This window comes from Copadichromis virginalis, linkage group LG23, assembly GCF_057382275.1.
Source record: "Copadichromis virginalis isolate Kocher_CV1m ecotype Utaka linkage group LG23, C_Virginalis_male_GT1.1, whole genome shotgun sequence".
Taxonomy (NCBI): Eukaryota; Metazoa; Chordata; class Actinopteri; order Cichliformes; family Cichlidae; genus Copadichromis; species Copadichromis virginalis.
In genome coordinates, this window is record NC_140639.1 from 47,222,776 (window position 1) to 47,286,043 (window position 63,268).

Sequence of the window (63,268 nt, forward strand, 5' to 3'; positions counted from 1 at the left end):
ATCTTCTCTATGGCAGAAACCCCCGCCTACCAGTGGACATCATGTTTGGCCTGGTTCCAGGTGACCAGAGTACTTCTCACGGTGATTATGTCCGTAAGTGGAGAAGTAGGATGCAAGAGGCATACAGATTGGCATCAGAAACAGCTCAGAAAGAGAGGAACAGAGCGAAAAGGCAGTACGATTGAAAGGCTCATGGAGTGGAACTGCAACCGGGATGTCGAGTGCTAGTACAGAACTTCAGAGACCGGGGTGGGCCCGGAAAGCTACGGTCTTACTGGGAGGAGCGAGTACATGTTGTGTTAGAAAGAAAGCACAAAGATAGCCCTGTCTATGCCGTACAGCCAGAGAGAGGACCAGGGAAAGTGAGAGTTCTGTACAGGAACCTCCTACTGCCCTGTGACTTTCTCCCCGTTCAGGAGGAGAAGCTGGAGAAAAACAAGAATGGGAAGGAGGATGCCAAACAACAAAGAAAAGGAAAGACCCAAGAAAAGCAGCAGGAGAGTGACCACGACAGCGGTTCAGAGGATGAGGGTGACTGGGGAATTATCACCACACAAGCTGCGGAATCACCCACCCAGATCAGGAGTCAGCTGCGGGCAGAGGCAGAGGAGTTCCAGCCAGAAGAAGCTAACGGAGAACTGTCAAGTGGTGGTGTCAGCAGCGAGTGCCTAGACGAGGGTGGAAAAGGTGGACTGGAGTCAAGTGCAGAGGAGGAGGCAGGGCGAAGTGAGCTGTCTGGGGAGGAGAACAGAAGAAATCAAGAACAGGTGTCGTCATCTGATGAGGAAGACAAGGGAGAGGCCAACTCACAGCCAGTTCCCATAAGAAAGTATCCTTTTCGATGCAGAAATCCACCCAAGACACTCACATATGACACCTTAGGTCAGCCATCAGTCATAAACAGACACAAATGATGTCCACAGCTAAGAAAAAAAAAAAACTAAGTTCATTGTCACATGTTGAGTTTACTGTGGTGACAGTTTAAACAGAAAGGGAAGTGTTCACAGTAGCAAATGTTAAAAAGAGCAAATTTGACAGAGCAACAACTGCATGTATTAGTTTAATAGTACACATGAGTTAAACAGGGAGTACCAGAACCAGACTAGCTACACAAAGAGAGATACTGGCTTGTATGTGAGATATACAGCAGTAAATGTGTGTCTGTGTAAAAGGTTACATGGTAGAGTGATAGGTCTACACCTTCAGTCTGATACAGAGCACGGCTGAGAGGCGGAGAGACTTTACACATTGCCTGGCCAGTAGTGTCTGTTGCTGGTACATGACATGAAGGGGGAGATGTATGTCATGCCAAAGACTGTTACCGGACAGAAAGTATCTTTAGAGGCTGACTCCCAGTGAAGCTACTGCTGTAACCTTCTGTTGAAGACGTGTATTCTGGGAAATCTCTAATGTCAGGATGACATTCATTTTTGGAGGGGAGAGTGTGGGACTCATGTAATGGAAGTATTGTAATAGATATTGCCCCTCCCCCCCCCACCCCCCCTCTCCATAATTTCATGCATTCTTATCATTGTTATGTTATGCGTTCAGTTCTTTATTACTATTTCTGACACATACTGTGATAACTGGCAATCCAGCTAGGATATTCTGATCAATGATGATTCCCACGGGTGGCGCTCACGCAGGCACTGAATCGGGCAGCTTTGGGGTCCTGTGTGTTCTACTGCACAGATAGCCTGCAGAGTGCAGCTACGCTGAACTGAAGTGCTTGTGTTTTGTATTTGCAGTTGCAAATGAGCAAGTAAAGAGAACGATTCTGAACTCATGCATGCCTGGAAGTGTCATTTGTCCAAGTGTGCAACATATATATCACAGTTTACTTTCAGATATGAGCATTGTGATACCCGTAAATGAATCTATCATCATGACACATACAAAACAATAACTTACTGTGTTTCAATTGTTTGAAATCTGATGGTAAGACGAACTTAGTGTGTGAGGTTGCACTGACCATCAGAAATCTTGAGCCTTCAGGGGTGTTTTTTGTTCTTCTGTGAAAGACCTGGGCCCTGTTTCAGGAAGCCGGTTTAGTGGAAAAACTGAGTAAGTATACCCTGAGTTAACGAAAACTCTGGGTTTTCGGTTTCACAAAGCGAGTTCAGCTGAAGCCTGAGTGAGTCACTATGACGACACACGCCGTGAAGCTAACCTGCCCCCTAGCAGGTTTACTACAACTAACCCTGACTGTCTCCGCCCCTTTGTCGGAAACCTGACAGTAGGAAGTGTCGGACATGGCGTGTCCCTTCCTTGAAGAGCCAGTAGATCGTGAAGCCCAAATTCTCCGCAGAGCTCTCCGCCGGGAGAGAGTGATCAGAGCGCGTTCGGACATTTTATCATTTCCTGATGATTTTCTGTGTGAACGTTACCGTTTTTCAGCACAATCTACAATTTATTTGAATAACATCCTCAGGCCTAATATTGCTCATGTGACACATCGCGGACATTCTCTCAGTTCATTACATATTATTTGTATTGCACTTCGGTTTTTTGCAAACGGGAGCTTTCTGTATAATATTGGTGACGCTGAGCACGTTTCCAAGGCTACCGTCTGTCGGGCAGTCAGGAATGTTACAGTTGCACTGAAACGTCTCCTGTACTCGTCTGTGGTGTTCCCCGGTCATAGACCCACAAGATTTATCAAAGAGGGATTCCACAAAATTGCAGGTATCAGGATGACCAAAACGTAATGTATGATGTGGTGATACCTGGACTACTACTTAAATTCTACATTTATTTTCAGGGTTCCCAGGCGTGATTGGCTGTATAGATGGCACTCACATTCCAATCATTGCTCCTTCAGTAAATGAAGGAGACTACGTGAACAGGAAATCCTTCCACAGCATTAATGTGCAGGTACATAGTTCCCTGTAGCATTTCAAACTAACAAATTATTTCATTATAGTAATGGATGCTAATTTGTGTTCTCTGCACTGTGAAGATCATATGTGATGCTGCCAACATTATCACAAATGTGGAAGCCAAGCGGCCAGGCTCTGTCCATGACTCACAAATATTCCGTGAATGTACACTGAGCACAAAATTTGGACATGGTGAGTTGAGAATACTGTAAAATATATAAAGACCAATTGCTTCAGGGACATTTGAACTGAAGTGTATCCTTCTGTCTTAGGAGAGTTCACTGGCTACTTGCTTGGTGATAGGGGGTATCCATGTTTACCCTATTTGCTTACCCCTTACCCTGACCCTGAACCGGGCCCACAGCAGCGATATAATCTGGCTAATTGCAGGACAAGAGCCAGAATTGAAATGACTATCGGAATGCTTAAGGCCCGGTTCCAGTGCCTGCAAAGACTCAGGGTCACCCCAGAAAGGGCATGTGACATTATTGTGGCATGTGTGATTCTTCACAACATTGCCACAATTAGAGGAGAACACTGTCCTTCTGAACCAAACATCAGCAGTGATCCAAACCATGAACATCCTGACCCTCCCACGGACATACAAGATGGAAGAGCAGTCAGAGACACCATATGTCACAATCATTTCTTTTGACCCATCACCTCAACATGTTGAAAGAAGAATAAACAGATTTTTTGTTCAACTGGCTTTATTGGTCGCCTGTATTTCCTGTACACAAAGTATTAAAAGATGTAAACCTCATAAAGTGTCTCTGTTGCTTCCTCCTCTGTAACAGCTGTCAATGTTTCTTCATTATTTTCCTGCAGTAAAGAAATAAACAACATTGCTGTTCTACTGTAAACTCATATAATCTGTGGAGTATTACTCACAACTGCATGTTGGTCTGGCTCAACAGGAGGCTGCACCAGATGCAGTACACCACCACCATCAACTGATAGAATATGAGGTTTATACAGGTCACTTATAACTTACAAGGGACCAAATGGCAATTAACAAACATACCAATCACCTTACACTTCATTGTCATTATGCTCTCAAAGACAACCAAGACTGAGGCAAGGCAAAATCAGTAGGAAAATAACTTCACTACAAAATAATCCATTATGGTAAAGAGTTTATCAAATGAATGAGTAGCACTGCAAAGGTGACTGGGAAGAAAGGATGTATGCACATCATGTATTATTTTGAATTTACCCCTTATGTAGGCACTTGTGTCTTGCGGGGTTATTGACTCAGAGGATGTCCCCGCAGAGATGCCTTCGGCCACAGGGCGCCCACTGTTTTGGCTGAGGGCCAACTGCTCAGCCTCTGTGAGTGGTGGTGGTGGAGGACCCCCACCTGTTTTTCGGGCCTCCGCTTTTTTTCTGTTGGCTATAACGGGGTCACATTTGAGCATACAGAGTAAGCAAATATGTACTTGTAATGTGCTCAGATAATTTCAATAAGTGCTTACAGAAAGAAAATTAATGTAGCCTCTAACTGCAATTGATTTACATGGGACAAACAGACCAAGCACTATGGCTCATAATACAATTACACCTTACCTGTTTGGACTATATTTTTATATTTCATTTTTACTTGCTGCCAGGCACGTTTGGGGCCTGTTGGGTTGCACCTGCGCTCACATCACATCACAAAATAAAATGTATATAATAACAAATAAAATAACATATGATAAAATAACGTGTTAAATGGGTGGAAATCCCTCGATCAATGTTTACATTAACACTCACGCATTGACTCTGTCGGCTTTGTTTTGCCATGCATGCTCCCTTCCTTTGGCACCTGAGGATGTGTTACTTTTTTTCCGCAACATTTGCATGTTATCGGCATATGCTGCCATCAGAATTTCGGCCTCAAGCGCTGTAAAATACATTGACCGCGCCTTCTTTCCCTCCGTCTCCATGGTGACTCGCTTACTCTGTGCTCCGCTTATCAGGGCTTTATGTATCCTCGTGCGCGCGCTTTACTTGGGGTTAAAGCAACTCCGCGTTGATTGAACTAATTGTTATCAGCCTTTCTGAAACCGAATATTCCGAGTTGGACAGTTCGGGGTTACTCAACCCTGAGTATCGTTTTTCACTCTGAGTTTTCTAAACCGGCTTCCTGAAACAGGGCCCTGCAAGCTAAAAGAAACCCATGTAGCTATAACCAGACAGTCAAACCCCTAGGTCACATTTGTATTGACATGCACAATTAAATCTTTTCAATGATTTAACAGTGTTGCTTTTCAAAGATTAGGATTTCAGAATTAAATTGTTGATCTAACTGTTCCACTGTTTTCTGACAGAATTAGTGTCACAAAAGGTAAAGAAGTTCATAATTTCATATAACTTTAATAATATGTGTATTGCTCACTGAGTAGAAGTGAATGCAGATGTTAGTGTTGCTCTGCATCTGTAAAAAACAGACCTGACTATTTGTGTGTCATATGTTTGTTTTGTTTGTGTCTTTGTCCCCTGAAAACTCATGTTAAAGATGTTCTGAGCACAAGGAATGTGTTACAAACTGTTACTGTAATCTCATTACATTTTTTAATAATGCAGTAATCTAACTCAATCCTGTATTAAATTTGCTAATTACGTTACTGTTACAATGATGTTGTTAATTGTTGCTTAAGAAATGATCTTCGGTAATCTGCATGTCAGGCAGACAGACAAAACAAAATCAAACCAACAGCACAGACAACATGCTAACGTAAAGAGCTAACAAAGAAGAGTGATGATACAGCTGAGTGCATGCTGACTCCGACCAACCAGCCAGACCCTGACCCTCAACAGGTAACAATCAGTCAGAATCAGAATAGTTGAATAATCCCTAAGGAAAGACAGTTATGGGCAGTCAGACTGCAGCTTCTGTTTCTACCTGTACAGGTTTCTATGGTAGAATCACTGTGGCAATCGCTTTAAAGTCACTTTGGGCTGGTTTTCATCTTTGCTTTGTTTCGTCAGGTTTGTGTTCATGTGTAAAAAGTAAAAGAAAGATCATTGTGTTTGCTTATTAGTACACAGATATTATGTTTGGTTATTATCAAAGGTTTCTTTTGTGTCCAACTATCACTTACAAAGTGTAAGAGATGGCACCTGTGCTCCTCTGACAGACAACTGGCTGGGAGTAAAGAGAGATAATGGATTCTTACAGGGAAAGTGGCCTGGTAATGCTATGAAATACAGAACTGGATAATACAGGATTTCCTGAACTGAACAAAAAGGGTGGACTGTAACAGTAAGAGCCCCTGGGGGTCTGGTGTGTTCATCTTCAGTTGTGTTTGAGACTTAACCTGCTGGAGGTTCTTATTTGATGATTTTAGTGTCTTTATTTTACATTTTAGGAGTCTTTTAAAATTAGTTTTCAATAAGAAATTTATGCCATATGAAGTTGTATCTCCAGTCCATTGTGTGTTTTCCATGTCCTTATTTAATTTTGGAATATTTAGTTTTTCTCGTGCCTGTGTTGAGCCTTGACTTTTGTTTTAATTAAATACCTTTTTCTTCCCTTTTCTCTGTTGTGTCTGCATTTGGATCCTTATTTGAAATGTAAATCTGAAAAGCAATTGTCTGCAATTCTTAGGTGCACTCAGTTTATTTATGTAAAGAAAAATAATTTAAAGACATTGTCAATAGTTTGGCCACAGGAACTGCTTGCAGGACTCAGCTGTGAATAACAAAGCACATCTGCATGCTATTGTGGTCATTTCTCCTCACATTTGCAATGTTTTTCTGAACCACAAAAAGAGAAGTGTGTTACAATTGGTGCACTAGTGACGTAGGTCTTGATTATTTTTGGAGCTACTTAAAATGTATAAAAACTGAAGCCTCCAGAGCCAAGTGTCAGTTCTTCTGCTTGTGTGACAGAACTGCGTGTCTGAGCTGCACCAGACGTGATCTCTGCTCATCAAGTCTTCACTCCTCAATTGGTAAGAATGTTTTATTTATATTATGTATATTTATACACACCAAATTTATGGATTTATGCTCAAATTTAAATAAACTTTTCATTGAAATCCAGTTTTACTATGAATTCACAGTAATCACTGACACCTTCAGAGCATTACATTCATTAAAGACGTCTTCTCACCTTCTCTTCCAGACGACCGACACATACCTCAACCACTGCAGATTAACCAACCACTCATCAGTAAAGCACAAAATAAGGTAAGTGTCCTCATGTGGAAAGGACTTAAATACAACTCCCATATATTACTAATGTAACAGATCCATTTAGGTAGAGTAAGAACACTACGCTGGATGTCTTTTAATGCAGGAAAGTCCTGTTTTATGCTGCACCTCTCTGAGGAGAATATCATTGTTCCTACAGACCATCAGCTCCATCAAAACCAAAGCAGGAAAGACTAATCCTGTGGCAGCAACAAATCATTTACATTTAATATCTGAGGACAGTTTCATGATCCAATATCATAAAATTTTAGGCCTGCTGTCAACAATAACCGCAATGTTGATTCACATGCATATATGCCAACCCTCCCGATTTTTCCGGGAGAATTCCGAATTTCAGTGCCGCTACCAAAAGTCTCCCGGAGCCACCATTCTCCCCAATTTCTCCCGATTTTCCACCCGGACAACAAAATTGAAAAACCATATCCCAGATTGGCCCAGCCAATTCCAGTTTCCAACAATGGATACTACTACTGCAGCTACTTAGTTTTAATTTTACTCTTATTACTCTTTCTGGGTCACAAAATAAACTTTTAACATATTTTCAGGCGACAATATAGCTGTGTAAACTTCAAATATCTGAGCCGGGGAGAACAGCAAACTCCTGGAACATCGTTTTCAAACCCCCGCGGTCTTTCGCTACTCAGGTTAAACATGATATATAAGTCACTTAAATAACTGAAACATGTTTTTGTTATTGGGTTTTATTTGTTCGTGAGTAAATCGGTTTGGCTGAGATTAAAGTTATTAGATTAGACTAGATTAAATAAAACTTTATTAATCCCTCGGGAGGATTCCTCCGGGGTTTTCACACAGCTGAATAAACGTCAAACAGAAAACTGATTAAACAGAAGTGTGAGATGGTCAAAAATTTACGCCAGCGTCCGGTTATATTTTAGATAGCAAGGAGCAGACACCTGAGTTTCACTCCACCGAGAGACCTCGTGACATAATTCTGAAGGCTAGACCGTCCAATTTCACAGTTGCTCATTTCCGGTCTGCCCGGCTTTTGGAGGACCCAGCCCACTTAGACCACGAAGGCCGGGTCCTCAGGTGGACGCAGACTCTGAATTTGGACACCCCTGGCCTGTTTCCGGCTGGACAATAATAACGGTGACATTTAACTTATTTTATCCGATAAATAAACACTGTAAGATTCAAGTTTTTTGTATATATATATATCTCTATATCTATCTCTATATATATATCTATATATATATATCTATATATCTATATATCTATATATATATATATATATCTATATATATATATCTATATATCTATATATCTATATATATATATATATATATATATATATATATATATATATATATATCACGGTGGTGAAGGGGTGATGATTTGAGCTTGTCTTGCAGCTACAGAACCTGGGCCCTTGCAGTCATTGAGTTTTCCATGAATTCCCTTGTATACCAAGTAGTCTACAGTCAAAACTGAGTTTTGGTAATGCAGCAGGACAAAGATCCCAAGCACATCAGCAGAGCTACAACAGAATCAAGGTGTTGCAATGACCAGGTCACAGTCCACACCTCAACCTGAAAAACAGTGCTGGGAAATTAAGAGGGCTTTACATAAACAATACCACAAACCTCAATGAACTGACAAAACGATGTAAAGAAACGTCAGGCGAATGGAGACTAAGAGTCATATAGAAACAATTTGGTGACGCTACTGCTGCTAAAAGGTGGCTCTGCAAGCTACTCACTCATGTACAGTGCTTAGTTTTTCAGAGTACTCTATAGATTCCCATGAAAACACTCTTTTCCACATGACTGTATGTCAGATAAAAGAGATACGATCTGTGAAGAGGATTCTGAGAAGAGAAAACATCTGGGGACCTGCCCCGAAAAGTTCATTTTGTTCATCTGGACGTAGAGTTTTCAGTAGCAGGAACGCTCTGTCACTCATCCGAGTTCGACTTCAGACTTCTTCTGTCTCGGCTCAGTGCAGGTTTCCCCAACCTTTGTTTGAATTTAGACTTTACATGTTATCCAGTTTCAGGCAAGGGAACTGAAAATTGTGCTGAGGATAAATGATAAATTAGGCAGATGTAAATGAACAACAGCTGCAGGCTGGTGGCTCTGACATCACACCTGATGGACACCTAGAAGGCTAGATTCAATTGTTTTGGAGTTTCTGAAGACCGTCTATGACTCTGGGGTGACATCAATCATCTTTTATGGTGTGTTCTGCTGGGACAGCTGGGGCTTCCCTCTTTCCCCTGCTGGGATGGGCACGCACACGTCGCTGAGATGTGTGGTCTCAGGTAACTGGTACTGCTGGAGGCTGCAGGTGACATAGTCATACTATACCAGTGTAATAACTGAAATAACACAAATAGAAATGAATAAATAAACAGATAACATAGTCACATGAACAAGAGGAGCCTATAGAGATTCTAAGTAGCTGATCTTGCAAAAGCAAAATGTGTTCTGCACCACAATGCATTCAGGTCACAATTCTGATTGCAAAAGCTGGCAGATAGGACAGGATATTAAAAATAAAACAAAAACCCACCTCCCACCACATGCAGGTCATCCTAGCAGCACTGAGCAGCTCCTACAGTGACACGCTGCTGCAACAACAGTGTGCGAGGAGAAATTTCAGATGATATCTTTCCAGCTGCTGTCAGACTCTACAATAGAGTCTTAGTGCCCACTTTAAAATTAGGTGTATACAACATCAGGGGAATAACAACACGTGATATATTACACCGTGCCATTATTTACTTAAGGCCTGAGCATTTCAAAGGTTACTGTGTCTGATGTGGGCCTGTCTGATCATTACTGTGTTTTCTTTGAAAGTAAAATCTCAGCCCACACAAATATATCAACAACAGTGATCACAAAACGGTGTATAACTGAACACAGTAGTGCAATTTTTAACCAGGTCTTCCCATTAACACCTGACCTGTCCAAAGGTTCAGTCAATGAGCGCGTCAATAGCTTCAATGCTAACATGTTAAATGTAATGGACACTATTGCTCCCATTAAGGTGAAGGTTATCTCTGGAAGGAAAAAGTCTCCATGGAGAAACTCCACACTGGTGAAAAAAGAAAAAAGAGAGTGTAGGAAAGCTGAGCGCAGATGGAGAAAAACAAACCTCCAGGTTCATTATGACATTTATAAAGAGAAACTTCACAATTATAATTTACAACTGAGGAATGCAAGGAGGTCCTACTTCTCTGACATCATCACTAAAAACAGCCATAATGCTCGGGTCTTATTTTCTACAGTTGACAGGCTAACAAACCCTCCTGTGTCAGTGGCAGCTGAACTTCATTCGACCATGGCCTGCAATGACTTTGCCAAATTCTTCACTGAAAAAATCCAAAAAATTAGACAAGCAATTGGTACATCAACAGCAGATCCAGGATATGTACTGTGTCCACCAAAAAACTGTTTAAACACCATGAAACAGTTTCAACCTATTAACAGCAAAGACCTGGAGGACATCTTAGGTAAACTGAACTCCTCCTCCTGCTGTTTAGATGTCCTGCCAACAAGTTTTTTCAAAAAGGTCTCAAAGACTTTAGAGTCAGACCTGTTACAGATCGTCAACTTTTCTTTATTATCAGGTGTGTTTCCAGAATCACTAAAAACTGCTGTAATCAAACCTATACTGAAAAAGGACAATCTTGACAAGACACAAATGAACAACTACAGGCCGATCTCAAATCTCCCGTTTTTAAGTAAGATCATTGAAAAAGCAGTTTCTCAACAGCTCAGTTACTTCTTAAAACAGAATAATTTCTACGATGCCTTCCAGTCAGGTTTTAGACAGAACCACAGCACTGAAACCGCTCTGACCAAAGTGTTTAATGACATATGTCTGAATACAGACAGTGGAAAAATGTCAGTCCTAGTTTTACTGGATCTCAGTGCAGCATTTGATACAGTTGACCACAACATATTACTCAAACGACTGGAGAACTGGGCAGGTCTTTCAGGAACTGTACTAAACTGGTTCAAAACATACGTAGAAAACAGGAAATACTTTGTATCAATAGGTAACTTCACATCTGAGCAGACAAGTATCACATGTGGAGTTCCCCAAGGTTCCATCTTGGGACCCCTTCTGTTTAACATCTACATGCTCCCACTGGCACAGATTATAAACAACAACAAAATAAACTATCCCAGCTATGCAGATGACACACAAATATATATCACAATGTCACCAGGAGACCGAGGCCCTGTACAGGCTCTTGGTAAATGCATTGAGGAAATCAATGACTGGTTGTGCCACAATTTTCTCCAGCTAAACAAAACTGAGGTAATAGTCTTTGGCGCCAAAGAAAAACGATTACAGGTCACCAGAGAACTTCAATCTATACATCTAAAAACCACAAACCAGGCGAGAAATCTGGGTGTAGTGATGGATGCAGACCTAAACTTAGAAAAACACATTAAGACAATAACAAAGTCAGCTTACTATCACCTCAAGAATATATCAAGGATAAAAGATCTGATGTCTCAACAGGACCTGGAAAAACTAGTCCATGCATTCATCTTTAGTAGGCTTGATTACTGTAACAGCATCTTTACAGGTCTACCTAAAAAAATCAGTCAGACAACTACAGCTCATTCAGAACTCTGCTGCTCGAGTCCTCACTAAGACCAAAAAAGTGGACCACATCAGTCCAGCTCTGAGGTCCTTACACTGGCTGCCTGTCCGTCAGAGGATAGACTTTAAAGTTCTGATGCTGGCCTATAAAGCTCTGAATGGTTTAGGACCAAAATACATCAATGACCTCCTGACCCAGTATGAACCTTCCAGATCCCTCAGGTCATCTGGATCCGGTCTTTTATCAGTTCCCAGAGTCAGAACCAGACACGGAGAAGCTGCATTCAGCTTTTATGCTCCTTATATCTGGAACAAACTCCCAGAAAGCCTCAGATCAGCTGAAACACTCAGTTTATTTAAATCCAGGTTGAAGACTCACCTGTTCTCAGCTGCATTTGAATAAAGCACCAAATCCACACTTTAAGCTTAAATTTCAAAACTTACATTTAACTACTGATTTTATCTACTGTTCTGATTTTATATACTGTTTTGATTTTATATACTGTTTTGTTTGTTTGTTAATTAGTTAGTTAGTTTATTTGCTTGTTTTAATCAATTTTAAATCATGCTTTTTATTTGTTCTTGTTTCTAATGTCTCTGTAAAGCACTTTGAATCACCTTGTTGTTGAATTGTGCTATACAAATAAACTTGCCTTGCCTTGCATTGCCTTGCCTTAACAAAAACTAAGCCAAAAGGCAGTTTCTGCACTTTTTTCACAAATGTCAATATTTTTTTATTTACTTATTTTTAAAACATGTGGTTTATTGAATTGAAAAAAAAAAATAGCTGCAATTGTTGTAACGCGAGCTATGAGAGACTACCTGCATCTGCAGCTGTGGTCACTGGTCCTCACATCATGTTTGCAGCATGTTCTGAACCACAAACAGAGCAGTGCTAACTGGTGGGCTGGTGATGTAGACACTGATGCTAGTTAATTTAAGGTGGGGCTGCTGAAATGTTTAAAAGCTGAAGCCCCCAAAGTTTTACTTGTCTGTGACACAAATGAGCTCCAACCTGCTCAGGTAGAATTTAACAACAGCTGAGCTGCACTAGACCTGGTCTCTGCTCATCTTGACTCCTCGTTTGGTAAGAACTTTTTATTTGTATATTTAAAATCTTTTATAGACAACAGGCTTATTTTGAATAACTCGATCTCCTGCCACACTTATACTCACATTCACTAACCAGATATGGGCTTTAAAACATGCATCATCTGGGTTCTGTGACCATGAATATCGTGAATAAGAAATGTGCATGCACAGGCAGAGGCCTATCTTTTTTTATTTATGTTCAAATAATGTTCAATTTTAATTCCCCTTTAGAGCATTTCATTTACTGAAGACATCTTCACCACCTGCTGTTCCAGACGACTGACTCGTGCCTGAACTCCTGCAGGTTAATCAACCAACCACTGATCAGTAAAGCAAAAAATACGGTAAGTGTCCTCATTTGGAAAAGTTTGCTTAAAAGTTTCATAACTTTCTAATATAATAATTACATTTAACAAGAATGTTGTCATGACTGAGTGCAATGACCGTTTCCCTCTGTAAGGTTCAATGTGTGGATGCAAGTAGAGAAGTTGCCTTTAGATACACCTCATGAACTCATCAACTGAGACTCAAAAATCATCAAATTTATTTAAATTACTTAATTTGTTGTTCATTTTCACTTGTTTACCATATCTACCATATGTAAGTAAATGATTAAAATTGCCTGTTTTAAAAATATCCAGTAATACTCTAAAAAACGTACACAATATTATTGTTCAACATGTCCTCCAGTGCCTCTGATAAGTTTCAAAATATTTACTGAAGAAAAAAATGACTGGTTTAGATGTTGAATTTTTTGAAGCTGTTATATTGATTTTGATTTTCTTTATTTTATCATTTAATGATTTAAAAGACTACATTAAAGTAACGACAGCTGTTTTTGGTTATTTTTAAATGATGGTTGGCGTTTACTAGATGACCCTCAAGCACCAGGAATTCCTTGCTTACGGCCACACATTGAACCGTAAATGGCGACGTAGACGCGCCAAAATTAATATTTCAACTGAGGGGTGCTTTGCAGACATATTTTCAGGCACTTTCCAATAACCTGCAGTCTTTACGGTGAGGACACACAAACATTAACCCGACTGGAACATAACTGTATGAAAATATATCACCTGTATTTATGTTCGCTTCGTAGTTACACTGTTTAAAACAAAATATTAAACCAAACTGCGGTAATTACCTGTCCAGCAGAGAGCTCAGGTAAATTCTTTCTGTCTGCTTTGCTTTATCAGAGATCGTCTGTCTTTTCCTTTCGACTTGTCTCTCCGCGCTTTCTGCTCAAGTCAGCCCCCTCCTCTGCCGCGCATGCCCGACGGGGTCTGCGCAGCGCGTGCACCACAGGTGTGGAGAAGTACTGCTTAGTGTTGCAGTTTCAAAATAAAAGCTGCCAAAAAGCGAAACATGCTGCCTTCAATGTTTCAAACCATGTTCCAGGGTTTTTAGTTCACCATGTATAATGTTAAAACAAGAAAATAAAAGACAGATCTGAACGTTTGAAAATGTTTTGGAAAAACTCCATAAAGAATAGATGAAAAACACTGAAATTATCCTTTTATTTATGTTGATCCATTAAGTTGGTTCATTTTTTTGTTACATAAGTTGTTTTTAAAGTTAAACTTGTGTGGGTTTCTATATAAGTCAATAAAAAAAACAACAAGCCATTAAAAATGAAAAGTAAACTCTGCCAAAGAAACTGAGAGGTTCTGGAAGCGTGGAGTTCAGTTTGCAAATTTATCTAATGCAAAAAACATCTATGAATAAAACTTTGTTGGCCAGCAGCTTTTCAAAAAGACAAAAAAGAAAAAAGCTGGTCATAAAAAGAAGCTATTATCTGGGGGGAAATAATCATTTGATCCCCTGCTGAGTTTGTAAGTTTGTTCACTTATATTAAATAATCAGTCTCTAATTTTTTTAAGTATTTTCATTTTGATGTAATGAGACAGAATATCAACCAAAATTGAATAAAAAATGTATTTGCTAAAATAAATGAATTGATTTATATGTCACTGAGTGAAGTAAGTATTTGATCTCAAACACAACTTAGTACTTGGTGGAGAAACCTTTATTGCCTAGCACTGCGGTAATATGTTTCTTGTAGTTGGTCACTGGGTTTGCTCACATCTCAGGAGGGATTTTTTTCCACTCCTCCTTCCACAAACTCTCTAAATTCTTTAGATTTCTTTGCTGCTGTTTGGTAACTTTAAGCTTCAGCTCCCTCCACAGATTTTCTTCAGGACTGAGGTTTGGAGACTGCCTTAGCTCCACTCCATGTCCTTGTGCTTCTTCTTTAGCCACACCTAAAGTATGCATCAGTGGTATGTTTTAGGCCATTGTCATGCTGGAAGACCCATCGATGACACATCTTCAGTCTTCTGCCTGAGAGAAAGTGGTTCTTGTCCAAGATTTTGCAGTACATGGCTCCATCTACTGGCCGCCTCAATGTGGCGAGGCGCCCCACAGTATAATGTTTCCACTTCTGTGCTTGACAGTGGGGATGGTGTTCTGTGGGTTACACTCAGCATTTCTCTTCCTCCAAACACAGTGGGCTCAGTTCATGCCACAGAGTTTTTGATTTCAAATGACCACAGCATTTCCCCCCAAACCTTCTCTCAATCATTTAGATGTTTACTGGCAAACTTAAGACTGGCCTGTAGTTTTGGGCTGATCCAACACCTTTCTCATGATTATCCTCACCCCATGAGCCAAGATATTACATGGAGCAAGATAAGAGGTCTTTGGTCTTGACCATGACTTTTCTTGTCCCTGAGGTCCCTTGCCCGAGTAGACCTCAGTAACTAATCCTTTTACACTTCTTCAATCTTTCCCATGGTGGTGGAGATGGAGTTGGAATGGAAGAATTTGGTACTGTGGACAGGTGTGCTTTATACACATAATAAACTGAGATTGGGAGTATCTGTAATGGACTGATTGATTGACTGTAATCCAGTCTGTGGGAACCAGAACTCTTGTTGGGTTGTCGAGGATCAAAAACTTACTTCACTCAATTATATGCAAATCAGTGAAAAGAAATCATGTATTGTGTTTTTTTTTCTGTTGGTGTTCTTGTCTCTCTCCAGTAAAATAAAACATCCACAAAAAATAGAGACTGTTTATTTCTTTATAAGGGAACAAATTTACAAATTCAGCAGGGGATCAAATACTTACTTCTGCCACTACAGTGATGACGCTTTTGTTGCATTAAATTCTTGATCTGGAAAATGTTCCTGTTTTTCTCTCTCCAGGAAACAATGAGGATCATGTTTACCTGTTTGCTGCTTGTGCTGCCCTTTGTTACTGGACTCTCAAAACCAGCCAATCTTCAACCCAACCGAATTGAGAAGCGACTGAATGAAACAAATTATGAAAAGTTTAGACGACAGCATGTAGATGCCAAGATGAGCGTGAAAAAATGTGATACAGAAATGAAAAAAAAGAAAATATATGCTGATCGAAACAAATGTAAGGATGTTAACACATTCATCCTCTGTGATTACAAACAGGTCAAAGCCATTTGTAACGGTCAAGGAAGATATGATCAGACGAATGGCACGACAAAGAGTGTAGCAAAGTTTCGCATTGTTAGATGTGACCTAAAGAACAATGGAGCCAGGAAACCCAAGTGTCAGTATAAAGGCACACTTCTCACTAACAGAATAGTTGTGGTCAAATGTGAAGGAAAGTTACCTGTGCACTATTATGGTGATGAAATGACCTTTGAATCCAATAATGCAACTATAGGAAAAATCCCCATGCGCTCTACTTCTGTACCCACAAATTTACATTTCTGAGATAACAAAAGAGCAACATTTATCATCAGCTCTAACTAAACGTCGCTGGAAACGTCTTCTTCATTATAAGTTTTTATTTGAGTCTGTCTTAGCGATAAGTATATACATTTTTTAACATGTGATCAACCTCTATTTCTTCACACGTTACATGAAATAACACAAAACTATTATTTCCTTCTGATGAGGGAATTTTATATTCATCCCACCAATACCGACATATTAATTGTACTGACTGTAGGATGCTGTGTAGAAATAATCTCTTAGATCCAGCTTGCTTCTAATAAAATATTTTTTATCTGATCACAGAATAAGCATATAATAAAAGTCACTTTTTGGTGTTTGTTGGTTTTTATATATTTATTTTTTAACATTTGTAGCATCACCAGTTACAAGACTCACAAGCTGACAAGTTCTTATTCAGCGCCCTGTCTCTTGTTTCTTTTGTTTTTAATGTCATCCAATTTTTTTGTTTTCATTTTGGCATGCGATTCATTTCTAAGACTTTTCTAAACGTCTAAACGTTTTTGCCATAACGGAGGGGGCTTGAGCATTTGCCCCTTTCCTCTTGGACGTCCCAAGAGCCCTGTTCTTGAGGCATTACTATTTTTTAATCTGTGTACATGTGCTGTCTGTGCCCCTCAACAATAACATTTAACTAATAACCCCAATTTTGCTAAATAAAAGGATCTGGCTTCCACTAGTCACATGATGCCCATTAACTAATTCTCGACTTTGACGGCAGAGGGCATTGGTTACGAGATCACAAAGAACATGCACATTTTTTGCCGCCTGGGTGGTGCGGAGCTGTAAGCGAAACACACAAAGTAATTGGGAGATGCAGACTGGTGCAACAAAAACCAGTAAGTAGGTGTAGAGCGTACACTGTAGTCTATAGCAGCGGTCCCCAACCCCCGGGCCACGGACCGGTACCAGGCCTTGAGTCGTTTGGTACCGGGTCAAGAGAGTTGAAGCTCGTACCGCACAGAAAAAATAAATAACTTACATTATTTCCGTTTTATTTATTATCCGACTCTGAACAGTGTTTTATTTGGAAAAAGACTGAATTCTCTCAGTTACTTCAGTCTATGACTGACTCTTGACGCATGTCAAGATACATTAGTTAATATTAAACCCACAAACTAGCAAAATTAGTAAAAAACAGATGTCTTTGGAGGGTTTCTTTGCAAAGGAAAAAAGGCCCAGTGAGGAGACAGAAGAAGAGTCTATGACAACTAAGAAAAAGAAAGCTGCATTTAACAGACAACAAGTGGATATATTGCAACAAGTGATTCCCATGCACCAAGCCCGCTCTGCATAATATATGTGGAGACCAGCTCTCCAATGAGGCAATGAAGCCTTCAAAACTGCTTCGTCACTTGGAGACATTAAAAAACAAGCCTTTGGACTAGTTTAAAAGAAAAAAGCAGGAACAACAGGGACAGAAGCCATTACTGAGGGCCTCCACAACAACAAATACAAGTGCACTGAGAGCATCATACTTGGTGGCTAACCGTATTGCTAAGGCTAAAAAGTCATTCACTATTGGTGAAGAATCGATCCTTCCTGCCACTAAAGACATTTGCTGTGAACTTTTCCCCTTAATATTGGTATGATCCCAGCTCAGGCACTGAGCGAGGGGGCGGGGCAGCTGCTGCCTGCGAGTGCGCTGTTGGAGAAGCGCAGCGAGGCAGACAGAGAACTGAAGTTTGACCAGGTTCCAAAGGAAATCATTCGTACTGTACAAATAATGTAAATATGACGGTGTATCACAAAAGATTGATATCAAACTGATCACTTGACCCATATTACGTTACTTGCTCTTCAAGTGAATCAACAAAAGGTGAAATGAAAAGCCGAACAACAACAATGCTGTTTCTTTAGAGAGTCTCAGCTTACATGTGTGTTTATTTCATATTTTCAGTTGTTTCCCTCCACGGCTAAATAAATCGGTTTCAGTTATGCACTGATATACAAGACTGGACATAAGGAGCTTCTTTCAAAGAAAAACTCTGGTAGATGTTATTTTATATATTATGCTTTGGATGTTGTTCAGTATATTTCTATGCAAAACAAAAGGAATTTCAATACACAGCAGTATATTCACAGTTGAAACCAGATATTTACATACACTTTATGGAAAACACAAGAACATTTTTTTACTGTACAACATCAATTTAGAGTAAACTTGTTTTGTTTTGCATAAATAAATATTGAAATATATTTTGAATTAGTTAAAGAGAGAGAGCTGTCTCTTTTTTATCACTTTCACCAAATTTAGGAGCACATATACACTAAGTTTATTGTTAATTAATAAGAAAACTCCAGACGATTCCATTCTGAGCTGAAGAAGCTTCTGATAGGTTGGTGGCACACCTGTGGATGCATATAAGGCAAAACACAGAGCCTGTTTCTGTGACATGGGAACATCAAGAGATATCAACCAAAACACCTGGAAAAGAATTGTGGAGCTCCATAAGTGTGGCTCAATTTGAATACAATTTGGTGCCATTTACAATTAAGAAATACAGACAGTTTCTCTCTTTACTCTTAAAGTTAACAAATATGTTTTTTATATTTATCAACATAAAAAATAAACATTTAGTCTGATTTGATGTTACAATTAAAAAAGTGTTTTTGTTTTTATCTGAAGAGTTTGTAAATATCTGGTTTCAACTGTATATTTGATGATGTTGGTGTTTGGTTTGATTGTCAGCACAAAGAGGGAGAGAGAGAGGACAGAACAGATGAACAAGAGCAGGTGAGACACACATGTTAGTCAAATGGTTGTTTACCAAAAGTATCAGCGTATCATAGGTCCTCATGTATCTCGTACCTAGTGTTTCTTTTTAGGTTTGTTATTTTTCAAATTCTATATTTATTAAGTTTTGCAGGCTTGTTTGCACAACAAGGTTAAATAATTATCTAAACTTTTCTCAATCTAAATAGTGGACTTTGGTAGAATTAAAAAATAAGTGTAGTGCAGGTCTATGATGATTTTTAGTGCTACTATCATCTAGCTCTGATTCTGGTTCTGTCTTGGTTAAATCCTAAGTAGTCCTGCTTCTGAACTGTTGTAGTCCTGTTTTAATTCCGGATCAGTTCTGGGTCTGGTTGAATTGGGGTTTAGTCCTCGTGTCTTGATACAGCCCCGACTTTGTTCTGCCTTGCTGCTTAATTAAAAAACTACTTTAAGGTGTCCTGCACATGTGATATATTTTTCCCTATATGAATATGAACTCAAAACAGAGCCAATTAATCTTTCAGTCATTTCTTCCCCCCCACCCCCCAAGTCCCAGATGCATACTACCCTTTAGGGCTAAGCCCCGGGTGTATCAAATGTCTGCCTCTGCTCTGCTCTACAACAGAATCACAAAGGTGTCTCCAATAAGCTGCAGAGATGATTGTTGTTTTAATTTTTTAACGGTACACAAGCAAAAAATTAGAAGAGAGGTCATGAAGTTTCTTACTAAACAGTAGCGCCCTCTGCAGTTTGTGTGTGGAAGTGCAAAAACTTACAGCACCTGGTATTCCCAGGCGGTCTCCCATCCAAGTACTGACCAGGCCCGACCCTGCTTAGCTTCCGAGATCAGACGAGATCGGGCGCGTTCAGGGTGGTATGGCCGCAAGCGAAAGGCCAGCTCAGAAACGGCGTTTTTATACATGCTGTAATGACACATACACGCTTACGTTTTTGTTTTCTATATTTAAGTTAAAATGTCCAAACGACAAAAATGTTGGACTTCCAAATCGACCCAACACACCGTGTGCTCTCTGTCACTTTAACACTGTGCTGTAATCAACGAACATGTCTTCTTATCGTGATGTTACTGCGGGAAAAGCATTTTTGCAGCTCAATTTGAAGCTGCAGTTACAGTTTTTTCTGAATGCTTAAACCCTAACTGTGATTCCTGTAGCACAATCTCTAAAACTATTCAGACTTATAGCAAAACCACTCACTGAGTTTGCAAAACTAAAAGCACAAAAACTGCTTTGCACTCAGTTTGCAATGTTGTAACACACACTGCAAAACTGTAGGCACAATTCACTGCACAACACTCAATTACCAAATTTCCAACACACTCCTAGCAAAAGTATACACATGTATGGCTATCATTAACACTAACTTGCCAACTGTCTGGCACACTTTCACATGTGAAAACTTTTTTAGATAATTCGTTCACTTTGCAATCAGCCTAAGCACTATAATACAGGTAAGCTGTGTGTGCGGAGTACAATGGAGGGAGCAGAAAGAGTGAGAAGTAGAGGAGGCCGAGGAAGAGGACGTGGAGGTGAAGAAGTAGGATGAAGAGGACGACAAGGACAAGGAGGAGCAAGAGGAAGATGAGGAGGGGGGAGAGGAAGGGTAGGAAGAGTAAGAAACAGAATTACTGATGACATCAGAGCTACAATAGTGGACCATGTAATCAACCGTGGAATGACCCTGAGGGTAGCTGGCCAACGGGTCCAGCCTAACTCGAGCCGCTACACTGTAGCAAGCACCATAAGGACATCTTGAAATGAGAATCGGTTAGTTGTGTGCTTAGTAGATGATGGCTTGTGTGTACTGTTTGATACGGAAACACCACTTTTACGAAGGTGTGAAGAGTTAGTCTAGCTGTGTTTGCTTTTGCAAGAGAACTACAATGTTTTGATGATTGGGTGACAGGTTTTCTTATTTGTGTGAAGAGTTTTGCAAAATTAGCCAATAGTTACAAAAAATGTGCTTAAGCAATCAGAAAAAACTGTAATAACGAAGGTTTGCATGTTGTCGCTGTAACATATGAAGTTTAGCACAATAATATAGATCAAACTGTGAGACATTTGCCACCAATAAAAGGTCTTTTTCACAGCTTTGCTTTCGCTTACGGCCATACCACCCTGAACACGCCCGATCTCGTCTGATCTCGGAAGCTAAGCAGGGTCGGGCCTGGTCAGTACTTGGATGGGAGACCGCCTGGGAATACCAGGTGCTGTAAGCTTTTGCACTTCCACACACAAACTGCAGAGGGCGCTTCTGCTCCTGCTTGTGCTAAGAGGCATGAGAAGTTAACATTTATGGGTGATAAAATCCTTTTTCTATATTTTTAACATGAGAATATCAGTTTTCCATCTTGTGTTCCAGAGTAATCGGACAAAAGACAAACGTAGAACAAGGAAAAAAGAGGCCAAGTGTCTCACCTATAAAACAAAATAGAATAGAATAGAATAGAATTCAACTTTATTGTCATTGCACATGCACAGGTACAGGGCAACGAAATGCAGTTTGCATCCATCCAGAAGTTCTTTAGTGATATAGATATATTACAATATATATTAGCAATAATATAGATATGTGAGTATATTACAGAAATGGGTCTATTATGGTATGTTATAATGTACACGGTATGTTGTGAATATTCTATAACTATAAGTATGTACAGGCTGTAGTGAGTACAAGCTATGTACAGGATATGAACAGGATATAAATATGAAAAAGTATACAGAATATGAAATAAATAACTTTACAGAATCTGGGATATACAGCTATACAGAAATGGGAACTATGCAAGTTGTAAACAGTTGTAGGATTAAAGATTATCGAATGTACAGAATGATTATTTACACAGAGCTATACAGTAGCTGAAAATTACTGTTTTCTGAATAGTCTCACACAGATAAACATTTGCAGGGAATACCTTTTCCTTCAAAACAAACGTCACAGACTGTGTTTTTCTTTACTGATTGTATTTGAGTAGAAACTCAGATTAAAATGGCATGAGTGCTCATAAAAGGATTTAACTGTAAAAGTAGGTGTAGTGGATCACTTTGCATAGATGTAGATAAAAGTGCAGTAAGCAAAGACTACAGTGGTCATTGAGCAGCTGTTCCTATAATGTGAATCTGGGATAAAGGCAGAGATTATTTGTTTGCCTTTGTTTCCTGGTTCTTTCTTTCTTATCCAAATGGAAAAAGAGAGCATAAAAGTACTGTTTACAAGCAGCTTATCTATCTCATTGTGCCCACTATCATAAAATCTTGGTTGACTGAGCACTGAGCCATCTACCACTCGAAATTGAACCTGTGTGGGACAACAACAAAGTCCAGTATACTAAGTTTCAGTAATGTGGAGTTTTTTCTGTGGAAGATGTAAATCTAAATAGATGTCCTATTGTATGCATAATATACCACTGAAATTTATAAAACAACTTCTAAAAAAAAATTTCAATTTATTTTAGATTTTCTCAAATCCAAACAGCGCTAAAAGCATACACACAGTCAAATATTTTTCATACGAGGTGCTGAAGGTTCTGCAATGTTCTGTCAGTGCGCCCCAGGGCAGCTGTGGCTACAATGTAGCTGCCATTACCAGTGTGTGAATGTGTGTGTGAATGTGTGAATGACTGAATGTAGTGTAAAGCTCTTTGGGGTCCTTGGGCACTAAGTAAAGCGCTGTACAAATACAGGCCATTTACTGTGCGTGTGTTTATGCTCAAGTGTATGAATAAATTAGTCAGTTTTAAACAGTTGCAATTTAAACAGTAGAAGAGTGGCACTATATTTATATATTTATAAAGAATTTCAAACAACAATTAATTGATGCTCAAAGCAGGTTTATTTAATTAATATCCAGATTTCCAATTAGCTCCCAATTGATTCAGCAGCAAATCACATCACCAGTCACTTCAAGGCTGTATGTATTATTGTAAGGTAGACCCTACAATAATACATACAGAGAACCCAACAATCATATGACCCCCTATGAGCAAGCACTTTGGCGACAGTGGGAAGGAAAAACTCCCTTTTTACAGGAAGAAACCTCCGGCAGAACCAGGCTCAGGTCGGGGCGGCCATCTGCTGCGACCGGTTGGGGTGAGAGACTGAAGACGTTTGTTGTAGGTCTGATTGAAGGACTGATGTGATGGTAAGTTGTCTGCTGCTCCGCTTTGAATATTGAGAGATTAGTTGATGGATTTCAAGCCAAATTGTGCCCAAGTTTAAGACCACATTCATTGGTTGTTTTTGTTGATGTTATTGTTTTGGGCTTTTTTTCCACAAGAATTTCTAGCTCCCCTAGAATTCTGGCCACCCAAACGATGATTGCTGCTGAGAGAACACAAGGTTTTGTCCCCCTGTACTATTCATGTCAGTGCAGGGGGTTCTCCTTGAGAGGCCAGGGTGGAAAAAGGGATGCTTCAGAACCTCCGAGGGTGTTATGCGCAGATTTGCATCCAAGGCCAACATTTCTTTGATTAGCCTTACAAATAATGTTTGGCCATTTTCCGGTCCTCGCCTAACTTTCAGCAGTTTTTCGAGGTCATCGAGACACTTAAGTTTTATATATCGAGTTTCCTTTGATCGATAATGTGTCTCGTATTGAAATTGTTCTTGGGTCTTAAATGTCCAGCGCTGTTTGTTGTAGTTATCCTCGATGAAGTAGCAGTCAGTGTACAAGCCAGACTCTAGGAGATGATCTGGTAGCTGACCCTGGGTTTCAATTATGAATTTTAAAACATCATAATCGTCTTCCCCAGGATAGAGAGGCACCCCTGTAGCAAGCTCCACAGCTACCAGCCCCAGAGACCACATGTCGATTGCTTCGTGGTATGGAATGCCAAGCATAACCTCAGGTGCACAATAACCAATTGTCCCCACACGGTCACCAGGAATCACTGCAGAAGCAGGACATGCGAGGCCAAAGTCTATGAGTTTGACTTTGACGGGAGACTCACTGTGGTTCACAACCATGATGTTTCCAGGTTTGAGGTCAGCATGCACTATTCCCACAGAACCCAGGTGGAACAGAGCATTTGCAAGCTGATGCAAAATTGGCCTGAGTTCTCTCATTGGGAGACCTCGGTTATTCCGGTCCCCAATGTAGTCCCACAGGCTTTGGTCGAGGAGTTCGAAATTCAAGCAAATGCGCTGTCCATCGAGGAAATAGTCGTTCCATTCCACAATGTTGCACCTGTCTGGATCCAAGCGTCGTAGCTGCTCCAGGATGAAAATTTCCAGTTTTGCCTGGAGCAGAATTTCAGGGTCGCTCTTGTTGACTTTAATAGCAACGGTTTTGTTGTTTTTTGTATCGCGACATCTGGTTACCAAACCAAAGCCTCCTTCTCCAAGGAAGGCCTCTACCACGTGGTGATCTCCTAAAATGGTCCCTTCCGTTATTTGAAGATCATCTTCAGAGGCAGATGGGTTGGCTGAGGTGTTGATGTCTCCTTTTTGAGGAAATTCAACTGAGTTTTGGAAACTGCAGCTGAATTTTTGCGATCCATGACTTTTCCAGCTTGAAGGCTGCTGAGAGAGCACAAGGAGTTCTCCCCCTGTACTATTCATGTCAGTGCAGGGGGTTGTCCTTGAGAGGCCAGGGTGGAAAAAGGGATGCTTCAGAACCTCCGAGGGTGTTATGCGCTGATTTGCATCCAAGGCCAACATTTCTTTGATTAGCCTTACAAATAATGTTTGGCCATTTTCCGGTCCTCGCCTAACCTTCAGCAGTTGTTCGAGGTCATCGAGACACTTAAGTTTTATCGATCGAGTTTCTTTGGATCGATAATCTGTCTCGTATTGAAATTGTTCTGGGGTCTTAAATGTCCAGCGCTGTTCCTTGTGGTTATCCTCGATGAAATAGCTGTCAGTGTACAAGCCAGACTCTAGGAGATGATCTGGTAGCTGACCCTGGGTTTCAATTATGAATTTCAAAACGTCATAATCGTCTTCCCCAGGATAGAGAGGCACCCCTGTAGCAAGCTCCACAGCTACCAGCCCTAGAGACCACATGTCAATTGCTTCATCATATGGAGTGCCAAGCATAATCTCAGGTGCACAATAACCAATTGTCCCCACACAGTCACCAGGAATCACTGCAGAGGTGTTACATGCGATGCCAAAGTCTATAAGTTTGACTTTGACTTGAGACTCACTGCGGTTCACAACCATGATGTTGACAGGTTTGAGGTCAGCATGCACTATTCCCACAGAACCCAGGTGGAATAGAGCATTTGCAAGCTGATGCAAAATTGGCCTGATTTCTCTCATTGGGAGACCTCGGTTATTCCGGTCCCCTATGTAGTCTGACAGGCTTTGGTCGAGGAGTTCGAAATTCAGGCAAATGCGCTCTCCATCGAGGAAATAGCCGTTCCATTCGACGATGTTGCACCTGTCTGGATCCAAGCGTCGTAGCTGCTCCAGGATGAAAATTTCCAGTTTTGCCTGGAGCAGAATTTCAGGGTCGCTCTTGTTGACTTTAACAGCAACAGTTTTGTTGTTTTTTGTATCGCGACATCTGGTTACAACACCAAAGCTTCCTTCTCCAAGGAAAGCCTCCACCATGTGGTGATCTCCCAAAATGGTCCCTTTAGATATTCCAAGCTCATCTGAGCCGAAGGCTGGGTTGGCTGACATGGTGTAATGTGTCTGTTTGCGCTGTGAATTGGTGAGAAACAAAACTGAACTTGTTTTGGTTTCTCTCGTAAATTGCTCTCAAAGCTTCTCAAAAGGGTTTTAGTTGCTGCAGGTCAACGTCCGTTAAGCATAAAGTAACAGGTGAGCGCTTCTATTTATAGGTTTTGGATCAAAGCAAAGTTATGACGTCAGAAAGGATCAAAGCAAAGTTACCACGTCACAAGCGATCGAAGCGATTCTAATATGTGCGCATGCGCACATATGAGAAGCAAGCGAAGGGATTCTAATATGTGCGCATGCGCACATATGAGAAGCGATCGAAGGGATTCTAATATGTGCGCATGCGCACACACGTGCTTGTTTGTGTAATATTGTTCACATTAAACTTGACCCTAATCAATTTAATATCAGTCAATCAAAGAAAATGTTAGTTTTGGAAAATTTTAAAATGACATAACTGACAGTTAAAACATTTTTTGTTCATGTATTTGTATTTGTATTGTCTTCGGAATTTTTTTTTGCATACCATGTCAAGCTTTTCTGTATATAGTCATGTCGTAGATTTCGGAGCAAACAAGAAATTGAATTGGATTTTAATATTGCAGTGCTTGGATTTCGGATTTGGTGCTTAAAACTTCTTGAAACTGTAACCGTATTTCATTCACCACAAAGAACTATCTGATTGAATAGTTTTCTTATCAGATAGAGAAATAAAACGAGTCGCAAAGTCTAAAAGCAACATTTGTCTGCCTGGGCTGTACCTCTGCACGTTAGTCTGTTTCAATGTGTGACCCCCCACCCCCTCCCTGATCAGTCGGGGGTGAGTGCGCTAATGTGCCTGGAGGCCGTTTTAATGAGTGTTTGCTGGAAAACGAAAAATACAAGAAGGATTTGTACGTTTTCACAACGGGGGAGTTTGCGTAAGTACTAGTAAATAATTTTCTCGAGTGTGTACGTTACACATGTTATTTGTTTAAAATTGGTATTATTATTTTGCTAGCTAGCAAACTCGCGGGATAAAGGATTGAAGTGCACTCAGTGCGATACAATACGGTGGCGCTATTCTAACAGTTAGTTATTGCAGGGTAACTTGTAGAATATGCTGTGAATTGAACCAAGATTACACAGCAGTAGCAGTAATACGAGTTACTTCCCTCAAGTGAAAGCGTTAAACGTTAGCCCGATGCTTAACTAGCCAACGTCAGGCTTTCTGATTGAAGGCTAAAAGCGACGTTGTCACCAAGTAAACAGAATATTGATGATATTTTTGTGTATCGCTGCAGCCTTTTCAAGTATTAACCTGGTGTCTTTGGGAACAGCTTAGGGGGAAATGACGGTAATATGACTGAACCATATGGGAAGAAAGAATAGGCACTTTTTGTGCTAGCGAAGTTTCCTGGCTTTCATTCAAAATCTGTTTATCATTAAACAATTGAAACATAATGGCTTCGAGCTGACATTGAGGCCTGTGGGGCACTATCAGCCACTGAGACAGTAGACAAGTGACTATTTCACACTTTAAGGCTGCCTGTTTATTTAAGGGAGATGAACAGTACATTCTAACTGTACATAATAATATCAATGATGATAGATTAAATAAATGGGTTTTTGAAAGACGCTTGTGCATTTTTAAAGTCTAAAGTGTTGAATTGATCTGAGTATGTCATGTGTTCAAAGCCTCTCCCAGTCAGTGCTGTTCTCTATGCCTGTCTTACTCTACATGATGTTATTAGCACAAACACTTTAAAGGTGATAATTAGGTCTACAACAATAACACAGACTGCAATGTAGTTAAGCGTCTTACAGTTAGTTTTGAATGAATGAACTTAAAAAACAACACAAGCAAAGATCTGTCTCCTCCTGTTTTTTGTGTCACATAAGAAAGAAGCATCAATATCTGATGAGAAGACTTATTAATTTGGCCTTTCACGTGGTCTTACTCAGGTGATGCGAAGTGAAATATGCATCCTTTTTATGGTAATGTGCTGGAAAATGTTGAAAATGGACATTAAACATGCTTACAAAGTGCTTGAATTTGACCCTGAAAGGTGTATGAAGCCAGAAAAAGTCACACTTGGAGTAAAAACCTCTCATAGCAAGTTAATCATATTCAATTGATTTGATGCTTTCAGCACAAAATTTAGCCACACAGTCAGGACAGCGTCTGCTTTACCTTCATCGGTAAACGTGTTTATGCAGTACATAGTAACAGTGTGGCTGAGTCCTCTGGTTCAAATCAGTTCCAGTACATTTGGAGATGTAAGTCTTAACCTTTCACATGCATCGGGAAGGAAAAAACATTTAATCTGCACAGTACTGCCGAAGTGCAGTGATACATTGTGAAGTGCACATTTGCATTTGTCATACAGTACCGATCAAAAGTCTTGAACCACCCCCTTATTTTTTCGTGTTTTGCCAGGTCAGTCTGTGTTAACGGTGTTATTAACTGCATTCTTCAACTAAAGAAGTGAGAACAAATGATGTGGGGTTTTGTTTTTTTGCAATAGGCTGCAAGTAAATGTGTACAGATACAATTTAAAATTGGTTCTTTGTTAAGTTTTGTGGTCCTTTCCGTGACTTAGGTGTCTGTTTATGTTTGAATGTTTCAGAGATTAGTGTGAAGGGTCTTAACAGACAAAAAGTGGTCAAATACAAGCCCTGGATTAAAAATCAGAAACACTTTAAAAAGCCTGGAGAGCTATTCCTTAATACCACTTTAAAGATTACAGGGAAGTCCGGATCCCTGGAAGCAAATGAGGGATGGCTCAAGACTTTTGCACAGTGCTGTACATGTCATGTTCCCTGTTTTATAGCTCAGCTCAAACTGACACGTTCTCACTAACTGCTTCTCATTTTCTCCACAGTAAACTTTGACCACTTCCAGATACTGCGGGCCATCGGGAAAGGAAGCTTTGGAAAGGTAATGCAGCCTCCATTTTTCACGCCACTTGTATATTGTTTGCCCTTAATTACCCACCACGGTCGTCATCTCTAAAGAATCAGTGCAAGCGAAGCGAAATGTGCTGGGATTACACTTTAGTTCTCGTGTGCTGCTGTTATTTAATAACAGTTATAAATGCAGCTGATGTAATTATTTCTATAAAGTCAGTTAGAGGAGAGCCGATTTCTATTTCATCTCACTCAATCTAGGTGGGAATTTTGACCCCACGTCTCAATTTAATTACACAGCAGCAAAATTCTGCGGCTCTATTTGTCATCGCGCTCAACGGTTGGGCTGAAGGCAGGAGGAGAACTTAGTGTGTGTGTGATACACAATTGGGGCTGCAGAGATTGGAATAGTTTACCTTCATTTTAAATATCACTGCCCTGTGCACATTGTTGGCTTTAAAATTCAAACTTAAAGAGTTTGTAAGTAAACTGGCTGAGATGAGACAGACGATGCACCGGGTCCTCGTCTGAGTGCTGGCTTTCAGTTGTGCTGTTTCTCTTGCCCAGCCATGCACACACAGACACTGTGCTACACTTACACAGTGAGACAGATGCTCACAGAGACGTCCAGATACATTTTGTCCTTGCTGGAGGTCATCTTGTGTTTTTTGGCCCACTGTGGCCTCACACCGAGCTCCTGCTGTTTTTTGAACACTTTAACAGCACCAGTCTTTAGCTTCCTGTTGAACACACTTAAGTGGGGGAGGTGTTATTATTAGTGGTAAATGATTTGTGTATTTGTTGGATGCACCTCAGAGCAACAGGAAACATGACACGACACGCTCCAGTAACCTGCAGTCTTTACAGTGAGGACACACAAACATTAACCCTCTGCTCCTTACAGAAACTCTCTAAATCCTGTAAGTTTCTTGACTGCCACTTGGAAAGTTGAAACTTCAGCTCCCTCCACAGATTTTCTACAGTACTGATGTCTGGAGACTGACTAGACCACTCCGTGATCTTATAGCACTTCTCCATTAGTACATACTCAGATCAGCTTGCTGTGACTCATTTTCCATTACAATCAAGTACCACCTAATGTGCGTGGGGTCATTACAGCAAAGCGGCCCGATGTCCATGTTGTCATTTATGAGCAACACGAATGCCACAACAAAGGAAGACGTCGCAGCGATGATGTATCTGTGGCTTTTTGTCACACTTGGAAACCACGGTGTTGTGCAGCTATTTGCCTTGTTGCAGGGTTTTAAAAAAACTGCAGTTTTGATTTTAGTGAAAGACACCGTCTCATGACTCATTGAGTGCCGCGACTGACAAGCCAATCCGTGGCCTGCAGTCTGACGATGTCACATTTCCTGACTGTTTGGAACCCCGACTAAGTCGTCCTGTAGCCCACATCATAATGTTTCCATCTCTCTGCTTGACTGCGGGGATGCTATTTTTTGCATCACACTCCTATTTCAAAAGGTCAGTTAAAGCCACATAATTGGAATTTCGTTTCATCTCCCCACAGCACTTTCTCCAAAGTCTTCCCTGAATCATTTAGATGTTCACTGGCACTTGAGATGGGCCTATACATGTTTCTCCTTGAACAGGTAGCTACCCTATGTTAGCCTAGCTTTCTATCACTGATGCTCTGTGTGTATGCTGCTGCCTCTCGTCTCGTGTTACTTAAAAAATTAACCCCACAGCTTCAATAACCGTATCTAAAAATCTCTCAGTGAAAGTTACGGTTGAAGGTTTGGAAACATTTTGGGGTAGCCAGTGTTAAATAGAGACAGTGCCACATTCTTTATCTAGTCATTGTAATGAAAGAAGCACATTAAAAACTATATGAGAGTTTGCTTTTAACAAGCATGTAATGACTCTACTTAAAAACTGAAAGTAGCATTTTGTGGATGTTTTCCCTGCTGCCCGATCCCATCAGTCTCTTAAAGCATCATTTTTTATGCGCTCTGGTGTGACAGAGGTTTCATGGCGCTACAGGTTACCTGAGCACATCAGGTATATTACGGTTGAAAACGAGTGCCCGGCCTTCCAGTGGGTGTTCGACCCCTCGTGCACAGCTCAGGAGTCTAAACGACCCAGCAGTTATGGACATGTGTGTTTTTGGTGTGCTGTCCCTCCTTCTCCCTGCTTGCAGGTGTGTGTGTGTGTGTGTGTGTGTGTGTGTGTGTGTGTGTGTGTGTGTGTGTGTGTGTGTGTGGATGCCGGCGTTTCTGAGAGCACCTGTTTACAGGCACCTTCAGGCCTGGTGGGTGTGGCCCTGCCAGGTGGTTGGCCACACCTGAAGACCATCACACAGCTGATCAAGCCTTGTCGGAGGAGCTACTTAAGAATGCGGTGGCGCTCTCTCTGACGCTGGATCATTGCGTGACTTCACGTTAGTCTCTCGGCCAGTCAGTACGGATAGTCTGCCGCATTGTATGTGTCTTACGGCTGCCTGTTTGTTATCTCCCCAGGAGAAGCGTGGAGACGAGAGGGCAGCGAGCACGGGGTGCTCAGACACTGAGGAGCGGAGACAAGGAACACTAGCACTGGGAAGAGGACATTTCACGGGAGTCGGGAACGCACTGCGGATTTATTGTTATTTTCCATTCACTGTAAATAAACGCACTGCTTGCATTCAGAGCTCCGTGCCTGGCTCCTCCTTCCTCACATCCCCACGGTTGACGCTGGACAACCGTGACAAATAGCTGTTCTTAGATTCATTATTAGTTCAACATTGACAAATAGTAGTTGACTAATATCAGGAGCCAAAAAGAAAACAAAAAACAAACTAAATAAATATTTCAGACGCTGAAAATAAATTATTACGGTCGTTTAAATTTGCTGTCAGCAAGTTAGGTCTAATACATGTAGTCAATCTAATGAATCAATATTACATGTAAAAAGTACAGAACTGAAAATGAAACTAAAATATAACGGTAAATGAACTGGTTCTTGTATAAAACTTTTCTACTCTCTACAACTTGCCTCATTCATGCACTCACTTTTTTCTATGCTTTTTCTCTGTAAGTGCTTTCTATCTAACATTAATACGCATTCATCCTCCCGATGGATGCATCGGAGAGCAACTTGGGGTTAGCATCTTGCCCAAGGATATTTGGCATGCAGGCTGGAGCAGAGGGGCATTGAACCAGCAACTTTCTGATTAGTAGGTTTCCTGCTCTACCTGAGCTACAGACACCCCAATTTGTGGTGTTCTGGAAACAACACGTTCTCATCCCAACAGGTAACGATGCTATGTGACAAATCATCGGTATGTGTAAATGTGTTTTTTATTCTGATCATGAATCGCTTTGTAAAACAAGACCTGATAGGGTTAAGGTTAAAGTTATGGTTAGAGTTAATGTTAGGGATAGGGCTGGAATGGACGGCTGGAGCCTCTCCTCCAAGTGTGTGTTACTGCCGCGATCAGCATTCTGTTGTATGCTTTTCTCTGTAAGCGCTTCGAGCCTGTACTTTTTTGCTTTAGCTGAGTAATGAAGTTGAATCAGTACTTTAACTTTCACTGGAACAATAGTATTTTTACTTCTACTTAAGAATGTCTGATCTTTTGCCAACTCTGGCTGTCTCTCAGTCTTGGAATACCCACTTGTTGTCCAGCGGTGTCCTGGGAATATGGGAACTAGACAGACTGGGGAAACAATGGGAGGAGACACAAAGATGGAATCACTTTTACCATCTTTTATGTATTTGCTGGTCGTCTTATTTCTTCTATTTTGCAAGCACAGTGTTGCAATCATTGTCTTTGTGGTACAATGACACAGGTAGAATGCAGGTGTTTTCATGTAACACGATGCCAGAAAGATGAGTAATGTGTTTTGAAGAGAAGATAAAACATCATGTTTGAACAAAGATAAGCAGCAGACACGTCTGTGTGTGAGTTATTCAGGTTCAGTAAGAAGGTAATATGTCTGCAGAATTTGTAATTCTTATGAAGATATTGCTTGTACAATAAATAAAATCCCTTTAACTTCTTCTTCTGGAGAGTGTCTTTATATATTTAGTCATTTATTTAGCCTTTATTTAGTAGTAACGCTAGTCGGGGATATATATCAGAGTTTACTTTCAGATATGAGCATTGTGTTTCCTGTGGATGAATGAATGAATTATTTATTTATGTATTTTTTGAAAGACTGGCTCATGTAAAATCTCTGAAAGTATGACACAGCTCTCCTGTTACACTTTATGGACTCCTGAGCTTCACCATGAGGGCCTGTCTTTATTCACTGAAATCCACTTTTATAATGAATTCACAGTAATCACTGACACCTTCAGAGCATTACATTCATTAAAGACGTCTTCTACACCTACTCTTCCAGACGACCGACACATACTTCAACCACTGCAGGTTAACCAGCCACTCATCAGTAAAGCAAAAACTAAATGTAAATGTCCTCATGTGGAAAAGACTGAAACACAACTCCCACATATCACTAATGTAACAGATCCATTTAGGGAGAGTGAGAACACTAGGCTGGATGTGTTTTAATGCAGGAACATTCATCATGTCTTGAGTTCAACAAATCATTTACATTGAATATGTGAGCTGGATGGTTACACGATACAATGTGATTGTCAACAATAACTGCAATGAACGCTGGTTTGAGGGCGGAGTCAAGGAGGCCATTTACGTGAAAAGGGAAAGACCCTCTCTGAATCAAGGAGGGGGCCTAAGGGTACATCTGTCACCATCTTACAATGCTGTGATTGCAGCCGTTCTCCAACTCTCTGTGAATGGTACTCAAGACCATTGATCAGTGGTTGTTGATCAATGGTCATGAGAATTTGCATAATCATGATTAAGGAACTGACCTCCCAGCCCATTGTTCCTTCAGTCGGCTGGTTTCTCTGACTGAAAACGCTACGTCCAGAAGAACAGGATCAACTTTTGGAGATTTACTTCCCTGGATGATTGAGCACGCATCAAGACCTTTAATCAGGCCAACAAATATCTTGTACTCAATTTTAGCAGCAGCCATTGTGACACTGATGATAAAACTTGTGTAAAAGTGCGAAGCTGTAAAAAAGTAATTATAAAAAAGCATTTTTGTAGCTGAATGTTACTGGATAGCTGTTTCATCTGTAACACATCAAAATAACCTGCTAAGGTTTAATAGGCTATAAGGAACACACTCACTTCCTGAGCCCTGGGCAATAAGAGACGTTTTGTGTTTTATAATTTATTGATATGTTTGATCCTTTCTGACCTGCGTTAATGAAGCAGTCATTAGAGCACCATGTCCGCTATAATAGTTCTGTAGTTTGATGCTTGAGTCGTTGCAGACTTGTTGAAACTCCCTCACCCGTCAAAGCAGCGTCTTTGTTATTCGAGTCCAGCAGATGGCAGTGTTTCACTGTCTGACGGCTGTCTGAAGCTTCAGCTGGTTTATCCGTTTGCTATGTTTGCCATGTTACAGTGGGGAGGAAAAACTCCTTTTTGACAGGAATATCTAGACATGAGTGATTACTGCAGTGGGGCACTATCTGTGCTATCTATAAGAAATGTTAGCAACAATAAAACTCTGAGGATCAGGGCTCCATTTCACTCCAGTGTTCAGTGGCATTTTAAAAGAGTGAATACCGACGCTGAATGTCTTTGTAAAGCAAAAGCACTTTGTTAGCCTTTACAGAGCAAAGCTATGGATCAATGTGCAGTGAAGAAAAATCCAGGTGGCCAGTCTGTCCTTTCCTAACCAATCACAGAGCTCCGTACATTGTTGCGCTGGAGAATAACTAAATATAATATAAAGATGATATTGAAAATAATCTTTTGTAGAGTCACTACTTAGTGGGCAGAGGACAGTTATCACTTTGCTGGATGCTTTAAAGTCACATGTTCTGTATTTGCTGTATGCAGATTAACAGCTTTCATTAGACTTCATATGATAATCAGATAAGATAGAACTTTATTAATCCCTTGGGTGGGTTCCTCTGGGAAATTCGGTTTCCAAAAGCACAGCACCGACAGAAGTTACAGTTACAGAATGAATGTTATATATATACATACATACACACATATATATAAATACAGAGACAAATATAAATAAAAATAAAATATACGAAGGGGATAAATAGAATAAATAGGAATAAAAAATAAAAATACAAGTGAATTGCACATTTCAAGTATTGAGGTCTATTGCACTGTTGACTATTAACAAAAGTATTGCACAAAGGTATTGCACAGTGAGGTGAAGAGGCACTACAGCTTAGTTGTTCCCCCCTCCTTTGTCCTCCTGTTTCCCCTCCCTCTCCCCTCCAGAGAGGAGTTAAACAGTCTGATGGCGTGTGGGACAAAGGAGTTTTTAAGTCTGTTAGTTCTTGTCTTGGGGAGAAGCAACCTGTCACTGAACAGACTCTTCTGGTTGTTAATGGCCGTGTGCAGAGCAGCATTGTTCATAATGTCCATCAGTTTCTTTAATGTCCTTTTCTCTGCCACTGTCACCAGAGTGTCCAGCTTCATGCCAACCACAGAGCCAGCCCTCCTGATCAGTTTCTCCAGCCTGCGTGAGTCCTTCTTTGCTGTGCTGCTCCCCCAGCACACCACAGCATAGAAAAGTACTCCAGCAACCACTGACTGGTAAAACATCCTCAGGAGCTTCCTGCAGATGTTAAAAGACCTCAGCCTCCTGAGGAAGTACAGTCGGCTTTGGGCTTTTTTATACAGGTGCTCTGTGTTGCATGACCAGTCCAGTTTATTGTCCACCCACAGCCCGAGGTACTTGTACTTGTTGACCACCTCCTCCCCCTCTATCTGAACCGGCAGTGGACCTTCTCTGGACCTCCCGAAGTCCACAACCAGTTCCTTGGTCTTTGAGGTGTTGAGTTGCAGGTGGTTTGTGCAACTCAACACCTCAACAGTGAAGTGTTTCTCTTTCAGTGTTTATTCTTGGACATGGATATGCATATACATGGATTTTATTAAAATATGAAATTATTGTGTAAATAACGCTACATTTTAGATCAAAAGTTAGTAGAATTACAAAGGGTTTGTAGATTGTAAATGCAAAATGAGTTTGATTAGCCTGTAGAAACACAAAAGAGAGTAACAGGAAGTGTGTGTGTGACAGGACCTTTGCATGCCTATAGAAGGAGTGAGCACCCAGAGAGAAAAACAGAAGAGACAGACTCTAGCCAGATGAAGCAATGGAGGCTTTAAGAAAAGACATGAAAATGATATTAATGGTATGGTTTAGTGTGTTAATATAGGCCACAAATAGATAAAGGTGGACTTTCCTCAACCTAGAATTTTGAGCATAGCAGCAAAACCATAGATTTAACATAATTGGGAAAAAACAAGCCAAAGTTTGGCTTAAAATTTTACAGCTTGACCTCCCACTTGTCCCGATCCTGAGAAGAAGCTCAAAGGACAGTCAATCTCCTGATGAAGACCAACAGAGCATCGTGAACCTGAAGAATTAACAGCAGGCTGGTAAGAACAGTGTGACATAACTGTTTAAAGGCATTGAATGTGATATTTTGCCTGGCTGGGACTTAATCTACAAGGAAAATACTGAAAGGAAACGGAGAAGAAACAGATTGTGTTTGCTGGAGATTTAAGACAACAAAGGACACTTTGAGAAGGGTACAGGGGCCAGTGGGAAGGTGAAGCCCAGAGGAGTATAATTGGGTTGAAATTGAAGCCTGAAAAAGGCCCAACAGAGACTGTACTTCCTGAGAATTCTCAGGAGGAATAACATCACACAGAGACTGCTGGTGTCCTTCTACAGAGCCACCATTGAGAGTGTTCTAACTTACTGCATATGTATTTGGTACACTAGCTGCACAGGGGCTCAGAGGAAAGCACTCCAAGGGATCATTAACACCGCCCAAAAGATCACTGGCTGCCCTCTCCCCACACTGGACGTTCTACACAACGCCCACTGTTTTAAAAAGGCCCAAAACATCATAAAAGACACCTCACATCCTGGCCACTCCCTGTTCGAACTGTTGCCCTCAGGCAGACGGTACAGGGCAATCAGAGCAAGGACTAATAGACTCAAACACAGTTGTTATCCAACTGCAATAACACATCTGAATACTACAAAAAAAATGTCCATCACGCCACTCTTGTGTTAATCTATGCACGGTCTGAAGCATGTGTGTGGGAATGTATGTGAATGTTTTACTGTTACATCTTATTAGTATTTTAAGTATTCTATCTATTTTATTTATTGAATTTTATTGTTTTATTTATATTTTGATATTGCTAGGGATGATGCAATGATCGGGGACCATTCTTCATTTCGTTGTTCTCGTGACAATGACAATAAAGTTTCTGATTCTGATTCTGAACTCATGATGGTGTTTAGAGATGTCCACCAGAGCACAACAAAGAGTCTCTTGCAGATTAAACCCAGGCGATAAGGTCCATACCAAGTACTCCTAATGACGCCAACAGTTTGCAAAATCGCTGAGAGGCCCTTTTGGATCCACCAGAGCCATTGCAAAAAAGTGGAAGTGAGTGACAGCATAACCTAAAAGACACCACCACCCCGACTCTTTGGTGATCTACAGGTGAAGGGAGGGCTGATTGGGTATATCCCGCCTTCTACTTCTCACCTGTAGTCTACTCACCAGAGAAATCGGTGTGTCTGGTCATCATGAAGATTATTCTGTTTACCACCTTGGCCCTGCTGCTTACAGCATGGACTCTGATGCACTTAATGGATCAAGAAGCCAACTTGTATAGAAGGACATGGACATATGACAATTCACACCTGGTTGAAGTGACACAGGACCACATCCATCCCTGGATGAACAACGCCTGATACAGATATATATGCTCACACATGCCTACTACAACGCAGCATGCTATATTATATGGCAAACCTATGAATATGACTCAAGTGACATGCGCAGCAAGCTTTGCCAATCTAGATTATCAATATTCAGGAATTGTCCTAACCACAGCGACCCCCTGACTATGGGACTATCGTTTTGGGCTGTTTTTAAATGCATCGACCACCATCAACAAAGAGCAACTTCTCCTCACACTTGTCCAGCTGTCAAACTCTGAAAGAGTTACAGTTTCACCACTGAGCACTTTGAATGGTTATTCTTTTATTTAAAAGCACTTATTCTAGCTGCATCATCAATACGACAAAAACTGTGACTTCAACAAAAATGTATCTAAAAATATTTAGGGGGAAATGTTCCTACACCCCTCATGTAAACGTTACACCTCCAAAAGGGAGAAATAATCAGAATAAGGCGTAATCATTGTCTTGATAATAATGACCATGAAAATGAAACTAGGCCTACCTTTAGTTCAGCACACTCAGTGTTACATAAAGACATGCGAACATGCCATCATCCATTCTGGAGCCTACTTTTAAAAAGAGCGAGCTGTTTATTCTGGCTGAGTAGCAAACAGAACCAACCATGACAACCTAAACTGGGAAAACACTTGGAAACCTTGAACACTGGGAATATGGAGACACAGGGGATAGGTGAACAGGCACTCTGACAAAGGACAGAGGAAAACAGAGACAATATATATAAGACAAGAAGTAACACAGACACCCTTTTCGGTGACAAAAAAGAGAAAATATCCAGTGAAAGGCAGTTATCTTGGAAAAACTGCCTTATTGATGTCAACGGTCAGAGAAAAATGTCTGATAGGAAGGCAACCGTAGCTCATACAACCATTTGTTGCAACCAAAGAATGCAGAAGAGCGTTTTGGTCAGCTAAGAACAGGAAATTGAAGCTACAGTTCTCAAAATTTGACATGAGAAGATTGGATAAATGTTGCCTGGTCTGATGAGTCTTGATTTCTGCTCTGACATGCAGATGGCCGGGTCAGAATTTGGCATAAATAGCATGAAAGGATGGATCCATGCTGCCTTATGTCAGCTGTGCAGACTAGTGGTGGTGGTGTCACTGTGGGGGGGAGGGGCGGTATTTTTTTGCTGAAACGTTACATAGTGAGTGTGTGTGTGTGTGTGTGTGTGTGTGTGTGTGTGTGTGTGTGTGTGTGTGTGTGTGTGAGAGAGAGAGAGAGAACAACTTGAAACAAACTGCAGCAATAAGGGCAAACTAGTGCACAGTTATGTTTACGTGAGCGTTATTTTGTATGCATTTGTACAGTTCCATAACTGTGAGAATACATCGATAGCATTTAACTCTAGTAACAGGCATTTGTACCAGTAAGCATGAAAAAGTAGGGAAAAGAACTAGTATGTAAGCACTGACTAGTACTGTAAAGTATATGTGTATATAGGTCAATCGTGGCTCAAGAGTTCGCAGTTCATCCTGTAATTGGAAGGTTGCCAGATTGAGCCCCGCCTCCGACAGTCTCGGTCGTTGTGTCCCGGGGCAAGACACTTAACCCGTTGCCTACTGGTGGTGGTCAGAGGGCCCGGTGGCGCCAGTGTCCGGCAGCCTCGCCTCTGTCAGTGCGCCCCAGGGCAGCTGTGGCTACAATGTAGCTGCCATCACCAGTGTGTGAATGTGTGAATGACTGAATGTAGTGTAAAGCTCTTTGGGGTCCTTGGGGACTAAGTAAAGCGCTGTACAAGTACAGGCCATTTACTGTGCATGTGTTTATGCTCAAGTGTATGAATAAATTAGTCAGTTTTAAACAGTTGCAATTTAAACAGTAGAAGAGTGGCACTATATTTATATATTTATAAAGAATTTCAAACAACAATTAATTGATGGTCAAAGCAGGTTTATTTAATTAATATCCAGATTTCCAATTAGTTCCCAATTGATTCAGCAGCAAATCACATCACCAGTCACTTCAAGGCTGTATGTATTATTGTAAGGTAGACCCTACAATAATACATACAGAGAACCCAACAATCATATGACCCCCTATGAGCAAGCACTTTGGCGACAGTGGGAAGGAAAAACTCCCTTTTTACAGGAAGAAACCTCCGGCAGAACCAGGCTCAGGTCGGGGCGGCCATCTGCTGCGACCGGTTGGGGTGAGAGACTGAAGACGTTTGTTGTAGGTCTGATTGAAGGACTGATGTGATGGTAAGTTGTCTGCTGCTCCGCTTTGAATATTGAGAGATTAGTTGATGGATTTCAAGCCAAATTGTGCCCAAGTTTAAGACCACATTCATTGCTTTTTTTTGTTGATGTTATTGTTTTGGGCTTTTTTTCCACAAGAATTTCTAGCTCCCCTAGAATTCTGGCCACCCAAACGATGATTGCTGCTGAGAGAACACAAGGTTTTGTCCCCCTGTACTATTCATGTCAGTGCAGGGGGTTCTCCTTGAGAGGCCAGGGTGGAAAAAGGGATGCTTCAGAACCTCCGAGGGTGTTATGCGCAGATTTGCATCCAAGGCCAACATTTCTTTGATTAGCCTTACAAATAATGTTTGGCCATTTTCCGGTCCTCGCCTAACTTTCAGCAGTTTTTCGAGGTCATCGAGACACTTAAGTTTTATATATCGAGTTTCCTTTGATCGATAATGTGTCTCGTATTGAAATTGTTCTTGGGTCTTAAATGTCCAGCGCTGTTTGTTGTAGTTATCCTCGATGAAGTAGCAGTCAGTGTACAGGCCAGACTCTAGGAGATGATCTGGTAGCTGACCCTGGGTTTCAATTATGAATTTTAAAACATCATAATCGTCTTCCCCAGGATAGAGAGGCACCCCTGTAGCAAGCTCCACAGCTACCAGCCCCAGAGACCACATGTCGATTGCTTCGTCGTATGGAATGCCAAGCATAACCTCAGGTGCACAATAACCAATTGTCCCCACACGGTCACCAGGAATCACTGCAGAAGCAGGACATGCGAGGCCAAAGTCTATGAGTTTGACTTTGACGGGAGACTCACTGTGGTTCAGCACCATGATGTTTCCAGGTTTGAGGTCAGCATGCACTATTCCCACAGAACCCAGGTGGAACAGAGCATTTGCGAGCTGATGCAAAATTGGCCTGAGTTCTCTCATTGGGAGACCTCGGTTATTCCGGTCCCCAATGTAGTCCCACAGGCTTTGGTCAAGCAATTCGAAATTCAAGCAAATGCGCTGTCCATCGAGGAAATAGTCGTTCCATTCCACAATGTTGCACCTGTCTGGATCCAAGCGTCGTAGCTGCTCCAGGATGAAAATTTCCAGTTTTGCCTGGAGCAGAATTTCAGGGTCGCTCTTGTTGACTTTAATAGCAACGGTTTTGTTGTTTTTTGTATCGCGACATCTGGTTACCAAACCAAAGCCTCCTTCTCCAAGGAAAGCCTCTACCACGTGGTGATCTCCTAAAATGGTCCCTTCCGTTATTTGAAGATCATCTTCAGAGGCAGATGGGTTGGCTGAGGTGTTGATGTCTCCTTTTTGAGGAAATTCAACTGAGTTTTGGAAACTGCAGCTGAATTTTTGCAATCCATGACTTTTCCAGCTTGAAGGCTGCTGAGAGAGCACAAGGAGTTCTCCCCCTGTACTATTCATGTCAGTGCAGGGGGTTCTCCTTGAGAGGCCAGGGTGGAAAAAGGGATGCTTCAGAACCTCCGAGGGTGTTATGCGCTGATTTGCATCCAAGGCCAACATTTCTTTGATTAGCCTTACAAATAATGTTTGGCCATTTTCCGGTCCTCGCCTAACTTTCAGCAGTTGTTCGAGGTCATCGAGACACTTAAGTTTTATCGATCGAGTTTCCTTGGATCGATAATCTGTCTCGTATTGAAATTGTTCTGGGGTCTTAAATGTCCAGCGCTGTTCCTTGTGGTTATCCTCGATGAAATAGCTGTCAGTGTACAAGCCAGACTCTAGGAGATGATCTGGTAGCTGACCCTGGGTTTCAATTATGAATTTCAAAACGTCATAATCGTCTTCCCCAGGATAGAGAGGCACCCCTGTAGCAAGCTCCACAGCTACCAGCCCTAGAGACCACATGTCAATTGCTTCATCATATGGAGTGCCAAGCATAATCTCAGGTGCACAATAACCAATTGTCCCCACACAGTCACCAGGAATCACTGCAGAGGTGTTACATGCGATGCCAAAGTCTATAAGTTTGACTCTGACTTGAGACTCACTGCGGTTCACAACCATGATGTTGACAGGTTTGAGGTCAGCATGCACTATTCCCACAGAACCCAGGTGGAATAGAGCATTTGCGAGCTGATGCAAAATTGGCCTGATTTCTCTCATTGGGAGACCTCGGTTATTCCGGTCCCCTATGTAGTCTGACAGGCTTTGGTCGAGGAGTTCAAAATTCAGGCAAATGCGCTCTCCATCGAGGAAATAGCCGTTCCATTCGACGATGTTGCACCTGTCTGGATCCAAGCGTCGTAGCTGCTCCAGGATGAAAATTTCCAGTTTTGCCTGGAGCAGAATTTCAGGGTCGCTCTTGTTGACTTTAACAGCAACAGTTTTGTTGTTTTTTGTATCGCGACATCTGGTTACAACACCAAAGCTTCCTTCTCCAAGGAAAGCCTCCACCATGTGGTGATCTCCCAAAATGGTCCCTTTAGATATTCCAAGCTCATCTGAGCCGAAGGATGGGTTGGCTGACATGGTGTAATGTGTCTGTTTGCGCTGTGAATTGGTGAGAAACAAAACTGAACTTGTTTTGGTTTCTCTCGTAAATTGCTCTCAAATCTTCTCAAAAGGGTTTTAGTTGCTGCAGGTCAACGTCCGTTAAGCATAAAGTAACAGGTGAGCGCTCCTATTTATAGGTTTTGGAATCAAAGCAAAGTTATGACATCAGAAAGGATCAAAGCAAAGTTATCACGTCACAAGCGATCGAAGCGATTCTAATATGTGCGCATGCGCACATATGAGAAGCGATCGAAGGGATTCTAATATGTGCGCATGCGCACACGTGCTTGCTTGTGTAATATTGTTCACACTAAACTTGACTCTAATCAATTTAATATCAGTCAATCAAAGAAAATGTTAGTTTTGGAAAATTTTAAAATGACATAACTGACAGTTAAAACATTTTTTGTTCATGTATTTGTATTTGTATTGTCTTCGGGGTTTTTTTTGCATACCACGTCAAGCTTTTCTGTATATAGTCATGTCGTAGATTTCGGAGCAAACAAGAAATTGAATTGGATTTTAATATTGCAGTGCTTGGATTTCGGATTTGGTGCTTAAAACTTCTTGAAACTGTAACCGTATTTCATTCACCACAAAGAACTATCTGATTGAATAGTTTTCTTATCAGATAGAGAAATAAAACGAGTCGCAAAGTCTAAAAGCAACATTTCTCTGCCTGGGCTGTACCTCTGCAAGTTAGTCTGTTTCAGTGTGTGACCCCCCACCCCCTCCCTGATCAGTCGGGGGTGAGTGCGCTAATGTGCCTGGAGGCCGTTTTAATGAGTGTTTGCTGGAAAACGAAAAATACAAGAAGGATTTGTACGTTTTCACAACGGGGGAGTTGCGTAAGTACTAGTAAATAATTTTCTCGAGTGTGTACGTTACACATGTTATTTGTTTAAAATTGGTATTATTATTTTGCTAGCTAGCAAACTCGCGGGATAAAGGATTGAAGTGCACTCAGTGCGATACAATACGGTGGCGCTATTCTAACAGTTAGTTATTGCAGGGTAACTTGTAGAATATGCTGTGAATTGAACCAAGATTACACAGCAGTAGCAGTAATACGAGTTACTTCCCTCAAGTGAAAGCGTTAAACGTTAGCCCGATGCTTAACTAGCCAACGTCAGGCTTTCTGATTGAAGGCTAAAAGCGACGTTGTCACCAAGTAAACAGAATATTGATGATATTTTTGTGTATCGCTGCAGCCTTTTCAAGTATTAACCTGGTGTCTTTGGGAACAGCTTAGGGGGAAATGACGGTAATATGACTGAACCATATGGGAAGAAAGAATAGGCACTTTTTGTGCTAGCGAAGTTTCCTCGCTTTCATTCAAAATCTGTTTATCATTAAACAATTGAAACATGATGGCTTCGAGCTGACATTGAGGCCTGTGGGGCACTATCAGCCACTGAGACAGTAGACAAGTGACTATTTCACACTTTAAGGCTGCCTGTTTATTTAAGGGAGATGAACAGTACATTCTAACTGTACATAATAATATCAATGATGATAGATTAAATAAATGGGTTTTTGAAAGACGCTTGTGCATTTTTAAAGTCTAAAGTGTTGAATTGATCTGAGTATGTCATCTGTTCAAAGCCTCTCCCAGTCAGTGCTGTTCTCTATGCCTGTCTTACTCTACATGATGTTATTAGCACAAACACTTTAAAGGTGATAATTAGGTCTACAACAATAACACAGACTGCAATGTAGTTAAGCGTCTTACAGTTAGTTTTGAATGAATGAACTTAAAAAACAACACAAGCAAAGATCTGTCTCCTCCTGTTTTTTGTGTCACATAAGAAAGAAGCATCAATATCTGATGAGAAGACTTATTCATTTGGCCTTTCACGTGGTCTTACTCAGGTGATGCGAAGTGAAATATGCATCCTTTTTATGGTAATGTGCTGGAAAATGTTGAAAATGGACATTAAACGTGCTTACAAAGTGCTTGAATTTGACCCTGAAAGGTGTATGAAGCCAGAAAAAGTCACACTTGGAGTAAAAACCTCTCATAGCAAGTTAATCATATTCAATTGATTTGATGCTTTCAGCACAAAATTTAGCCACACAGTCAGGACAGCGTCTGATTTACCTTCATCGGTAAACGTGTTTATGCAGTACATAGTAACAGTGTGGCTGAGTCCTCTGGTTCAAATCAGTTCCAGTACATTTGGAGATGTAAGTCTTAACCTTTCACATGCATCGGGAAGGAAAAAACATTTGATCTTCACAGTACTGCCGAAGTGCAGCGATACATTGTGAAGTGCACATTTGCATTTGTCATACAGTACCGATCAAAAGTCTTGAACCACCCCCTTATTTTTTCGTGTTTTGCCAGGTCAGTCTGTGTTAACGGTGTTATTAACTGCATTCTTCAACTAAAGAAGTGAGAACAAATGATGTGGGCTTTTGTTTTTTTGCAATAGGCTGCAAGTAAATGTGTACAGATACAATTTAAAATTGGTTCTTTGTTAAGTTTTGTGGTCCTTTCCGTGACTTAGGTGTCTGTTTATGTTTGAATGTTTCAGAGATTAGTGTGAAGGGTCTTAACAGACAAAAAGTGGTCAAATACAAGCCCTGGATTAAAAATCAGAAACACTTTAAAAAGCCTGGAGAGCTATTCCTTAATACCACTTTAAAGATTACAGGGAAGTCCGGATCCCTGGAAGCAAATGAGGGATGGCTCAAGACTTTTGCACAGTGCTGTACATGTCATGTTCCCTGTTTTATAGCTCAGCTCAAACTGACACGTTCTCACTAACTGCTTCTCATTTTCTCCACAGTAAACTTTGACCACTTCCAGATACTGCGGGCCATCGGGAAAGGAAGCTTTGGAAAGGTAATGCAGCCTCCATTTTTCACGCCACTTGTATATTGTTTGCCCTTAATTACCCACCACGGTCGTCATCTCTAAAGAATCAGTGCAAGCGAAGCGAAATGTGCTGGGATTACACTTTAGTTCTCGTGTGCTGCTGTTATTTAATAACAGTTATAAATGCAGCTGATGTAATTATTTCTATAAAGTCAGTTAGAGGAGAGCCGATTTCTATTTCATCTCACTCAATCTAGGTGGGAATTTTGACCCCACGTCTCAATTTAATTACACAGCAGCAAAATTCTGCGGCTCTATTTGTCATCGCGCTCAACGGTTGGGCTGAAGGCAGGAGGAGAACTTAGTGTGTGTGTGATACACAATTGGGGCTGCAGAGATTGGAATAGTTTACCTTCATTTTAAATATCACTGCCCTGTGCACATTGTTGGCTTTAAAATTCAAACTTAAAGAGTTTGTAAGTAAACTGGCTGAGATGAGACAGACGATGCACCGGGTCCTCGTCTGAGTGCTGGCTTTCAGTTGTGCTGTTTCTCTTGCCCAGCCATGCACACACAGACACTGTGCTACACTTACACAGTGAGACAGATGCTCACAGAGACGTCCAGATACATTTTGTCCTTGCTGGAGGTCATCTTGTGTTTTTTGGCCCACTGTGGCCTCACACCGAGCTCCTGCTGTTTTTTGAACACTTTAACAGCACCAGTCTTTAGCTTCCTGTTGAACACACTTAAGTGGGGGAGGTGTTATTATTAGTGGTAAATGATTTGTGTATTTGTTGGACGCACCTCAGAGCAACAGGAAACATGACACGACACGCTCCAGTAACCTGCAGTCTTTACAGTGAGGACACACAAACATTAACCCTCTGCTCCTTACAGAAACTCTAAATCCTGTAAGTTTCTTGACTGCCACTTGGAAAGTTGAAACTTCAGCTCCCTCCACAGATTTTCTACAGTACTGATGTCTGGAGACTGACTAGACCACTCCGTGATCTTATAGCACTTCTCCATTAGTACATACTCAGATCAGCTTGCTGTGACTCATTTTCCATTACAATCAAGTACCACCTAATGTGCGTGGGGTCATTACAGCAAAGCGGCCCGATGTCCATGTTGTCATTTATGAGCAACACGAATGCCACAACAAAGGAAGACGTCGCAGCGATGATGTATCTGTGGCTTTTTGTCACACTTGGAAACCACGGTGTTGTGCAGCTATTTGCCTTGTTGCAGGGTTTTAAAAAAACTGCAGTTTTGATTTTAGTGAAAGACAAAAGCCAATCCGTGGCCTGCAGTCTGACGATGTCACATTTCCTGACTGCTTGGAACCCCAACTAAGTCGTCCTGTAGCCCACATCATAATGTTTCCATCTCTCTGCTTGACTGCAGGGATGCTATTTTTTGCATCACACTCCTATTTCAAAAGGTCAGTTAAAGCCACATAATTTCGTTTCATCTCCCCACAGCACTTTCTCCAAAGTCTTCCCTGAATCATTTAGATGTTCACTGGCACTTGAGATGGGCCTATACATGTTTCTCCTTGAACAGGTAGCTACCCTATGTTAGCCTAGCTTTCTATCACTGATGCTCTGTGTGTATGCTGCTGCCTCTCGTCTCGTGTTACTTAAAAAATTAACCCCACAGCTTCAATAACCGTATCTAAAAATCTCTCAGTGAAAGTTACGGTTGAAGGTTTGGAAACATTTTGGGGTAGCCAGTGTTAAATAGAGACAGTGCCACATTCTTTATCTAGTCATTGTAATGAAAGAAGCACATTAAAAACTATATGAGAGTTTGCTTTTAACAAGCATGTAATGACTCTACTTAAAAACTGAAAGTAGCATTTTGTGGATGTTTTCCCTGCTGCCCGATCCCATCAGTCTCTTAAAGCATCATTTTTTATGCGCCCTGGTGTGACAGAGGTTTCATGGCGCTACAGGTTACCTGAGCACATCAGGTATATTACGGTTGAAAACAAGTGCCCGGCCTTCCAGTGGGTGGTCGACCCCTCGTGCACAGCTCAGGAGTCTAAACGACCCAGCAGTTATGGACATGTGTGTTTTTGGTGTGCTGTCCCTCCTTCTCCCTGCTTGCAGGTATATCTGTGTGTGTGTGTGTGTGTGTGTGTGTGTGTGTGTGTGTGTGTGTGTGTGTGTGTGTGGATGCCGGCGTTTCTGAGAGCCTGGTGGGTGTGGCCCTGCCAGGTGGTTGGCCACACCTGAAGACCATCACACAGCTGATCAAGCCTTGTCGGAGGAGCTACTTAAGAATGCGGTGGCGCTCTCTCTGACGCTGGATCATTGCGTGACTTCACGTTAGTCTCTCGGCCAGTCAGTACGGATAGTCTGCCGCATTGTATGTGTCTTACGGCTGCCTGTTTGTTATCTCCCCAGGAGAAGCGTGGAGACGAGAGGGCAGCGAGCACGGGGTGCTCAGACACTGAGGAGCGGAGACAAGGAACACTAGCACTGGGAAGAGGACATTTCACGGGAGTCGGGAACGCACTGCGGATTTATTGTTATTTTCCATTCACTGTAAATAAACGCACTGCTTGCATTCAGAGCTCCGTGCCTGGCTCCTCCTTCCTCACATCCCCACGGTTGACGCTGGCCAACCGTGACAAATAGCTGTTCTTAGATTCATTATTAGTTCAACATTGACAAATAGTAGTTGACTAATATCAGGAGCCAAAAAGAAAACAAAATAAACTAAAACTGACATCTTACAAGGTGTCAAAGGTCGGAGTGAAGAGATGAGTTTTCAGGAGTGATTTAAAAATATGCTGAGAAGAGATCTGTCTAATCTCTAAAGGAAGATCGTTCCACAGTTTGGGAGATGCTGCAGCAAAAGCACGATGTCCTCTAAGTTTACACTCAGTCCTGGGTACATTCGGGAACAGCTGACCAGCTGACGTATAAGGCTGTAGCAGCTCAGAGAGATAAGATGGGGCTAGGCCATGGAGGGCTTTAAAAGCAAATAAAAGAATTTTAAAATGAATCCTATGAAATGGGCAGCCACTGAAGTGAAGCTGAAATAAGGGAGATGTGCTCAAACTTTCGAGTGGCAGTTAAAAGACGACCTGCAGCATTTTGCACCCTCTGTAGATGAAGCACGGACCCCCACATAAAGTGCATTAAAGTAATCCAGCCGAGTGCTAACAATGGCATGGATAACTGTCTCAAAGTGCTGCCGCGAAAGAATTGGCTTCATTTTAGCAGCTGCCTTAATCTGACTGTCAAGCTTCAGTTCAGAGTTCACTATGACCCCCAGGTTTGTGACAGCTGGCTTATCAGTCACTTTAATTTTAAAACTGTGTAATTTTAAAATTGTGTATATACTGTATACTCTGTGCATTTATTATCTCACTCTTATTGCCTGTTTATGCCCTTTCCTTATCTTCAACGTCATGCTGCTCTGTTGTATCATAATTGCCCCTTGATGATAAATAAAGTCTTTCTCATTCTGATTGTGATTCTCTGATTATACTGGGCCAAGGTATCTAAATTCACATTGGGGGTCTCAGTGGGGCTACCAAAAACCATCACCTTAGTCTTTTTGTCACTGAATTTTAAAAAGTTAAGAGACATCCAAGCCTTCATGTCATCAAGACACTGAGGTAATGGCTGTACGGAATATGTGCCCTTTTTCTTTATAGGGACATAGATCTGACAGTCATCAGCAAAAAAGTGAAATGCAATGCCGTATTTTCCCAGCATAGAACCAAGAGGGAGCAGATGCAAAGAAATGAGGAGGGGGCTGAGAACTGAGGCCTGTGGGACACCACTCAAGAGAGGAGCAGAAGATGACACATGGTCACAGAGAGTTGTCTTCTACTGAGGCTGAAATAAGTTCATGTAGTTTTTTTAAATTTCCACTGAACAGTCTATTACAGTGTCACAACTAAGCATATGCATAGGAACTGTCGTGGTTCGAATTTTTGAGGAAGAGACATACGACTGAAAGTCCATAGTGGGTCAACACAAATGATTTTATTAAAACACATATATGTGGTGAAGATGGGCTCTGCAAAACATCACGCTCAATCTCCCGCCTGACAATAGGTGGGTGTGATATTTATACTTATGATGACCAGTAACTCGTGTCACCGCAGATGAAAAACAACATGCCTGTTCCAGTAATTCTATGTCAGGAGATATTCTAAAACAGAACAGTTCCTTTCTCAGTTCCTCCACCGCCTCCCAGATGCATCCTGTTATTACACTTTTCTAGACTTACACAACATTTGCAATCAGTTTACCCAGACAGACTATGTGTTTGTGTTGTTAACCTCAGTGCATGACCTCACTCAACAAACAAAGACATTTTAGAAGTATACTTCCTGACTCCGTTTGAGTCATCTGTTACCAGGCAAACTCCAATGCAGCAGGCTGCTGAATGCACACAGGCAATATGTGAAAGATTATTATGTGCTTATGCTAACACCTGAAATACAGACTTTAATATAACATCACCAGTTTCAATAAATGTGTCAATGAAATGACAACAATGATCAATCATAAATGATGCAACAGTAATAATAAGGATTATGAATGTAACATAATATTTCACTCTGATAGAACTTAAACACTTTAATTGAGAATAATAGAAATTTTCCATTCCATTCCATTATCCATGTCTCATGCAGATGAACTCAACACTTCCTTCACTTTGTGCCTTCACAAGTCTGTCAGATCTGTGTATTTATATGAATGTGATGTGGTGTGAGGTGCTGTATTAGGTTTTATGGCTGTTACTGTCAAAAGGAAATATTCCCTATGAGAGGTCTGTAATTAGCACCTGGGAAATGGTCAGCGAGTCGCTTTTGTGCTTAAAAGAAAGCAGGAAGAAACTAGAGAGAGAAGGAAGGAGTAGTGACAGTTTTAGCGCCCTCTGCAGTTTGTGTGTGTAAGTGCAAAAGCTTACAGCACCTGGTATTCCCAGGCGGTCTCCCATCCAAGAACTGACCAGGCCTGACCCTGCTTAGCTTCCGAGATCAGACGAGATCGGGCGTGTTCAGGGTGGTATGGCCGTAAGCGAAAGATCAGTTGTCAAAAAGACATTTTATCGGTGGCAAATGTCACACACTTTAATATATATTATTGTGCTAAACGTCATATGTTACAGCGACAACATTGAGCTGCACAAATGATTTTCTCGCAGTAACATCGCGATAAGAAGACATGTTCGTTGATTACAGCACAGTGTAAAAGTGACAGAGAGCACACAGTGTGTTCGGACGATTTGGAAGTCCAACATTTTTGTGGTTTGGAGATTTTAACTTAAATATAGAAAACAAAAAACGTAAGCGTGTATGTGTCGTTACAGCATGTATAAAAAGGCCGTTTCTGAGGTGTAGGCTACTTTCGCTTAACAGCGTGTCTGAACTGCACTTGACTTGATCTCTGCTCATCTCCAGGCTTCAATTCTCATTCGGTAAGTTGGCTCGTTGGCTTTTGTATACTTCCAAGAAAGAGGGTGAACTCACTCTCCTGCCACACTTATACTCACATTCACATATACTCATATCCAGACATTGGCTTAAAAAACATGCTGGCATCATCTGGGTTCTGTGAGGATGCATATCATACATAAGTAATGCAAGTACTGCATGTCAGGATGGAGGCCTGTCTTTATTGATTTATGTTCAAATAAAGTTTATCTTTAATTCCACCTTCAGGGCATTTCAGTCGCTGAAGTCATCTTCACCACCTGCTCTTCCAGAATACGGACTCGTGCCTGAACACCTGCAGTTAACCAACCAAACACTGATCAGTAGAGCAAAAAAAGGTATATGTTGTCATTTTGAAAAATTCAAATTACAAGTTTTATAAATTTCTAATATAATAAATACATTTAGCAAAAATGTTGTCTCTTTGTGATCACATCTATTATCAATATCAGTGCTTACACAGCTGTGACGTGTATGAAGATAACATTTTTTTGTGACAGCTATTTCCTAACTGCATCCTTCAGGCCTGGTGGGTGTGGCCCTGCCAGGTGGTTGGCCACACCTGAAGACCATCACACAGCTGATCAAGCCTTGTCGGAGGAGCTACTTAAGAATGCGGTGGCGCTCTCGGCCAGTCAGTACGGATAGTCTGCCGCATTGTATGTGTCTTACGGCTGCCTGTTTGTTATCTCCCCAGGAGAAGCGTGGAGACGAGAGGGCAGCGAGCACGGGGTGCTCAGACACTGAGGAGCGGAGACAAGGAACACTAGCACTGGGAAGAGGACATTTCACGGGAGTCGGGAACGCACTGCTTGCATTCAGAGCTCCGTGCCTGGCTCCTCCTTCCTCACATCCCCACGGTTGACGCTGGCCAACCGTGACAAATACCTTTTCTTAGATTCATTATTAGTTCAACATTGACAAATAGTAGTTGACTAATATCAGGAGCCAAAAAGAAAACAAAAAACAAACTAAATAAATATTTCAGACGCTGAAAATAAATTATTACGGTCGTTTAAATTTGCTGTCAGCAAGTTAGGTCTAATACATGTAGTCAATCTAATGAATCAATATTACATGTAAAAAGTACAGAACTGAAAATAAAACTAAAATATAACGGTAAATGAACTGGTTCTTGTATAAAACCTTTCTACTCTCTACAACTTGCCTCATTCATGCACTCACTTTTTTCTATGCTTTTTCTCTGTAAGTGCTTTCTATCTAACATTAATACGCATTCATCCTCCCGATGGATGCATCGGAGAGCAACTTAGGGTTAGCGTCTTGCCCAAGGATATTTGGCATGCAGGCTGGAGCAGGCGGGGATTGAACCAGCAACTTTCTGATTAGTAGGTTTCCTGCTCTACCTGAGCTACAGACACCCCAATTTGTGGTGCTCTGGAAACAACACGTTCTCATCCCAACAGGTAACGATGCTATGGGACAGATCATCGGTATGTGTAAATGTGTTTTTTGTTCTAATCATGAATCGCTTTGTAAAACAAGACCTGATAGGGTCAAGGTTAAAGTTATGGTTAGAGTTAATGTTAGGGATAGGGCTGGAATGGACGGCTGGAGCCTCTCCTCCAAGTGTGTGTTACTGCCGCGAACAGCATTCTGTTGTATTCTGTTGTATGCTTTTCTCTGTAAGCGCTTCGAGCCTGTACTTTTTTGCTTTAGCTGAGTAATGAAGTTGAATCAGTACTTTAACTTTCACTGGAACAATAGTATTTTTAGTTCTTTTTTTTTTGCCTGTCCCGTTTGGCTCTTTTGCCATCAGAATTATTGTCTAAAGGCAAAGAAAGATGCCCAACGGATTTACTTTACCAAATTGACCATCCCAGCCTTGCCGTAATGGTCCATTTCATTCACCTTTTATTGTTTATTTCATTTTCACTTGCTGAATACGGGACAGACTTGACTGGGGGAAAGAAGGGGAGAAAGAAAGAGAAAGAGCTGAGAAGAGGGACGGGGGAGAAGGGCAAAAACCCCCAAAAACCAACAGAATGGGCAGACAAAGGAAAAAAAAAGAAAAAGAAAAAAAATGCATCTATCAATCACCTGGATCACCTGTTGAGAAAGAAAAAAGAAAACAAGCAGAAGAGAACAAGAGTAATAGAATAAACAACATCACAATGATATATGGGAATATGACAGTAAATACTAAATGTTAAACATTATTGTGCAGCACATAAGATCAGCAGAACACAGTGTGCTTTGAGGTAGGAGCCAAAAAGGGTGTAGTTTGTGGGTGTGATCACCCGTGTGTACACCTGTGAGCATGGACGCGCTTGTTTTTTTTTTTTAAAGGTTCCTTCATGTAATGATCTGCTAGAGGGTGTGGGGGGGCCACAGCCCCGTCCTCCAGGGCATGAAGCAGGTATGGAGGAGATCAAAACTCGAGACATCCAGAGGCCCCCAGAACAGAAGAGACCAAGGAAGACCCACAGAGGGGCAGCCGCGCCACTGTCCCAGAAAGAGCTGAGGAGAGTCCCAGATGAGGGCTCACTCAGCAGCCGCGGAGCAGAAGCCAGGGGGAGTTGCAGTGACGCGCCCGTGAGCTCTGCCGGCAGCCAGCTGTGCCTGAGTGACCGAGCCCCAGGCCGAGAGGCTGAGGGCACCCCACCCCCAAAGTGACCTGAGCGAGCGCCAGGCTCCAGGCCCTGACAAGCAGCCACCAAGGAGTGAGCCGGTGTGTACCTGGACGCCCACCCCCAGACACAAAGAACCACCAACGCACCGATGTCTGAGGGAGTCCGCCAGTGGCAGGGGAAGTGGTGGTGGGGGGAGATAGGCCTCCAAACCTTGGACGGCCTGAGATGTCCCCAGAGAGGTGGCGTCTGATACCCAACCTGACATATAGACACAGACATACAGGCACACACAGATACAAACATCCATTCCCACCCTCATGCTCTCATATGCACTTACTCCACACTCAACCGACGTGGAGACAGACATAAAGAGACGCTGTACACACGATCACACTCCCCAAGCGTACTCTACGAACCGGGTCTAGGTACCCTTGCCCCTGGAGGGGGGAACTGCACCCAGACCCAGGTGGTGTTACCCTTTTCCCTGCGGTGGGGAGAAGCAGACCGCCCCGACTCCGCAGCAGCAGGGAGGCCCCACACTCCAGACCGCAGTCGGACGGCCAACTCCTCCTCCTAGCCCCCCCGCTCCAGCGGGCCGCAGAGAATGGGGGTGAGAGAAGACTCCAAACCTCCCTCCACCCGCTCATTGTAGTGTTGATGCATGTGTGTTCTAAGGTGCATTTAAAACCCAGGAGGGCATGGAGCTACCTGCCAGAGAGCAGCAGGTAAGCGCATAGTCCCTCCTGTAAGCCCTCAATGTCTACGTGTATTTAAAATTGAGAGGTGGGCAACGGCGCCAGGGGTGAGGTGTACACCCTGATGGTAATTTGGATTCCGTGTATCGTGCCCACCCCCAAGATCCTATATGTATGTGTAATGAGAGTGTGAGTAATGTGAATGTCTAAGTTGTGGGATAAAATTGAGGCAGAGGCAGCCAGAAGGGGACAGAGCCCCCCCCCCCCTCTGCACCCTGGTGACATACCCCTACTCCAAGGTCCTGCATGTGTGGGTGGTGGTGGTGGAGCAGGAAGAGGGAGGCAGCTGGAGATGGGGAGGGAAGGAAGGGAGGGGCAAGTGACCCCTCCCTGGGGCCAGCTCCCCCGCTGACCCCAGTAGGCACCCCCATACTCCGCAACCCGCCAGGGAAAGGGGGCCCAGGCCCATCCAGACCGGTAGTATTTTTACTTCTACTTAAGAATGTCTGCTCTTTTGCCAACTCTGGCTGTCTCTCAGTCTTGGAATACCCACTTGTTGTCCAGCGGTGTCCTGGGAATATGGGAACTAGACAGACTGGGGAAACAATGGGAGGAGACACAAAGGTGGAATCACTTTTACCATCTTTGATGTATTTGCTGGTCGTCTTATTTCTTCTATTTTGCAAGCACAGTGTTGCAATCATTGTCTTTGTGGTACAATGACACAGGTAGAATGCAGGTGTTTTCATGTAACACGATGCCAGAAAGATGAGTAATGTGTTTTGAAGAGAAGATAAAACATCATGTTTGAACAAAGATAAGCAGCAGACACGTCTGTGTGTGAGTTATTCAGGTTCAGTAAGAAGGTAATATGTCTGCAGAATTTGTAATTCTTATGAAGATATTGCTTGTACAATAAATAAAATCCCTTTAACTTCTTCTGGAGAGTGTCTTTATATATTTAGTCATTTTGGGGCGATCCTTTATTTAGTAGTAACGCTAGTCGGGGATATATATCAGAGTTTACTTTCAGATATGAGCATTGTGTTTCCTGTGGATGAGTGAATGAATTATTTATTTATGTATTTTTTGAAAGACTGGCTCATGTAAAATCTCTGGAAGTATGACACAGCTCTCCTGTTACACTTTATGGACACCTGAGCTTCACCATGAGGGCCTGTCTTTATTCACTGAAATCCACTTTTATAATGAATTCACAGTAATCACTGACACCTTCAGAGCATTACATTCATTAAAGACGTCTTCTACACCTACTCTTCCAGACGACCGACACATACTTCAACCACTGCAGGTTAACCAGCCACTCATCAGTAAAGCAAAAACTAAATGTAAATGTCCTCATGTGGAAAAGACTGAAACACAACTCCCATATATCACTAATGTAACAGATCCATTTAGGGAGAGTGAGAACACTAGGCTGGATGTGTTTTAATGCAGGAACATTCATCATGTCTTGAGTTCAACAAATCATTTACATTGAATATGTGAGCTGGATGGTTACACGATACAATGTGATTGTCAACAATAACTGCAATGAACGCTGGTTTGAGGGCGGAGTCAAGGAGGCCATTTACGTGAAAAGGGAAAGACCCTCTCTGAATCAAGGAGGGGGCCTAAGGGTACATCTGTCACCATCTTACAATACGAAGCTGTAAAAAAGTAATTATAAAAAAGCATTTTTGTAGCTGAATGTTACTGGATAGCTGTTTCATCTGTAACACATCAAAATAACCTGCTAAGGTTTAATAGGCTATAAGGAACACACTCACTTCCTGAGCCCTGGGCAATAAGAGACGTTTTGTGTTTTATAATTTATTGATATGTTTGATCCTTTCTGACCTGCGTTAATGAAGCAGTCATTAGAGCACCATGTCCGCTATAATAGTTCTGTAGTTTGATGCTTGAGTCGTTGCAGACTTGTTGAAACTCCCTCACCCGTCAAAGCAGCGTCTGTGTTATTGGAGTCCAGCAGATGGCAGTGTTTCACTGTCTGACGGCTGTCTGAAGCTTCAGCTGGTTTATCCGTTTGCTATGTTTGCCATGTTACAGTGGGGAGGAAAAACTCCTTTTTAACAGGAATATCTAGACATGAGTGATTACTGCAGTGGGGCACTATCTGTGCTATCTATAAGAAATGTTAGCAACAATAAAACTCTGAGGATCAGGGCTCCATTTCACTCCAGTGTTCAGTGGCATTTTAAAAGAGTGAATACCGACGCTGAATGTCTTTGTAAAGCAAAAGCACTTTGTTAGCCTTTACAGAGCAAAGCTATGGATCAATGTGCAGTGAAGAAAAATCCAGGTGGCCAGTCTGTCCTTTCCTAACCAATCACAGAGCTCCTTACATTGTTGCGCTGGAGAATAACTAAATATAATATAAAGATGATATTGAAAATAATCTTTTGTAGAGTCACTACTTAGTGGGCAGAGGACAGTTATCACTTTGCTGGATGCTTTAAAGTCGCATGTTCTGTATTTGCAGATTAACAGGATATTAACAGATTAACAGCTTTCATTAGACTTCATATGATAATCAGATAAGATAGAACTTTATTAATCCCTTGGGTGGGTTCCTCTGGGAAATTCGGTTTCCAAAAGCACAGCACCGACAGAAGTTACAGTTACAGAATGTTATATATATACATACATACACACACATATATAAATACAGAGACAAATATAAATAAAAATAAAATATACGAAGGGGATAAATAGAATAAATAGGAATAAAAAATAAAAATACAAGTGAATTGCACATTTCAAGTATTGAGGTCTATTTGCACCATTGACTATTAACAAAAGTATTGCACAAAGGTATTGCACAGTGAGGTGAAGAGGCACTACAGCTTAGTTGTTCCCCCCTCCTTTGTCCTCCTGTCTCCCCTCCCTCTCCCCTCCAGAGAGGAGTTAAACAGTCTGATGGCGTGTGGGACAAAGGAGTTTTTAAGTCTGTTAGTTCTTGTCTTGGGGAGAAGCAACCTGTCACTGAACAGACTCTTCTGGTTGTTAATGGCCGTGTGCAGAGCAGCATTGTTCATAATGTCCAGCAGTTTTTTTAGTGTCCTTTTCTCTGCCACTGTCACCAGAGTGTCCAGCTTCATGCCAACCACAGAGCCAGCCTTCCTGATCAGTTTCTCCAGCCTGCGTGAGTCCTTCTTTGCTGTGCTGCTCCCCCAGCACACCACAGCATAGAAAAGTACTCCAGCAACCACCGACTGGTAAAACATCCTCAGGAGCTTCCTGCAGATGTTAAAAGACCTCAGCCTCCTGAGGAAGTACAGTCGGCTTTGGGCTTTTTTATACAGGTGCTCTGTGTTGCATGACCAGTCCAGTTTATTGTCCACCCACAGCCCGAGGTACTTGTACTTGTTGACCACCTCCTCCCCCTCTATCTGAACCGGCAGTGGACCTTCTCTGGACCTCCCGAAGTCCACAACCAGTTCCTTGGTCTTTGAGGTGTTGAGTTGCTGGTGGTTTGTGCAACTCAACACCTCAACAGTGAAGTGTTTCTCTTTCAGTGTTTATTCTTGGACATGGATATGCATATACATGGATTTTATTAAAATATGAAATTATTGTGTAAATAACGCTACATGTTAGATCAAAAGTTAGTAGAATTACAAAGGGTTTGTAGATTGTAAATGCAAAATGAGTTTGATTAGCCTGTAGAAACACAAAAGAGAGTAACAGGAAGTGTGTGTGTGACAGGACCTTTGCATGCCTATAGAAGGAGTGAGCACCCAGAGAGAAAAACAGAAGAGACAGACTCTAGCCAGATGAAGCAATGGAGGCTTTAAGAAAAGACATGAAAATGATATTAATGGTATGGTTTAGTGTGTTAATATAGGCCACAAATAGATAAAGGTGGACTTTCCTCAACCTAGAATTTTGAGCATAGCAGCAAAACCATAGATTTAACATAATTGGGAAAAAACAAGCCAAAGTTTGGCTTAAAATTTTACAGCTTGACCTCCCACTTATCCCGATCCTGAGAAGAAGCTCAAAGGACAGTCAATCTCCTGATGAAGACCAACAGAGCATCGTGAACCTGAAGAATTAACAGCAGGCTGGTAAGAACAGTGTGACATAACTGTTTAAAGGCATTGAATGTGATATTTTGCCTGGCTGGGACTTAATCTACAAGGAAAATACTGAAAGGAAACGGAGAAGAAACAGATTGTGTTTGCTGGAGATTTAAGACAACAAAGGACACTTTGAGAAGGGTACAGGGGCCAGTGGGAAGGTGAAGCCCAGAGGAGTATAATTGGGTTGAAATTGAAGCCTGAAAAAGGCCCAACAGAGACTGTACTTCCTGAGAATTCTCAGGAGGAATAACATCACACAGAGACTGCTGGTGTCCTTCTACAGAGCCACCATTGAGAGTGTTCTAACTTACTGCATATGTATTTGGTACACTAGCTGCACAGGGGCTCAGAGGAAAGCACTCCAAGGGATCATTAACACCGCCCAAAAGATCACTGGCTGCCCTCTCCCCACACTGGACGTTCTACACAACGCCCACTGTTTTAAAAAGGCCCAAAACATCATAAAAGACACCTCACATCCTGGCCACTCCCTGTTCGAACTGTTGCCCTCAGGCAGACGGTACAGGGCAATCAGAGCAAGGACTAATAGACTCAAACACAGTTGTTATCCAACTGCAATAACACATCTGAATACTACAAAAAAAATGTCCATCACGCCACTCTTGTGTTAATCTATGCACGGTCTGAAGCATGTGTGTGGGAATGTATGTGAATGTTTTACTGTTACATCTTATTAGTATTTTAAGTATTCTATCTATTTTATTTATTGAATTTTATTGTTTTATTTATATTTTGATATTGCTAGGGATGATGCAATGATCGGGGACCATTCTTCATTTCGTTGTTCTCGTGACAATGACAATAAAGTTTCTGATTCTGATTCTGAACTCATGATGGTGTTTAGAGATGTCCACCAGAGCACAACAAAGAGTCTCTTGCAGATTAAACCCAGGCGATAAGGTCCATACCAAGTACTCCTAATGACGCCAACAGTTTGCAAAATCGCTGAGAGGCCCTTTTGGATCCACCAGAGCCATTGCAAAAAAGTGGAAGTGAGTGACAGCATAACCTAAAAGACACCACCACCCCGACTCTTTGGTGATCTACAGGTGAAGGGAGGGCTGATTGGGTATATCCCGCCTTCTACTTCTCACCTGTAGTCTACTCACCAGAGAAATCGGTGTGTCTGGTCATCATGAAGATTATTCTGTTTACCACCTTGGCCCTGCTGCTTACAGCATGGACTCTGATGCACTTAATGGATCAAGAAGCCAACTTGTATAGAAGGACATGGACATATGACAATTCACACCTGGTCGAAGTGACACAGGACCACATCCATCCCTGGATGAACAACGCCTGATACAGATATATATGCTCACACATGCCTACTACAACGCAGCATGCTATATTATATGGCAAACCTATGAATATGACTCAAGTGACATGCGCAGCAAGCTTTGCCAATCTAGATTATCAATATTCAGGAATTGTCCTAACCACAGCGACCCCCTGACTATGGGACTATCGTTTTGGGCTGTTTTTAAATGCATCGACCACCATCAACAAAGAGCAACTTCTCCTCACACTTGTCCAGCTGTCAAACTCTGAAAGAGTTACAGTTTCACCACTGAGCACTTTGAATGGTTATTCTTTTATTTAAAAGCACTTATTCTAGCTGCATCATCAATACGACAAAAACTGTGACTTCAACAAAAATGTATCTAAAAATATTTAGGGGGAAATGTTCCTACACCCCTCATGTAAACGTTACACCTCCAAAAGGGAGAAATAATCAGAATAAGGCGTAATCATTGTCTTGATAATAATGACCATGAAAATGAAACTAGGCCTACCTTTAGTTCAGCACACTCAGTGTTGCATAAAGACATGCGAACATGCAATCATCCATTCTGGAGCCTACTTTTAAAAAGAGCGAGCTGTTTATTCTGGCTGAGTAGCAAACAGAACCAACCATGAAAACCTAAACTGGGAAAACACTCGGAAACCTTGAACACTGGGAATATGGAGACACAGGGGGTAGGTGAACAGGCACTCTGACAAAGGACAGAGGAAAACAGAGACAATATATATAAGACAAGAAGTAACACAGACACCCTTTTCGGTGACAAAAAAGAGAAAATATCCAGTGAAAGGCAGTTCTCTTGGAAAAACTGCCTTATTGATGTCAACGGTCAGAGAAAAATGTCTGATAGGAAGGCAACCGTAGCTCATACAACCATTTGTTGCAACCAAAGAATGCAGAAGAGCGTTTTGGTCAGCTAAGAACAGGAAATTGAAGCTACAGTTCTCAAAATTTGACATGAGAAGATTGGATAAATGTTGCCTGGTCTGATGAGTCTTGATTTCTGCTCTGACATGCAGATGGTCGGGTCAGAATTTGGCATAAATAGCATGAAAGGATGGATCCATGCTGCCTTATGTCAGCTGTGCAGACTAGTGGTGGTGGTGTCACTGTGGGGGGGAGGGGCGGTATTTTCTTGCTGAAACGTTACATAGTGAGTGTGTGTGTGTGTGTGTGTGTGTGTGTGTGTGTGTGAGAGAGAGAGAGAGAGAGAACAACTTGAAACAAACTGCAGCAATAAGGGCAAACTAGTGCACAGTTATGTTTACGTGAGCGTTATTTTGTATGCATTTGTACAGTTCCATAACTGTGAGAATACATTGATAGCATTTAACTCTAGTAACAGGCATTTGTACCAGTAAGCATGAAAAAGTAGGGAAAAGAACTAGTATGTAAGCACTGACTAGTACTGTAAAGTATATGTGTATATAGGTCAATCGTGGCTCAAGAGTTCGCAGTTCATCCTGTAATTGGAAGGTTGCCAGATTGAGCCCCGCCTCCGACAGTCTCGGTCGTTGTGTCCCGGGGCAAGACACTTCACCCGTTGCCTACTGGTGGTGGTCAGAGGGCCCGGTGGCGCCAGTGTCCGGCAGCCTCGCCTCTGTCAGTGCGCCCCAGGGCAGCTGTGGCTACAATGTAGCTGCCATCACCAGTGTGTGAATGTGTGAATGACTGAATGTAGTGTAAAGCTCTTTGGGGTCCTTGGGGACTAAGTAAAGCGCTGTACAAGTACAGGCCATTTACTGTGCATGTGTTTATGCTCAAGTGTATGAATAAATTAGTCAGTTTTAAACAGTTGCAATTTAAACAGTAGAAGAGTGGCACTATATTTATATATTTATAAAGAATTTCAAACAACAATTAATTGATGCTCAAAGCAGGTTTATTTAATTAATATCCAGATTTCCAATTAGTTCCGAATTGATTCAGCAGCAAATTACATCACCAGTCACTTCAAGGCTGTATGTATTATTGTAAGGTAGACCCTACAATAATACATACAGAGAACCCAACAATCATATGACCCCCTATGAGCAAGCACTTTGGCGACAGTGGGAAGGAAAAACTCCCTTTTTACAGGAAGAAACCTCCGGCAGAACCAGGCTCAGGTCGGGGCGGCCATCTGCTGCGACCGGTTGGGGTGAGAGACTGAAGACGTTTGTTGTAGGTCTGATTGAAGGACTGATGTGATGGTAAGTTGTCTGCTGCTCCGCTTTGAATATTGAGAGATTAGTTGATGGATTTCAAGCCAAATTGTGCCCAAGTTTAAGACCACATTCATTGCTTTTTTTTGTTGATGTTATTGTTTTGGGCTTTTTTTCCACAAGAATTTCTAGCTCCCCTAGAATTCTGGCCACCCAAACGATGATTGCTGCTGAGAGAACACAAGGTTTTGTCCCCCTGTACTATCCATGTCAGTGCAGGGGGTTCTCCTTGAGAGGCCAGGGTGGAAAAAGGGATGCTTCAGAACCTCCGAGGGTGTTATGCGCAGATTTGCATCCAAGGCCAACATTTCTTTGATTAGCCTTACAAATAATGTTTGGCCATTTTCCGGTCCTCGCCTAACTTTCAGCAGTTTTTCGAGGTCATCGAGACACTTAAGTTTTATATATCGAGTTTCCTTTGATCGATAATGTGTCTCGTATTGAAATTGTTCTTGGGTCTTAAATGTCCAGCGCTGTTTGTTGTAGTTATCCTCGATGAAGTAGCAGTCAGTGTACAAGCCAGACTCTAGGAGATGATCTGGTAGCTGACCCTGGGTTTCAATTATGAATTTTAAAACATCATAATCGTCTTCCCCAGGATAGAGAGGCACCCCTGTAGCAAGCTCCACAGCTACCAGCCCCAGAGACCACATGTCGATTGCTTCGTCGTATGGAATGCCAAGCATAACCTCAGGTGCACAATAACCAATTGTCCCCACACGGTCACCAGGAATCACTGCAGAAGCAGGACATGCGAGGCCAAAGTCTATGAGTTTGACTTTGACGGGAGACTCACTGTGGTTCAGCACCATGATGTTTCCAGGTTTGAGGTCAGCATGCACTATTCCCACAGAACCCAGGTGGAACAGAGCATTTGCAAGCTGATGCAAAATTGGCCTGAGTTCTCTCATTGGGAGACCTCGGTTATTCCGGTCCCCAATGTAGTCCCACAGGCTTTGGTCAAGCAATTCGAAATTCAAGCAAATGCGCTGTCCATCGAGGAAATAGTCGTTCCATTCCACAATGTTGCACCTGTCTGGATCCAAGCGTCGTAGCTGCTCCAGGATGAAAATTTCCAGTTTTGCCTGGAGCAGAATTTCAGGGTCGCTCTTGTTGACTTTAATAGCAACGGTTTTGTTGTTTTTTGTATCGCGACATCTGGTTACAACACCAAAGCCTCCTTCTCCAAGGAAGGCCTCTACCACGTGGTGATCTCCTAAAATGGTCCCTTCCGTTATTTGAAGATCATCTTCAGAGGCAGATGGGTTGGCTGAGGTGTTGATGTCTCCTTTTTGAGGAAATTCAACTGAGTTTTGGAAACTGCAGCTGAATTTTTGCGATCCATGACTTTTCCAGCTTGAAGGCTGCTGAGAGAGCACAAGGAGTTCTCCCCCTGTACTATTCATGTCAGTGCAGGGGGTTCTCCTTGAGAGGCCAGGGTGGAAAAAGGGATGCTTCAGAACCTCCGAGGGTGTTATGCGCTGATTTGCATCCAAGGCCAACATTTCTTTGATTAGCCTTACAAATAATGTTTGGCCATTTTCCAGTCCTCGCCTAACTTTCAGCAGTTTTTCGAGGTCATCGAGACACTTAAGTTTTATCGATCGAGTTTCCTTGGATCGATAATCTGTCTCGTATTGAAATTGTTCTGGGGTCTTAAATGTCCAGCGCTGTTCCTTGTGGTTATCCTCGATGAAATAGCTGTCAGTGTACAAGCCAGACTCTAGGAGATGATCTGGTAGCTGACCCTGGG

The 63,268-nt window shown here is 41.7% G+C and overlaps 3 protein-coding genes, 2 long non-coding RNA genes and 3 other non-coding genes across 8 annotated transcripts in view; 2 read left to right on the plus strand and 6 right to left on the minus strand.

Annotated features, from left to right (window-relative positions):
• Positions 1-8,420: 8,420 nt before the first annotated feature.
• LOC146681856 (uncharacterized) lies at positions 8,421-16,191 on the minus strand. The gene is made up of 3 exons (XR_014918027.1): positions 13,897-16,191; positions 9,612-9,669; positions 8,421-9,417 (listed from the first exon to the last, which is right to left on the minus strand). It is a non-coding gene; the product is annotated as an uncharacterized LOC146681856 (long non-coding RNA).
• Positions 16,192-20,013: 3,822 nt separating this feature from the next.
• On the minus strand, positions 20,014-20,132 carry LOC146681857 (5S ribosomal RNA). Its single transcript, XR_014918339.1, has one exon. It is a non-coding gene; the product is annotated as a 5S ribosomal RNA (ribosomal RNA).
• A 1,232-nt stretch (positions 20,133-21,364) lies between these two features.
• On the plus strand, positions 21,365-21,483 carry LOC146681858 (5S ribosomal RNA). The gene has a single exon (XR_014918429.1). It is a non-coding gene; the product is annotated as a 5S ribosomal RNA (ribosomal RNA).
• A 2,028-nt stretch (positions 21,484-23,511) lies between these two features.
• LOC146681859 (uncharacterized) lies at positions 23,512-26,075 on the minus strand. Its single transcript, XM_085448583.1, has one exon. It carries the CDS (start codon positions 25,889-25,891, stop codon positions 23,555-23,557), a length of 2,337 nt encoding a protein of 778 aa, XP_085304709.1. The 5' UTR covers positions 25,892-26,075; the 3' UTR covers positions 23,512-23,554.
• A 345-nt stretch (positions 26,076-26,420) lies between these two features.
• On the plus strand, positions 26,421-31,429 carry LOC146681860 (uncharacterized). Its single transcript, XR_014918122.1, has 2 exons — positions 26,421-26,811; positions 28,756-31,429. It is a non-coding gene; the product is annotated as an uncharacterized LOC146681860 (long non-coding RNA).
• An 8,031-nt stretch (positions 31,430-39,460) lies between these two features.
• Positions 39,461-42,443, minus strand: LOC146681861 (uncharacterized). Its single transcript, XM_085449794.1, has one exon. It carries the CDS (start codon positions 42,272-42,274, stop codon positions 39,938-39,940), a length of 2,337 nt encoding a protein of 778 aa, XP_085305920.1. The 5' UTR covers positions 42,275-42,443; the 3' UTR covers positions 39,461-39,937.
• Positions 42,444-50,056: 7,613 nt separating this feature from the next.
• Positions 50,057-50,175, minus strand: LOC146681862 (5S ribosomal RNA). Its single transcript, XR_014918363.1, has one exon. It is a non-coding gene; the product is annotated as a 5S ribosomal RNA (ribosomal RNA).
• Positions 50,176-61,175: 11,000 nt separating this feature from the next.
• LOC146681863 (uncharacterized) overlaps positions 61,176-63,268 on the minus strand; it is a 3,051-nt gene continuing 958 nt past the window's right edge. Inside the window, exon 1 of the mRNA XM_085449795.1 lies at positions 61,176-63,268. This exon is cut by the window's right edge and continues 958 nt beyond it. Within this exon, the coding sequence (XP_085305921.1) occupies positions 61,653-63,268 (1,616 nt within the window). The 3' untranslated portion in view covers positions 61,176-61,652.

Excerpts from the sequence above, each read along its gene's own strand:
- LOC146681859 (XM_085448583.1), bottom strand. The coding sequence starts at position 25,891 with ATGTCAGCCAACCCAGCCTTCGGCTCAGATGAGCTTGGAATATCTAAA.
- LOC146681861 (XM_085449794.1), bottom strand. The coding sequence starts at position 42,274 with ATGTCAGCCAACCCATCCTTCGGCTCAGATGAGCTTGGAATATCTAAA.